This window comes from Bos javanicus, chromosome 6, assembly GCF_032452875.1.
Source record: "Bos javanicus breed banteng chromosome 6, ARS-OSU_banteng_1.0, whole genome shotgun sequence".
Classification (NCBI taxonomy): domain Eukaryota; kingdom Metazoa; phylum Chordata; class Mammalia; order Artiodactyla; family Bovidae; genus Bos; species Bos javanicus.
Window position 1 is genome coordinate 81,886,670 of NC_083873.1, and position 72,089 is coordinate 81,958,758.

General features: G+C 36.8%; 1 pseudogene; it reads left to right on the forward strand.

The window, feature by feature from the left end:
- Positions 1-44,359: 44,359 nt before the first annotated feature.
- On the forward strand, positions 44,360-45,307 carry LOC133249162 (small ribosomal subunit protein RACK1-like; annotated as a pseudogene).
- The last annotated feature ends 26,782 nt before the right edge of the window (positions 45,308-72,089 follow it).

Consider the following 72,089-nt stretch of genomic DNA (forward strand, 5'->3'; position numbering starts at 1 on the left):
TCACATTTTATAGGTCCCAGAAGGAAATAAAGAACTTGAGAAAGTATTGGAAACATATTAGCTGAAAACTTCCCTACATGAAAAAAGAAACAGACATCCAAGTCCAGGAAGCACAGAGAGTCCCAGACAGGATAAACCTAAGGAGGAACACATAAAGACATATTATAGTCAAACTGAAAAAAAATGAAGCTAGAGAAAAAATATTAAAAGCAACTAAGGAAGAATAACTGAGAAAGAAGATAGGATAAGTGAGATGGAAGATAGAATGGTGGAAATAAATGAAGCAGACAGGAAAAAAAAAAAAAAGAATTAAAACAAATTAGGACAACCTCAGAGACCTCTGGGATAATGTTAAATGCCTCAACATTTGATCAAAGGAGTGCCAGAAGAAGAAGAAAAAGAGAAAGGGCATGAAAAAATACTTGAGGAGATAATAGTTGAAAACTTCCCTAAAATGGGGAAGGAAATAGCCACCCAAGTCCAAGAAACTCAGAGAGTCCCAAACAGGATAAATCCAGGGTGAAAAACCCCAAGACATATTTTAATCAAATTAGCAAAGATAAAACTCAAAGAACAAATATTAAAAGCAACAAGAGAAAACGACAAATAATATGCAAGGGGATTCTCATAAGGATAACAGCTGATCTCTAATATAAACTCTTCAGGACAGAAGGGAATGGCAGGACATACTTAAAGTGATGAAAGAGAAAAACCTATAACCCAGATTACTGTACCAAGCAAGGATCTTGTTCAAATATGAGAAGAAATCGAAAGCTTTACAGACAAGCAAAAGTTTAGAGAATTCAGCACCACCAAAACAGCTCTTCAACGAATGCTAAAGGATCTTCTCTAGACAGGAAACACAGAAAGGGTGTAAAAACTGGAAACCAAAACAACAAAGTAAATGGCAATGGATCATCAGTTCAGTTCAGTTCAGTTCAGTTGCTCAGTCGTGTCCGACTCTTTGTGACCCCATGAACTGCAGTACGCCAGGCCTCCCTGTCCATCACCAACTCCCGGAGTTCACTCAGACTCACGTCCATCGAGTCAGTGATGCCATCCAGCCATCTCATCCTCTATCGTCCCCTTCTCCTCCTGCCTCCAGTCCCTCCCAGCATCAGAGTCTTTTCCAATGAGTCAATTCTTCACATGAGGTGGCCAAAGTACTGGAGTTTCAGCTTTAGCATCATTCCTTCCAAAGAAATCTCAGGGTTGATCTCCTTCAGAATGGCCTGGTTGGATCTCCTTGCAGTCCAAGGGACTCTCAAGGGTCTTCTCCAACACCACAGTCCAAAAGCATCAATTCTTCAAGCTCAGCCTTCTTCACAGTCCAACTCTCACATCCATACATGACCACAGGAAAAACCATAGCCTTGACTAGACGGACCTTTGTTGGCAAAGTAATGTCTCTGCTTTTGAATATGCTATCTAGGTTGGTCATAACTTTCCTTCCAAGGAGTAAGCGTCTTTTAATTTCATGGCTGCAGTCACCATCTGCAGTGATTTTGGAGCCTCAAAAAATAAAGTCTGACACTGTTTCCACTGTTTGCCCATCTATTTCCCATGAAGTGGTGGGACCGGATGCCATGATCTTCGTTTTCTGAATGTTGAGCTTTAAGCCAACTTTTTCACTCTCCACTTTCACTTTCATCAAGAGGCTTTTGAGTTCCTCTTCACTTTCTGCCATAAAGGTGGTGTCATCTGCATATCTGAGTTTATTGATATTTCTCCCGGTAATCTTGATTACAGCTTGTGTTTCTTCCAGTCCATCAGTGGGATCATACTTATCAATAATTACCTTAAATGTAAATGGGTTGAAGATCCAAACCAAAAGACAGACTGGCTGAATGGATACAAAAACATGACCCCTATATATGCTGTCTACAAGAGACCCACCTTGAAACAAGGGACACATACAGACTGAAAGTGAAGGGCTGGAAAAAGATATTTCATGCAAATGGAGATGAAAAGAAAGCAGGAGTAGGAATACTCAAATCACATAAAATAGATTTGAAATAAACGCCATGAAAAGAGACAAAGAAGGACATTATGTAATCATCAAAGGATCAATCAAAGAAGAAGATATACCAATTATAAATATATATGCACCCAACATAGGATCACCACAATATCTAAGGCAAATGCTAACAAGTATGAAAGGAGAAATTAACAGTAACACAATAATAGTGGGAGACTATAATACCCCACTCACACCTATGGATAGATCAACTAAATGGAAACAGGAAACACAAACTTTAAATGATTCAATGGACCAGTTAAACGTAATTGATATCTATAAGACATTTCACCCCAAAACAATGAATTTCACTTTATTTTCAAGTGTACAATGAACCTTCTCCAGGATGGATCACATCCTGGGCCATAAATCTAGCCTTGGTAAATTCAAAAAAATTTAAATCATCTCAAGCATCTTTTCCAATCACAATGCCGTAAGATTAGATGTCAACTACAGGAAAAGAATTATTAAAAATACAAACATATGGAGGCTAAACAACACGCTTCTGAATAACGAACAAATCACAGAAGAAATGAAAAAAGAAATAAAAGTATGTATAGAAACAAATGAAAATGAAAACACAACAATCCAAAATCTATGGGATTCAGTAAAAGCAGTGCTATGGGGAAGGTTCATAGCAATACAAGCTTACCTCAAGAAACAAGGGAAAAATCAAATAAATAACCCAACTCTACACCTAAAACAACTAGGAAAAGAAGAAATAAAGAATCCAGGATTACTATAAGGAAAGAAATTGTAAAAATTAAGGCAGAAACAAATGAAAAAGAAACAAAGGAGACGATAGCAAAACTCGACAAAGCTAAAAGCTGGTTCTTTGAGAAGATAAATAAAATAGACAAACCATTACCCAGACTCATCAAGAAAAAAAGGGTGAAGAATCAAATCAACAAAATTAGAAATGAAAATGGAGAAATAACAACAGACAACACAGAAATACAAAGTATCATAAGAGATTACTATTAGCAATTATATGCCAATAAAATGGATGACTTGGAAGAAATGGACAAATTCTTAGGAAAGTATAACTTTCCAAAACCGAACCAGGAGGAAATAGAAAATCTTAACAGACCCATCACAAGCATGGAAATTGAAACTGTAATCAGAAATCTTCCAACAAACAAAAGCCCAGGACCAGATGGCTTCACAGCTGAATTCTACCAAAAATTTAGAGAAGAGCTAACACCTATCCTACTCAAACTCTTCCAGAAAACTGCAGAGGAAGTTTTCTTCCTCTGTAAACTTCCAAACTGATTCTATGAGGCCATCATCACCCTAATACCAAAACCAGATAAAGATTATACAAAAAACAAACAAACAAACAAACAAAAACTACAGGCCAATATCACTGATGAACACAGATGCAAAAATCCTTAACAAAATTCTAGCAAACAGAATCCAACAACATATTAAAAAGATAATACATCGTGACCAAGTGGGCTTTATCCCAAGGATGCAAGGATTCTTCAGTATTCACAAATCAATCAATGTGATACACCACATATTAACAAATTGAAAGATAAAAACCATATGATTATCTAAATATATGAAAAGAAAGCCTTTGACAAAATTCAACCTCCATTTATGATAAAAGCCCTCCAGAAAGCAGACATAGAAGGAACATACTTCAACATAATAAAAGCCAACAATACCATCAATGGTGAAAAATTGAAATCATTTCTCCTGAAGTCAGGAACAAGACAAGGATGCCCCTTCTCACCACTACTATTGAACATAGTTTAGGAAGTTTTTGCCACAGTGATCAGAGTAGAAAAAGAAATAAAAGGTATCCAGATTGGAGAAGAAGTAAAACTCTCACTGTTTGCAGATGACACGATCAAAGGATAAATATAAGAATATATAACAATTATAAATATATATGCACCCAACATAGGAGTATTCAACACATAAGGCAACTGCTAACAACTATAAAAGTCAACAGTAACACAATAATTTTGGGGGACTTTAACATCCCACTTTAGTCAATGGAAAGATTATGGAGACAGAAAATCAATAAGGAACCATGAGCCCCAAATAAGATATTAGACCAGATAGACTTAATTTATATTTATAGAAAATTTAATGCAAAAGCAGCAAAATACACATTCTTAAGTACACAAGGGACATTCTCCAGAATTTATCACATTGTAGGAGACAAATAGAGCCTCAGTAAATTCAGGAAATTGAAATCACATTAAGCGTATTTTCTGACCACAATGTTGTGAGTAGAAATCAACTACATCAGAAAACAACAACAACAACAACAAAAAACAACCTGTAAAACACAGAAACACATGGAGGCTAAACAATGTACTACCAAGCAACCAATGGATTACTGAAAAAAAATCAAAGAGGAAATAAAGAAAATACCCAGAGACAAATGACAACATACAGATGATCCAAAACTATCAGTTCAGTCCCTCAGTCGTGTCTTACTTTGCGACCCCATGAACTGCAGCACGCTAGGCCTCCCTGTTCTTCACCAACTCCAGGAGTCCACCCAAACCCATGTCCATTGTGTCAATGATGCCATCCAACCACCTCATCTTCTGTTGTCTCCTTCTCCTCCATCCCTCAATCTTTCCCAGCATCAGGGTCTTTTCGAATGAATTAGCTCTTTGCATCAGGTGGCCAAAGTATTGGAGTTTCAGCTTCAACATCAGCCCCTCCAATGAACACCCAAGAGTGATATCCTTTAGGATGGACTGGTTGGATCTCCTTGCAGTCCAAGGGACTCTCAAGAGTCTTCTCCAACACCACAGTTCAAAAGCATCTATTCTTTGGTGCTCAGTTCAACTCTCAAATCCATACATGACTATTGGAAAAACCCTAGCCTTGACTAGATGGACCTTTGTTGGCAAAGTATGTCTCTGCTTTTTAATATGCTGTCTAGGTTGGTCATAACTTTCCTTCCAAGGAGTAAGCATCCTTTAATTTCATGGCTGCAATCACCATCTGCAGTGATTTTGGAGCCCAGAAAAATAAAGTCTGACACTGTATCCACATCTATTTTCCATGAAGATATGGGACCGGATGCCATGATCTTAGTTTTCTGAATGTTGTGCTTTAAGCCGACTTTTTCACTCTCCTCTTTCACTTTCATCAAGAGGCTTTTTAGTTCCTCTTCACTTTCTACCATAAGCGTGGTGTCATCTGAATATCTGAGGTTATTGATATTTCTCCCGGCAATCTTGATTCCAGTTTGTGTTTCATCCAGCCCAGTATTTCTCATGATGTCCTCTGCATATAAGTTAAATAAGCTGGGTGACAATATACAGCCTTGATCTACTCTTTTTTCTGTTTGGAACCATTCTGTTGTTCCATGTCCAGTTCTAACTGTTGCTTCCTGACCTGCATACAAATTTCTCAAGAGGCAGTTCAGGTGGTCTGGTATTCCCATCTCTTTCAGAATTTTCCACAGTTTATTGTGATCCACACAGTCAAAGGTTTTGGCATAGTCAATAAAGCAGAAATAGATGTTCTTCTGTAATTCTCTCACTTTTTTGATGATCCAGCGGATGTTGGCAATTTGATCTCTGGTTCCTCTGCCTTTTCTAAAACCAGATTGAACATCTGGAAGTTCACAGTTCATGTATTGCTGAAGCCTGGCTTTGAGGATTTTGAGCATTACTTTATCAGTGTTTGAGATGAGTGCAATTGTGTGGTATTTTGAGCATCCTTTGGCATTGCCTTTCTATCCAAAACTATAGGATGCAGCTGAAGCAGTTTTAAGAGAGAATTTTATAACAATAAAATCCTGATTATTTGTAACGATAAAGTTAATAAACCTTTAGCTAGACTCATCAGGAAAAAGGGAGAAGGCTCAAATTAATGAAGTTATAAATGATAAAGAAGTTCCAGTGAATACCACAGAAAAACAAAGGATCATAAAAAACTACTGCGATCAATTATATACCAGTAAAATGGAGAGCCTTAAAAAACGGACAATTTCTTAGAAAGGTACAATCTTTCAAGACTGAATGAGGAAGAAACAGAAAATATTAACAGACCAATCACAAGTACCAAAATTGAAACTGGAAATATAAAACTCCCCCCAAACAAAAGTCTAAGACCAGATGACTTCACAGTGAATTCTCTCAAGAATTTAGAGAAGAGTTAACACCTATGCTTCTGAAACTATCCCAAGAATTGCAAAGGAAAAAAATATTCCCAAAATCATTAAATGAAGCAACCACCAAAACCAAAGATACCACAAAAGAAAATTACAGGCAAATATCAGTGATGAACATAGATGCAAAAATTTTCAACAAAAAACTAGCAAATCAAATCCAGCAAAACATTAAAAGGATCATACTCCATGATCAAATGGGATTTATCAGAGATGAGAGGATTTTCGATACCTGAAATTCAATCAATATGATACAAATGGAAGAATAAAAACAATATGATCCTCTCAATAGATGCAGTTACAAAATCTGATACCCACTTATGATAAAAAGTCTCCAGAAAGTCAGAATAGAGGGAACCTTCCTCAACATAACAAAGACCATTTTAACACAACCCTACAGCTAACATCATACTCAGCTAACATTATACAACCCTACAGCTAACATCATAAAAGCTGAAAGCATTTCCCCTAAGATTATGAACAAACAACAATGTCCACTCTCATGACTCTTATTCAACATGATTTTGGAAGTCCTAGCCACAGCAGTCAGAGAAGAAAAGAAATAAAAGTCATCCAAGTTGGAAAAGAAGGCTAAAACAGTCACTGCAGATGACATGATGCAATACAAAGAAAATCCTAAAGATGCTATGAGAAAAATACTTGAGCTCATCAGTCTGGTCAAGTTTCAGGATACAAAATAAATACACAGAATTCTCACATTTTTGTATAGTAAAAATGAAAGATCAGAAAGAGAAATTAAAGAAACAATCCTGGGGCCTTCCCACGTGGCTCAGTGGTAAAGAATCAGGCTGCCAGTGCAGGAGACATGGGTTTGATCCCTGATCTATATAAACCCTACATGCTGTGGAGCAACTAGGCCCATGAACCACAACTATTAACCCTCTGCTCTGGATCCCAGGAACCACCCACATGCTGCAACTACCGAAATCCATGTGTCCTAAATCCCCTCTATACAGCAAAAGAAACCACTGTAATTTGAAGTCCACACACTGCAATTAGAGAGAAGCCCTCACTCGCTTCAATTAGAGAAAAGCCGATGTAGCAACAAAGATTCAGCAGAGCCTAAATAAATAAATAAAATTATTTTTAAAAAAATCCATTTACCATTGCATCAAAAATAATAAAATACTTAGGAATAAACATGTCTAAGGCAATAATGGATCTGTACTCCAAAAACTATAAGATGTTGAAAGAAATCAAAGATAACATAAATAGATGGAAGATATACACTATTCTTGGATTGGAAGAACAATATTGTCAAAATGACTATACTCTTCAAGGCAATTTACAAATTCACTGTAGAACTATCAAATTATCATTGGCATTTTTCACAAAACTAGAAAAAAATTTAAGATTTGTATGGATAAACAAAAGACATCGAATAGCCAAAGTGAACTAGAGAAAGAAAAACAGAGCTGTGGAATGAGGCTACTGGACTTCAGAGACTACAGACTACAAAGCTGCAGTCAACAAAACAGTATGGTACTGGAACAAAAACAGACATATAGATCAATGAAACAGGATAAACATCCTAGAAATAAACCTAAAAATCTATGGTTAATTCATATAAAACTAAGGTGGCAGGATTATAAAATGGAGGAAATACAGTCTCTTCAATAAATGGTTCTGGGAAAACCAGATTGCTACATGTTAAAAAAAAAAAAGAAGAAGAAGAAGAAAGAAACTAGAACATTCTTTAACAACATGCACAAAAATAAACTCAAAATGGATTAAAATCCTAAATTCAATACCAGATACTAAGATACTATAAAACACTTAGAGGAAAATATAGGCAGAGCACTCTTTGATGTAAATTGCAGCACTATCTTTTACAATCAATGGAAATGGAAATAAAAATGAACAAATGGGACCTAATCAAACTCAAAACTTTTTTCACAGGAAAGGACACCATAATCAAAACAAAAAGACAATCCACAAAATGGGAGAAAATATTTGCAAACAGTGAGGCTAACAAGGCATTAATCTAGAAAATTTACAAACAGCTCATGTGACTTCATAGGAAAGAAACAAACAATCCAATCAAAAAGTGGAAAGGATACTTAAGTTTCTCCAAAGAAGACTTATAATTGACCACGGGGCACTTGAAACGATGCTTAGCATAGCTAATTATTTGAGAAATGCAAATTAAAACTACAATGAGATATCACTTTACAATTGTCAGCATGGCCATCATTAAAAAATTTATTGAGGAGGGTGTGGAGAAAAGGGGAGCCTCCTACTTTGTTGGTGAGAATGTAAATTGGTATGGCCACTGTGGAGAACAGCAGGTTCCTTAAGTAACTAAATATAGAGCTTCCATATAAACCAGCAATCCCACTCCTGGGCATATATCCAGAGAAATTTCCAGTTTGAAAAAATACATACATTCCAATGTACCATTTGATTATTTGCAATAATCAAAACAAGTTGTTTTTGTTGGTCATTTGCTAAGTCATGTCTGACTCTGCAACCCAAATGACTGCAGTATACCAGGCTCGTCTGTCCTCCACAGTCTCCCAGAGTTTGTTCAAATTCATATCCATTGCGTCACTGCTGTTATCTAACCATCTCATCCTCCATTGTGCCCTTCTCCTTTTGCCTTCAATCTTTCCCAGCATTCGGGCCTTTTCCAATGAGCTGGCTCTTTCTATCAGGTGACCAAAGTATTGGAGCTTTGGCTTCAGTATCAGTCCTTCCAATGAATATTCAGGGTGGATTTCCTTTAGAATTGACTGGTTTGATCTCCTTGTGGTCCAAGAGATTCTCAAGAGTCTTCTCCAGCACCACAATTAAAAATGATCAATTCATTGGTGCTCAGTCTTCTTTATGGTCCAACTTCTCATATCTATACATGACTACTAGAATAACCATAGCTTTGACTGGACAGGCCTTTGTTGGCAGAGTAATGTCTCTGCTTTTTAATACGCTTTCTAGGTTTGCCATAGCTCTTTAGCTAGTGTCCTTTAATTTCATGCTGCAGTCACCAACTGCAGTGATTTTACAGCCCAAGAAAATAAAATCTGTCACTGCTTCTGCTTTTCCCTCTTCTATTTGTCATGAAGTGATGCGACCTGATGCCATGATCTTAGTTTTTTGAATGTTGAGTTTCAAGCCGGCTTTTTACTCTCCTCTTACACTCTCATCAAGAGGCTCTTTAGTTCCTCTTAACTTTCTGCCATTGGAGTGGTATCAAGACATAGAAACAACTAAATGTTCATGGACAAATGAGTGGATAAAGAAGACTTGGTACTTGTATACAATGGAATTTTACTCAGCCATAAACATGAATGAAATAATTGTAGCAACATGCATGGGCCTAGGGATTATCATAATAAGTGAAGACTTTCAGACAGAAGACAAATATCATATGATACCACTTATATTTGGAATCTAAAAAATGATACAGATGAACATTTTTACAAAATAGAAATAGAGTCACAGATGTAGAAAGAAAACTGACAGTTATTAATGCCTGGGGTAAAAAAGAGGATGGGGGCTAAATTAGATTTAGATTGACATATATACACACTACTGTAAATAAAATAAATGACATATAAGGGCCTACTGTGTATAGAACTTTATTCAATACTCTATAATAGTCTATATGAGAAAATAATCTAAAAAAGAGTATATATATATATATATGTATCTATATATATATCTGCTTCATTCTGCTCTACAGCAGAAAATAAAACAACATTGTTAATTAACTATACTCGAATAAAAATTTTAAAAAAGGATTTTATCCAGTGTTCATCGCAGTGCTATTTACAATAGCTAAGACATGGAAGCAACTTAAATATCCATCAACAGATAAATGGATAAAGATTTGTCCAATGGAATATTACTTAGCCATTAAAATGAATCAAATACTGCCATTTGCAGTAATGTGGATGACCTGAAATTTATTATGCTAAGTGAAGTAAGTCAGACAAAGAAAGACAAATATTATATTATATCTCTCATACGCAGAATCTAAAAAAAAATGATAGAAATGAATTTATTTTTAAAACAGAAACAGACTAACAGACTTAGAAATGAGTCTGGTTATGATGAGGGAAGGGGAGGGTGTGAAGATCATAAATTTAGAATTAATAACTACATACTGCTATATTTAAAATAGATAACCAACAAGGCAATATTACATAGTACAGAGAACTCTACTCAATTATCTGTAATAACCTAAATGGGAAAAGAATTTGAAAAAGGATAGATACATGTATCAGATCAGATCAGTCGCTCAGTCATGTCCAATTCTTTGCGACCCCATAAATCGCAGCACGCCAGGCCTCTTTGTCAATCACCAACTCCTGGAGTTCACTCAGACTCACGTCCATCGAGTCAGTGATGCCATCCAGCCATCTCATCCTCTGTCGTCCCCTTCTCCTCCTGCCCCCAATCCCTCCCAGCATCAGGGTCTTTTCCAATGAGTTAACTCTTCCCATGAGGTGGCCAAAGTACTGGAGTTTCAGCTTTAGCATCATTCCTTCCAAAGAAATCTCAGGGCTGATCTCCTTCAGAATGGACTGGTTGGATCTCCTTGCAGTCCAAGGGACTCTCAAGAGTCTTCTCCAACACCACAGTTCAAAAGCATCAATTCTTCGGTGCTCAGTCTTCTTCACAAGACAGCTCTCACATCCATAAATGACCACAGGAAAAACCATAGCCTTGACTAGACGGACCTTTGGTGGCAAAGTAATGTCTCTGCTTTTGAATATGCTACCTAGGTTGGTCATAACTTTCCCTCCAAGGAGTAAGCGTCTTTTAATTTCATGGCTGCAGTCACAATCTGCAATGATTTTGGAGCCCAAAAAATAAAGTCTGACTTTCCACTGTTTCCCCATCTATTTCCCATAAAGTGATGGGACCAGATGCCATGATCTTCGTTTTCTGAATATTGAGCTTTAAGCCAACTTTTTCACTCTCCACTTTCACTTTCATCACGAGGCTTTTTAGTTCCTCTTCACTTTCTGCCATAAGGGTGGTGTCATCTGCATATCTGAGGTTATTGATATTTCTCCCAGCAATCTTGATTCCAGCTTGTGTTTCTTCCAGTCCAGCGTTTCTCATGATGTACTCTGCGTATAAGTTAAATAAGCAGTGACAATATACAGCCTTTACGTACTCCTTTTCCTATTTGGAACCAGTCTGTTGTTCCAAGTCCAGTTCTAACTGTTGCTTCCTGACCTGCATACAAATTTCTCAAGAGGCAGGTCAGGTGGTCTGGTATTCCCATCTCTTTCAGAATTTACCACAGTTTATTGTGATCCACACAGTCAAAGGCTTTGGCATAGTCAATCAAGCAGAAAGAGACGTTTTTCTGGAAGTCTCTTGCTTTTTCGATGATCCAGTGGATGTTGGCAATTTGATCTCTGGTTCCTCTGCCTTTTCTAAAACCAGCTTGACCATCAGGAAGTTCATGGTTCACATATTGCTGAAGCCTGGCTTGGAGAATTTGAGCATTAATTTACTAGAGTGTGAGATGAGTGCAATTGTGCGGTAGTTTGAGCATTCTTTGGCATTGCCTTTCTTTGGGATTGGAATGAAAACTGAGCTTTTCCAGTCCTGTGGCCACTGCTGAGTTTTCCAAATTTGCTGGCATATTGAGTGCAGCACTTTCACAGCATCATCTTTCAGGATTTGGAATAGCTCAACTGAATTCTATCACCTCCACTAGCTTTGTTCATAGTGATGCTTTCTAAGGCCCACTTGACTTCACATTCCAGAATGTCTGGCTCTAGGTCAGTGATTACACCATCATGATTATCTGGATTGTGAAGATCTTTTTGTACAGTTCTTCTGTGTATTCTTGCCATCTCTTCTTAATATCTTCTGCTTCTGTTAGGTCCATACCATTTCTGTCCTTTATCGAGCCCATCTTTGTATGAAATGTTCCTTTGGTATCTCTGATTTTCTTGAAGACATCTCTAGTCTTTCCCATTCTGTTGTTTTCCTCTATTTCTTTGCATTGATCGCTGAAGAAAGCTTTCTTATCTCTTTTTGCTATTTTTTGGAACTCTGCATTCAGATGTTTATATTTTTTCTCTTCTCCTTTGCTTTTCACTTCTCTTCTTTTCACAGCTATTTATAAGGCCTCCCCAGACAGCCATTTTGCTTTTTTGCATTTCTTTTCCATGGGCATGATTTTGATCCCTGTCTCCTGTACAATGTCACGAACCTCATTCCATAGTTCATCAGGCACTCTATCTATCAGATCTAGGCCCTTAAATCTATTTCTAACTTCCACCATTATATCTACTACTGCAGGCAGGAATCCCTCAGAAGACATGGAATAGCCATCATGGTCAACAAAACGGTCCGAAATGCAGTACTTGGATGCAATTTCAAAAACGACAGAATGATCTCTGTTCGTTTCCAAGGCAAACCATTCAATATCACAGTAATCCAAGTCTATGCCCCAGCCAGTAACACTGAAGAATCTGAAGTTGAATGGTCTATGAAGACCTACAAGACCTTTTAGAACTAACACCCAAAAAAGATGTCCTTTTCATTATAGGGGACTGGAATGCAAAAGTAGGAAGTCAAGAAACACATGGAGTAACAGGCAAATTTGGCCTTGGAATACGGAATGAAGCAGGGCAAAGACTAATAGAGTTTTGTCAAGAAAAGGCACTGGTCATAACAAACACCCTCTTCCAACAACACAAGAGAAGACTCTACACATGGACATCACCAGATGGTCAACACCAAAATCAGATTGATTATATTCTTTGCAGCCAAAGATGGAGAAGCTCTATACAGTCAGCAAAAACAAGACCAGGAGCTGACTGTGGCTCAGACCATGAATGCCTTATTGCCAAATTCAGACTGAAATTGAAGAAAGTAGGGAAAACCACTAGACCATTCAGGTATGACCTAAATCAAATGACTTATGATTATACAGTGGAAGTGAGAAGTAGATTTAAGGGCCTAGATCTGATAGATAGAGTGCCTGATGAAGTATGGAATGAACTATGGAATGAGATACATGTATAGGATAAATAAATCTCTGCTGTACACCTAAAACTAACACAACATTGTTAATCAAGTATATATAAATATAAAATTTTTAAAAAATTGTTTTAAAGAATTAAATGTAATTAGAGGAGTATGTACTCAAACTTTCATCAACTTGATTTGCTTCAGCCTGGCAGGGTAGGTTTTTATAAGTATTTCCATACATCTTAACTCCTACTGTTTTTCTTCTATCACTGAGTTTTATTAACATGTGAAAACTAACTAAGGAAGAATAGGTGTGGACTAACCGTGGATGTACCTGCCTTCTCTTTGAAATTTTCTAGAATTCTGTGATAAAAGTAAAATAAATTTTTACAATGAATAATAATATTCTAGAGGACCTGTAATATACTGAAAGAGTTAATACTACACTTCAGATATACTTTTAAATGTTAATGCTAAGCTATTCTAATTATGAACATCTAGTTATAAGATGAGATGGCATCTAGGACTTGTTGTTGTTCAGTCACCCAGTTGTGCCCGACTTTTTGTGACCCCATGGACTGTAGCATGCTAGGCCTCCCTGTCCTTCTCCATCTCCTGGAGTTTGCCCAAATTCATATTTATTGCATCAGTGATACCATCCAGCTATCTCATCCTCTGACACCCTAGTTTCCTTCTGCCTTCTGTCTTTCCCAGCATCAGGGACTTTTTCAGTGAGTCATCTGTTCACATCAGATGACCAAAATACTGGAGCTTCAACTTCAGTATCAGTCCCTCCAGTGAATATTCAGAGTTGATGTTCTTTAAGATTGCCTGATTTGATCACGTTGCTGTCAAAGAGACTTTCAGCAGTCTTCCCCAGCACCAAAACTCAAAGGCATCAGTTCTTTGATGTTCTGTCTTCTCTACAGTTTTCCTCTCATAACCTTACATGACCATTGTGAAGACCATAGCCATGACTACAGAGACCTTTTTCAGCAGAGTAATGTCTCAGCTTTTCAATATACTGTCTAAGTTTATCATCGTTTTCCTACCAAGAAGCAATTGTCTTCTGATTTCATGGTTGCAGTCACCATCTGCAGTGATTTTGGAGCCCAAGAAGAGGAAATCTGTCACTGTTTCCGCCTTTCCCCCTTCTATTTGCCATGCAGTAATGGGGCCTGATGCCATGATCTTAGTTTTTTTTTTTTTTTTTTATGTTTAGTCTTAAGCTGGTTCTTTCACTATCAAAATTAAACATAATATTATACAGGAGGCAGCAAACAAAATAATCCCAAAGAAAAAGAAAAACAAGAAGGCAAAGTGATTATCTGAGGAGGCTTTACGACTAGCAGAATGAAGAGAAGTGAAAAGAAAATGAGAGAGGAAAAGGTACATCCAATTAAGCAGAGTCTCAAAGAATAGCTAGAAGAGACAAGAAGGCCTTCTTCAATGAATGTGCTTACTCACTTCAGTCATGTCCAATTCTCTGCAACCCTATGGACCATGGCCTGCCAGGCTCCTCTGTCCAAGGGATTCTCCAGACAAGAATATTGGAGTGGGTTGCTGTTTCCTTCTCAAAATCTTCCATGCTGCTAAGTCGCTTCAGCCGTGTCCGACTCTGTGCAACCCCATAGATGGCAACCCACCAGGTTCCGTCATCCCTGGGATTCTCCAGGCAAGAAGACTGGAATGGGTTGCCATTTCCTTCTCCAATGCATGAAAGTGAAAAGTGAAAGTGAAAATGAAGTCGTGTCAGACTCTTCGCAAGCCCGTGGACTGCAGCCCACCAGGCTCCTCCATCCATGGGATTTTCCAGGCAAGAGTACTGAAGTGGGGTGCCATTGCCTTCTCTGTAAATCTTACATGGACAGTGTTTAACAACAGAAGAAAACAACAAATGGGGAAAGACTAGAGATCTCTTCAGGAAAACTGGGAACATCAAGGGAACATTCTGCCCAAAGAGGGGCCCAATAAAGGATAAAAATGGTAGAGACCGAGTAGAAGCTGAAGAGATCAAGAAGAGATGGAAAGACTACATAGAAGCCTTGTATAATAAAAATCTTAATGAACCGGATTACTATGATGGTGTGGTTAGTCACCCAGAGCCAGACATTCTGGATTCCAAAGTCAAGTGGGCCTTAAGAATCACTGCTGTTAATAAAGCTAGTGGAAGTGATGGAATTCCAGCAGAACAATTCCAGTCCTGAAGTAGGATGCCATCAAGGTTTTGCATTCATTATGTCAGCAAATCTGGAAGACCCAGCAATGACCACAGGACTGTAAGAAGTCAATCTTCATCCCAATGCCCAAGAAGGATAGTACCAAAGAATGTACTAACCATTAGACAATTCCATTCATCTCCCATGCTAATAAAGTCATGCTTAAAATCTTACATTCTAGGTTTCAACATTATGTGGACCAAGAACTTTCAGATGTCCAAGCTGGGTTTAGAAAAGGAAGAGGAACTAGAGATCAAATTGCAAATATACACTGGGTTATAGAGAAAGCAAGGGAATTTCAGAAAAGAATATCTATCTCTGTTTCATCAACTACACTAAAGCCTTTGACTGTGTGGATCATGACAAACTGTGGAAGGCTCTTAGAGAGATGGAAATGCCAGAGTATCTTGTCTGTCTCCTGAGAACCTGTATGTGGGTCAAGAAGCAACAGTTAGAACCCTGTATGGAACAGTTGTTTGTAAGTTGCTTCATTTGCTATTATTTTCTCCCATTCTGAAGGCTGCCTTTTCACCTTGCTAATAGTTTCCTTTGTTGTGCAGAAGCTTTTAAGTTTAATTAGGTCCCATTTGTTTATTTTTGCTTTTATTTCCAATATTCTGGGAGGTGGGTCATAGAGGATCCTGCTGTGATGTATGTCAGAGAGTGTTTTGCCTATGTTCTCCTCTAGGAGTTTTATAGTTTCTGGTCTTACGTTGAGATCTTTAATCCATTTTGAGTTTATTTTTGTGTATGGTGTTAGAAAGTGTTCTAGTTTCATTCTTTTACAAGTGGTTGACCAGTTTTCCCAGCACCACTTGTTAAAGAGATTGTCTTTAATCCATTGTATATTCTTGCCTCCTTTGTCAAAGATAAGGTGTCCATATGTGCGTGGATTTATCTCTGGGCTTTCTATTTTGTTTCATTGATCAACATTTCTGTCTTTGTGCCAGTACCATACTGTCTTGATAACTGTGGCTTTGTAATAGAGCCTGAAGTCAGGTAGGTTGATTCCTCCAGTTCCATTCTTCTTTCTCAAGATAGCTTTGGCTATTCGAGGTTTTTTGTATTTCCATACAAATTGTGAAATTATTTGTTCTAGCTCTGTGAAGAATACCGTTGGTTGGAACAAAGGATTGTTTCAAGATCAAGAAATGAGTACAACAGGGCTGTCTACTGTCACCCTATTTGTTTAATCTATACACTGAGCACATCATGAGAAATCCTGGGTGGATGTGTTACAAGCCAGAATCAAGATAGGTGGGAGAAACATCAACAACCTCAGATATGTGGATGATGCCACTCTAATGGCAAATAGGCCTAGTCTCATTGAATGTGGGAGAGAATCATCTAATAATAAGTCCTTAGTTTTGCACTTAACTCTGCAGTTTAATTTTGTGCAGGGCTCTACAAATTCTTTGACAAGTGTAACTTGATTTTTATTAAACCCGGTATGATGACAAAGCTGGTATTGCTCCAAAAAGCAGCTTCTACATTCAAAGAAAACAGAGCCTATACGGTAAATAACCTGCTTAATATTAAAAACAAGCAAACTTCTTAGAGAGAGACACACATGCACATCCAACACCAAAAGTAAATATGAGTGGAAAAAAAGGAAAGTGACAAAAAATAATCAAGCCTTCTGATGTGCAGCTCATTGGATACAATTGCATACACATTGTATGATGTGTTTAAGTTAGAGTCACCTGAATACAGGATTCCAAAATTTAATAGTTCAAAACTGTACACCTTATCTAAGTTGTAACTGCTTTGTTTTCAATTTTTTTATTGACAATGGTCCCTTTCATTTACTTTTTCAAGCAGCACATTTTACCCTAGTTTTCAGCAGCATTCTATCAGATTTAAAGCTGTGTCACGTCTGCCACTGAAAGGCTTCCCAACAGGAAATTATTACAATATTATTACCATAGGTGAAAGATAGTGAGCTAAAGTAATGAGGAGAGTGAGGCAGTGGTGGAGCCCTCACTCTCTGCATCTCTGTAGTAGGTAAGCTAACATAGGAAAAAGAAAAAAATAACAGGGAAATGTTCAAAATATCCCCCCAAAATGTAATGCCAGAAATAATAATACTGGGCTTCCCTGATAGCTCAGTTGGTAAAGAATCTGCCTGCAATGCAGGAGACCCTGGTTCAATTCCTGGCTAAGGAAGATCCCCTGGAAAAGGGATAGTCTACCCACTCCAGTATTCTTGGGCTTCCCTTGTGACTCAGCTGGTAAAGAATCCACCTGCAATGTGGGAGACATGGGCTCGATCCCTGAGTTGTGAAGATCCCCTGGAGAAAGGAAAGGCTACCCACTCCAGTATTCTAGTATGGAGTCCATGGGGTCACAAAGAGTCGGACACGGCTGATCGACTTTCACTCACTCACACCTGAGTTAAGTTTGTATCTAAAATCAAGTACAGGGGTATAGCTTTGGCTTAATGGACCTTTCTCAGCAAAGTAATATCTCTACATTTTAGTATGCTGTCTAGGTTTGTCATTGCTTTCCTTCCAGGGAGCAAGTGTCTTAATCTCATGGCTACAGTCACCATCCACAGTGATTTGGAGCCCAAGAAAATAAAGTTTGTCACTCTTTACATTTTCTCCCCTTCTATTTGCCATGAAGTGATGGGATCTGATGTCATGATCTCAGGTTTTTTTTTGTTTTTTTTTAATGTTGAGTTATAAGCCAGCTTTTTCATTGTTCTCTTTTTTAATCTCATCAAGAAAACCTTTAGTTCCTTTTCACTTTCTATCATTAGAGTGGTATCATCTGTGTATCTGAGGTTGTTGCTATCTCTGGGCAATCTTGATTCCAGCTTGTGATTCATCCAGCCCTGCAGTTTGCATGTGGTACTCTGCATATAAGTTAAATAAGCAGGGTGCAATATACATCCTTGTCTTACTCCTTTCCCAATTTTGAAACAGTCAATTGTTCCATGTTCATTTCTAACTGCTTCTTGACTGGCATACAGGTTTCTCAGCATACAGATTAAAGTGGTCTGATACTCCATTAACTCCACTGGGTCTGTTCAGCCAGTGCTCCAACTCTGTGGAATGAATAACCTTGAAGATATCAAGCCTGCTAAGACAGATCTTTAATTGTCAGAAATCACTGACTTTGAAGAAGGGGTAGTGATTACAAATCACTGAGGCTAGGTCAGTCAGCTCATCTGGAAATTCTAAAAAGTTTTTCTAGGTTGATATGTTCAGAAAATCTAGTGAAGAATATATGATAATTCTAGGAAATTAAAATACTTTAGAGAATTTTTTAAAGACAAGCTTATTCTAGGACTGCTCCTACAACAGTTTTCCTTGAATGAATCTCATGAGTTATCCAAGTAAATCAAGCCAAAGCTTTGGATAATAGCTAGCATATCTGAAATGCTGCTTTCATTTAATACTCAAGTTTATAGGTTATAACCTTTTGTCTATTAATTCATGTCTATTAAAAAAGAACTGTTTGCTTAGTAGCTTTTATGTCTTTGTTCTGTTAAATTTGCCTCTTACAACCTACTGATAACTAGCACTTAAAAGAGTGTTCATGGTTTCTTTGTAAAATTGATTGTTTTAGATTACATTAGACCTAAATTGGAGTGAAAGGTGGCAAATGGAAATGCGAGTCTAAAATTAATGCATCCACATTAGTCTGGATTTTAAAGCTTAACTATTCCTCCTATGTTCTGTGTAAAAGCCAGCAATAACAAAAACAGAAACAAAAAAAAAAAAAAAAGAAAGAAAAGTGTCTTATATATGACGGGAGGTGTGCAGCAGGTAGTACTCTCCAAAACAATGTAACATAGATATTGCCCAAAATTCTGGGCATATAACGTATTGCATTTACCCCATATTTATTTATTTATGTTAAACACAGAATTAAACTTATATTAAATGTCTCAATATTTCTGATATTTCTGTGTTACATATGTAGAAAAGACAGATTTAAATATACTAAATGGTGACAAAACAAAGTTTAATTTTCCCCCTGCCAGTTCTAAGGAGGAAAAAAAAAAAAAAGCACAGCCTTGAACTAACACCTATAGATTTCCTAAACTGTATTATTGCTATTCTTATCATATTCCATTTCTATCACAATAAATCCATTCTTGCTGCTGATGCTAAGTCACTTCAGTCATGTCCGACTCTGTGCGACCCCATAGATGGCAGCCCACCAGGCTCCCCTACACCTGGGATTCTCCAGGCAAGAACACTGGAGTGGGTTGCCATTTCCTTCTCCAATGCATGAAAGGGAAAAGTGAAAGTGAAGTCACTCAGTTGTGTCTGACCCTCAGCGACCCCATGGACTGCAGCCTTCCAGGCTCCTCCGTCCATGAGATTTTCTAGGCAAAGACTGTTGGAGTGGGGTGCCATTGCCTTCTCCAAATCCATTCTTAGTTAACTCCTTATTCTTTTAGCAATTAACACAATTTATCAGTCATGAGTATGCAACAAAAATAACCCTTGACAGATTTTTTTCCATCCTGGTTATGAAACCAGGCTTCATTTTCCCATATGGCATTCCAACTGCTGGCACACTTGTTTTATTTCAATTGGCATTGACTGCCCTATTACTGTCTTTCATTGCCTTTTCTTATCAGTATGTGTCCAAATTAACTATTTTTGACACTTAAAGCAGAATCATTCAATCATTACATTTTTAAAATGATGAGAACTTTTGAGGAATTGAATGAGTTTTAAGCAAAAAACTAAAATTAGATGTAGGCTGCATGGAAATCCATATCATTCTGCATTTAATGCCTAAAACATATAAAACTTTTTAATTGCTACAGACAATATCTTGCAGTGGAAACATGGAAAATAAAGTTAAATGTAAAGAACAGGAGAATTGCAAAAGGAGGTGTGAATTTATTCCAGTACTGTTGAAAGCAAGCTCTGTAATCACTGATAAGCCACATAGCCCTTCTGTGTCTCAGTTTACTTGTGTGTGTGTGTTTGTGTGTGTGTGTGATGTCTGCTTTGTGTACTTACCTCAGAGAGAATTGAGGAAGACAGGTGAAACATTTCTGAATTCTTTTTCTTTTTTTGCATTTTATCATTTTTTTTATTGAAGTGAAATTCACATGCCACATAAAATAGCCCTCAAAAATGCAGTACCTTTTGGTATATTCAAAGTGCTGCGCAACCATCAGCACAATACTATTTCAAAACATTTCCATTACCTCAAAAGAAATATCTGTAGCATTAATCAGTAACTGCTTATTAATTTGTCACTTTTCTTCTTACCAAGGACTATTTTTTGTTGTTGTTGTTCAATGGATTCCCTCTTCTGGAGATTTGATGTAATTGAAAGTACGCAACTTGTAGCCTTAATGTCTATCTTTTTTATTTAGTATGCTTTTTTTCAAATTTTATTTATACAAAAACATGTATCAGAACTTCATCCTTTTTATGGATGAATAATAATTCCTGAAATGGATATGCTTAATATTGTTTATCTATTAAACAAGTGATATTCAAAGCATTTGACTTCTTTCCACTTTTTGATTAACAATGATACTATGAACATTTCTACATAAAATTTTTGCTGCAGCTGTGTTTAGTTGTCTGATTATATGCTTAGGAGTTAAATTTCTGAGTCATATGGTGACTATTTTTTTTTTTAAATAATTGGGACAGCAAAAACCAGAAATTCTATAATTATTAGCCTGGAATTTTTTGAATAATAGCAGACCTCCATGATTCTGTTTCTTTTCATTTAGTTTGTATTAGGAAAAAAATAGTGCAACTTTAGGAAAAATATAATTTTTAATTAAATTTTAATGTATGTAGAAGTTCTACTGTTCTAATTCCCTATTCAAGTGTATTAAAGTCAATAAGTTTTGGGAAAATGTTTGATGTCCTGAAGTGGCAAGACTTTTACAATTTTCTTTTGATAAAGTCTTTAAGATTATTTAATAGTCTTGGTAGCAAGTGACAAGATAATATGATATGAACAATATTTGTAAAAATTCAACCAAAAATTAATGGTTGTCTAAATGCTCACCAGGGCCTTCCTTGGTGGCTCAGATGGTAAAGAATCCACTGCAATTCTGGAGACCTGGGTTCAATCCCTGGGTTGGGAAGATCCACTGGAGAAGGGCATTCAACCCAATCTGGGATTCTTGCCTGTGCCCCATTGACAGAGGTGTCTACAAGTTGCAGTCCATGGGGTTGCAAAGAGGGGGACATGACTGAACAACTAACCACAGCACAAAAACTCATTATCTGTGATAAAATATTGGAACAAAAGAAAAATAAGATAGATTTAAGATAAAATATTATAAAAGAAGACAATATAACCTAGAACATCCCTAGTAAAATCATTGCCTTTTGTAATGCCTCTTTGAGATGACTGGTAAAGATACACTTGTGCACAAAGAGCTTGGTACACATGAATGGAATCTGCTCACTGAACTCTGTAGCTAGTGAAGATGGGCAAAGATTATTTAAGAAGCTGTGCACATCAAGAACAGTACTTAATTATTAATAAATCCTAATAAAATCCACCCATGGAAGTCACTATCCCTTTGCAGCATAGTATATTCTACAGTTACTTAATATCTGATTTGCAAGCAGCTAAGCATCTAGGCAAGCAATTAAGCATCGAGGTATAACCTAAATCAAATCCCTTACGATTATACAGTAGAAGTGAGAAATAGATTTAAAGGACTAGATCTGATAGACAGAGTGCCTGATGAACTATGGACAGAAGTTTGTGACACCGTACAGGAGACAGGGATCAAGACCATCCCCAAGAAAAAGAAATACAAAAAGCAAAATGGCTGTCTGAGGAGGCCTTACAAATAGCTGTGAAAAGAAGAGAAGGAAAAAACAAAGGAGAAAAGGAAAGATTTACCCATTTGGATGAAGAGTTCCAAAGAATAGCAAGGAGAGACAAGAAAGCTTTCCTCAGTGATCAATGCAAAGAAATAGAATAAAATAATAGAATGGAAAGACTAGAGATCTCTTCAAGAAAATTAGAGATACCAAGGGAACATTTCATGCAAAGATGGGCTCAATAAAGACAGAAATGGTATGGACCTAACAGAAGCAGAAAATATTAAGAAGAGGTGGCAAGAATCCACAGAAAAACTGTACAAAAAAGATCTTCATGACTCACATAATTACAGTGATGTGATCTCTCACCTAGAGCCAGACATCCTAGAATGCAAAGTCAAGTTGGCCTTACAAAGCATCATTACGAACAAAGCTAGTGATGGAATTCCAGCTGAGCTATTTCAAATCCTAAAAGATGATTCTGTGAAAGTGCTATACTCAATATGCCAGCAAATTTGGAAAACTCAGCAGTGGCCACAGGACTGGAAAAGGTCAGTTTTCATTCCAATCCCAAAGAAAGGCAATGCCAAAGAATGCTCAAAGAACCACGCAATTGCTCTCATCTCACACTCTAGTAAAGTAATGCTCAAAATTCTCCAAGCCATGCTTCAGCAATACGTGAACCGTGAAATTCCAGATGTTCAAGCTGGTTTTAGAAAAGACAGAGGAACCAGAGATCAAATTGCCAATATCCACTGGATATTCGAAAAAACAAAAGAGTTCCAGGATAAGCTCTATATCTGCTTTATTGACTATGCCAAAGCCTTTGACTGTGTGAATCACAATAAACTGTGGAAAATTCTGAATGAGGTGGGAATACCAGACCACCTGACCTGCCTCTTGAGAAATCCCTATGCAGGTCAGGAAGCAACAGTTAGAACTGGTCTTAGAACAACAGATTGGTTCCAAATAGGAAGAGGAGTATGTCAAGGCTGTATATTGTCACCCTGCTTATTTAACTAATATGCAGAGTACATCATGAGAAATGCTGGACTGGAGGAAGCACAAGCTGGAATCAAGATTGCTGGGTGAAATATCAATAACCTCAGATATGCATATGACACCACTTTTATGGCAGAAAGCAAAGAAGAACTAAAGAGCCTCTTGATGAAAGTGAAAGAGGAGAGTGAAAAAGTTGGCTTAAAGCTCAACATTCAGAAAACTAAGATCATGGCATCCGGTCCCACCACTTCATGGCAAATAGATGGAGAAACAGTGGAAACATTGGCTGACTTTATTTTTTGGGCTCCAAAATCACTGCAGATGGTTACTGCAGCCATGAAATTAAAAGATGCTAACTCCTTGGAAGGAAAGTTATGATGAACTTAGATAGCACATTAAAAAGCAGAGACATTACTTTGCCAATAAAGGTCAGTCTAGTCAAGGCTATGATTTTTCCAGTAGTTGTCTATGGATGTGACAGTTGGACTATAAAGAAAGCTGAGCGCTGAAGAATTGATGCTTTTGTTTTTTTTTTTTTTTTTTTGAACTGTGGTATTGGAGAAGACTCTTGAGTCCCTTGGACTGCAAGGAGATCCAATCAGTCCATCCTAAAGGAGATCAGTCCTGGGTGTTCATTGGAAGGACTGATGTTGAACCTGAAACTCCAATACTTTGACCACCTAATATGAAGCGCTGACTCATTTGAAAAGACCATGATGCTGGGAAAGATTGAGGGCAGGAGGAGAAGGGGACGACAGAGGATGAGATGGTTGGATGGCATGATCAACTCAGTGGACATGGGGTTTGGGTAAACTCTGGGAGTTGGTGATGGGCAGGGAGTCCTGGCATGCTGTGGTTCATGGGGTCTCAAAGAGTTGGACATAACTGAGTGACTGAACTGAACTGAAGCATCCATTTTGTCACACCATACTACAAAACATGCAGTATTCAACATAGCATCTGACTGTTTCCAGGTACATACAGTATTCCTAAGTGCTTTAAGTGCCATATTTTGTTTAGACTTAATATGAGTTTTATGGTTATTCTTGAAGCCACATGAGTATGTGTTCTCCTCAGTAAAGACTAAATTTGTAAGGGAGAAGAATAGAAAGTTTATCCTTGAAATGAACAATTTTACAACCTTGTCTCCTAAGGAAATGGGAACACGATGAATGATCTCTTTTCTCGTTGTTACTGTCTCCTGACCTGCTTGGGTAGCAAGTACCTGGGAAGCAGTGAAGACATAGAATTTTTATTTTATTTTACTGATTATTCTCTGATGTCACCTGCTGATGGTCTCTTGTTTCTAAAAGTCAAACTGGAAGCAGTGAATCCTTATCTAATTTAAATATTTCCTTCATAATCTTAAATGTACAATTTCCGCTAGCTGAGTCCTAAATTGTATCATTTCATGCCATGGCTTAGTCTGCTAATAATACACAAAATGGGAAAAAGTAGAAATAAGAGGAATAGGTTAGCTAGTCGATCAGTAGATTCAAGAAAGAAAGCTTGAGCAAATTGACAAGACCATTGTTTCCTAATATGATGCTTTGAAAGTTTCTACCAAGTTTAAGAATCAGGGTCTTCTTTCATTTACTTTTAAAAAGTAATCTATCTTGATAGGACTTAGCTACTACCTAATATTCAAAGTTGGCTTAAAGCTCAACATTCAGAAAACTAAGATCATGGCATCTGATCCCATCACTTCATGGGAAATAGATGGGGAAACAGTGGAAACAGTGTCAGACTTTATTTTTATGGGCTCCAAAATCACTGCAGATGATGACCGCAGCCATGAAATTAAAAGACGCTTACTCTTTGGAAGGAAAGTTATGACCAACCTATATAGCATATTGAAAAGCAGAGACATTACTTTCCAACAAAGATCCATCGAATCAAAGCTATGGTTTTTCCTGTGGTCATGTATGGATGTGAGAGTTGGACTGTGAAGAAGGCTGAGCACCGAAGAATTGATGCTTTTGAACCGTGGTGTTGGAGAATACTCTTGAGAGTCACTTGGACTACAAGGAGATCCAACCAGTCCATTCTGAAGGAGATCAGTCCTGGGATTTCTTTGGAAGGAATGATGCTAAAGCTGAAATTCCAGTACTTTGGCCACCTCATGTGAAGAGTTGACTCATTGGAAAAGACTCTGATGCTGGGAGGGATTGGGGGCAAGAGGAGAAGGGGACGACAGAGGATGAGATGGCTGGATGGCATCACTGACTCGAAGGACGTGAGTCTGAGTGAAGTCCGGGAGTTGGTGATGGACAGGGAGGCCTGGCGTGCTGCGATTCACGGGGTCGCAAAGAGTTGGACGCGACTGAGCGACTGAACTGAACTGAACTGAATATTCAAATGAAATAAAGTAAAGCAAATAAACCAACAAATTGTGCAATGATGTAATAAATCATAAACACATTAACCCAATGCAGTAATCATGTGTCTCATTGAAGATTGTGAGAATAAGGTGTCCAGATACATTTATGACAGAAGATGAGGTTAGAGTTAACTGGAGCAAACTACAAGCATGTCCATGCTTCATTAATTCATGAATCTAATCTGAAACTTCAGCACCATTCCAATAAAGAGAGAAATGACCCTATTATCCCTTGAAAACATGGATTACATTACAACACCTTTCCTATAAAAATGGGAATTTTTTTCATTACTTAACACTAAAGTGCTGAAACCATTAGTATACCCTTTTAGACTTAAAATAAACATGTGTTTTATGTGCATGTACCTCCCAATGGAAATCACAAGTGGTGTCACATTGCACTGTGGATCCATTAGTAACATAATGGTATCCAACCACAGGTCTTGCTAATGGTTATTGGAAATCAGTTTTTTTTTTTTTTTTAATTCAAAAAGGAAGGATGGAAGGAAGGGAGGAAAGGGGAGGGGAGTAGGAAACAAAAGTTTCTCTCTCTTGCCCTTTAAAAAAATTAAATCAAATTATTTTAATTGGAGAATAATTATAATATCCTGCCATATATCGACATGAATAAGTACACTGTCAGCTTAAAAATGTGTTTCTGCTGAGTAGTTCAGATGTGACGCCTCAAGAAAGAAATGAGTGAATCAGAAGATACAATACTTTGAAAAGTGTGCAAGAATTAATAAAGGGCATGGCCTATGTAATCTCACTGAATAATTTTTTTTTTCTCACAAGACAAAAGAGAACTATAACACTTTAAAATTGGGGCATGTGGACTTAATTTGTGATGAATATCTCAGGATGTACTAAAATCTGTTTGCATAAATGATATACAAAAAAAAAAAAAAAGCTAATTGGTTCCTTAGTGTGAATTACAATATCATTCTTCTGGAATATCACTTTAATTACTAGAAAGCAAAGAGAAGTCAAAATTTATAGTTGTGAAAGAGATGAACAATTCTATTATTGGAAAAATAGGAAAAACAATTCTATGATCAGGTTTCAAGCTTTGAAATAACGTGTTAGAATTATGTCTCATTTTACTTACTATATTTTGGTAAGATATGAACATAAGAGACAAGACACATTATTAAAATATATCACACTGTAAGTAAAGCCCTGATCTCTCTGACTGCTAATATGGCAGACTTAAAAGGGAATTTGTTGAAGAGAAATCTGGCTTACAGATACTGTTTTTTAATGTGAAGCCAGCTTTTTTCCAAGAAACTTAACTGCATTCTTGGTTACTGTTAGTGTCCTGAGGCCACCGGGCTCCATTAAATCTCTCTCCCTTTTTTTATAGAGCCCTGCTGAGAATAGTGATTCTGATCATTATTTTCTTAGGAAAATATAGGCATATGTTCACTCATTCTGCCATGTTGCACTTAAGTGATTAAAAATTCATGTTCCAAGTAAAAAGCTGTTAAGGAGCTAATTATTTATTCTGTTTACAAGATACACCCCAACTGGTTAGGCAAAGTGGATGCTGGGGGCTGAAGAAAGCATTAAATATATTTAGGGTGAGAAGGCCAACCTGACTCCTGGTGGGTATATTACCAAGTGATACACATTGAAAGAGTGCCTTAAGCAAGCAAACCACCTATTAAATAAATGAACTATTCATTTTAGGAAGATCTGGAATATCTTTTATCTCTTAATAACCCCCCTGCACAAAATCTTAGAAATTCATTGTCAGAGAAACTCAATTCATTATGTATCCCAAACTTGGTTGTTGAATGGAAGTACATTTTTAAATTGAATACATATAGACATAGGTTTCTCAAAAAAGAATGATCAGGAAGTAAAAAGAAATGGACTTAAGAGGGAGGGGAACAAATATTATATATTTAAAAAATCATAAACCAAAAATATGTACACTAAACTGGTAAAGAATATATTTAGAATAAAATTGCAAATGATCACTAAAAACTACTTCTGAAAGCCATTTTTATAAATCCATTGAAATTATTAATATGGTTATAAATTGATACCTGATGCAAAACTTATAAAGAAACTAATTTATATTCTATAAAATTAATTCAGTAACTGTCAATTGCCATATTACTTTTATTTGCATAAAGGATATACAGGCTGTGGAAATAATGATAATAAAGTGTGCTGTGGAGTACACATTAATATATGGTAGAGAGTCTGTCACTGGACATTCAGAAACTCTGTTCTTAAGAGAAAAGTACATGAATGAAAATGTGAGCTTGAAAAGGTGATTGCAAAATCTGAAACACTTAGATGATCACTTTATGAGTTTTCATTCTTTCCTGAAACTTCAGTTAGAATGTTATCTATCATGGGACTAAGATTTATGTACCAATAGTGTTAGATATTTCTAAATGAACATATGAACAAATGTTTATTGACAGTGTTTAAAAATAGGTCATTGTCATTAATAAAATAGACTGGGTTCATAAACCACACAAATAATTAGCAACATTATAGAGTTATATTGTAAAATTTAAAAAAATATCTTAAAGAGATGAGAATACAAGACCACTTTGCCTGCCTCCTGTGAAAGTTGTACGGAGGTCAAGAAGCAACAATTAGAACCAGACATGGGACAAGGGACTGGTTCAAAATTGGGAAAGGCATATGTCAAGGCTGTATGTTGTCACCCTGCTTATTAAACTTATATGCAGAGTACATCATGTGAAATGTCGGGCTGGATGAAGCAGAAGCTGGAATCAAGATTGCTGGGAGAAATATCAATAACCTCAGATACACAGATAGCACCACCCTTATGGCAGAAAGCGAAGAAGAATCAAAGAGCCTCTTGATGAAAGTGAAAGAGGAGAGTGAAAAAGCTGGATTTAAACTCAACATTCAAAAAGCCAAGATCATGGCACCAGATCCCATAATTTCATGGCAAATAGATGGAGAAACAGTGGAAAGAGTGACAGACTTTATTTTGGGGGCTCCAAAATCACTGCAAATGGTGACTGCAGCCATGAAATTAAGATGCTTGCTCCTTGGAAAAAAAGCTAAGACAAACCTAGACAGCATATTAAATAACAGAGACATTACTTTGCCAGCTAGGTCCATCTAGCCAAAGCTATGGTTTTTCCAGTAGCCATGTACAGATATGAGAGTTGGACCATAAAAAAGGCTGAATGCACAAGAATTGCGCTTTCAAACTGTGGTTTTGGAGAAGACTCTTGAGAGTCCCTTGGACTGCAAGGAGATCAAACCAGTCAGTCTTAAAGGAAATCAACCCTGAATATTGGAAGCACTGATGCTGAGGCTAAAGCTCCAATACTTTGACCACTGATGCTAAGAGCCGACTCATTGAAATTAAAAAAAAATCTGATGCTGGGAAACATTGAAGGCAGGAGGAGAAGGGAACGACAGAGGATGAGATGGTTGGATGGCATCACCACCTCAATGCACATGAGGTTGAGCACACTCCTGGACATGCAAAGGATAGGGAAGCATGGCGTGCTACAATCCATGGGGTCACAAACAGTTGGACACAACTGAGTGACTGAACAAGAACAAATATAGTAAAACATACTTACATAAATCATAATGATAATTCTTAATCTTGATTATGTTTTTAATAATTTAAGACACTGTCTTAGATTATAATTTGGGGCATTTATTAGCATTACATACATATTTTCTAGTCAAAGGAATAATATGGAATAGACGTCATCATACCTGATTTTCTCTTGGATCCTACAATTTAAGGAAGCCACTTTTTGTTATTTCTGACAATATATCAAATGATATAATAAGCCATAAAGTTATGGCTTAAAAAATTGCATCCATGTTTTTTGACAAGTATCCCAATATTTTAGTCATTGTGAAATTCTTAGGTGTGGTATGACTTATTTCCCAGCAATGACCAGGCTAATCAACATAATTTGAAAATATATTAGCTAAAATTTTAATGTCTAATATTCTAATTTTTTGTATCTATTTAACATTGCTCCATTTAGTTATTAGCTTTTTATCCTCTGTCCATATGTCTTTAGAATTTGCAAAACATTTATCAGTTCAGTTCAGTTCGGTCGCTCAGTTGTGTCCGACTCTTTGCCACCCCATGAATTGCATCACGCCAGGCCTCCCTGTCCATCACCATCTCCCAGAGTTCACTCAAACTCACATCCATTGAGTCGGTGATGCCATCCAGCCATCTCATCCTCGTTGTCCCCTTTTCCTCCTGCCCCCAATCCCTCCCAGCATCAGAGTCTTTTCCAGTTAGTCAACTCTTTGCATGAGGTGGCCAAAGTACTAGAGTTTCAGCTTTAGCTTCATTCCTTCCAAAGAAATCCCAGGGCTGATCTCCTTTAGAATGGACTGGTTGGATCTCCTTGCAGTCCAAGGGACTCTCAGGAGTCTTTTCCAACACCACAGTTCAAAAGCATCAGTTCTTCTGTGCTCAGCTTTATTCACAGTCTAACTCTCGCATCCATACATGACAACTGGAAAAACCATAACCTTGACTAGATGGACCTTTGTTGGCAAAGTAATGTCTCTGCTTTTCAATATGCTGTCTAGGTTGGTCATAACTTTTCTTCCAAGGAGTAAGCGTCTTTTAATTTCATGCCTGCAATCTCCATCTGCAGTGATTTTGAAGCACCCCAAAATAAAGTCTGAAACTGTTTCCACTGTTTCCCCATCTATTTCCCATGAAGTGATGGGACCAGATGCCATGATCTTCGTCTTCTGAATGTTGAGCTTTAAGCCAACTGTTTCACTCTCCTCTTTCACTTTCATCAAGAGGCTTTTTAGTTCCTCTTCACTTTCTACCATAAGCATGGTGTCATCTGAATATCTGAGGTTATTGATATGTCTCCCGGCAATCTTGATTCCTGCTTGTGCTTCCTCCAGCCCAGCGTTTCTCATGATGTACTCTGCATAGAAGTTAAATAAGCAGAGTGACAATATACAGCCTTTACGTACTCCTTTTCCTATTTGGAACCAGCCTGTTGTTCCATGTCCAGTTCTAACTGTTGCTTCCTGACCTGCATAGAGGTTTCTCAAGAGGCAGGTCAGGTGGTCTGGTATTCCCATCTCTTTCAGAATTTTCCACAGTTTATTGTAATCCACACAGTCAAAGGCTTTGGCATGGTCAAGAAAGCAGAAATAGATGTTTTTCCAGAACTCTCTTGCTTTTTCGAATATCCAGTGGATGTTGGCAATTTGATCTCTGGTTCATTTACCTTTTCTAAAACCAGCTTGAACATCTGGAAGTGCATGGTTCATGTATTGCTGAAGCCTGGCTTGGAGAATTTTAAGCATTACTTTACTAGCATGTGAGATGAGGGCAATTGTGCAGTAGTTTGAGCATTCTTTGGCATTGCCTTTCTTTGGGATTGGACTGATTAAATCATTATCTCCTATTAATGTACATTTTATATTGCCATTTTTCATTCTTTAAAACTGATGCCATTGCTTATGTAATTAGATGAAATGTGTAACAAATAAAAATATCAAAATAATATTTCTGTTTTTATAAAGCTACATGCTTTATACTGATTTCATAATCATATAAAACAGCAGTTAAATCTCACCAAATTCATGCCACCATCTGTTTTTGTAAGTAAAATTTTATTGGAACATTGTTTTACAAAGGCCTCATGCAACACATCTTGTGAAAGAATCTATAGATGTAAAACCTGGGAATACATGGCTTTCTGCTCAGGGCGATTTCAGGCATGCCAGATCTGGCAATTCCTTATGCAACTTGATCTTTCAACTATATTTTTTGAATATTTCTTAGTGCTTGGTAAGGAAATATTAGAACATATTCTGCAGCAGATTTATCCTAATTTGATTCCAGTGAGGAACAGAAAATCCCCACTTAGAATTATTATTTATATATATGAAATTATATTTACATATACTTATGCACGCACGCACACACACACACACACATATATATATACATGTTTATACACACATAAGTTCAGATAAGTTCGGTTCAGTAGCTCAGTCGTGTCCGACTCTTTGCGACCCCATGAATTGCAGCACGTCAGGCCTCCCTGTCCATCACCAACTCTTGGAGTTCACTCAGACTCATGTCCATTGAGTCGGTGATGCCATCCAGCCATCTCATCCTCTGTCGTCCCCTTCTCCTCCTGCCCCCAATCCCTCCCAGCATCAGAGTCTTTTCCAGTGAATCAACTCTTCGCATGAGGGGGCCAAAGTACTGGAGTTTCAGCTTTAGCATCATTCCTTCCAAATAAATCCCAGGACTAATCTCCTTTAGAATGGACTGGTTGGATCTCCTTGCAGTCCAAGGTACTCTCAAGAGTCTTCTCCAACACCACAGTTTAAAAGCATCAATTCTTTGGCACTCAGTTTTCTTCACAGTCCAACTCTCACATCCATACATGACCACTGGAAAAACCATAGCCTTGACCAGATGGACCTTTGTTGGCAAAGTAATGTCTCTGCTTTTCAATATGCTATATAGGTTGGTCATAAGTTTTCTTCCGAGGAGTAAGCGTCTTTTAATTTCATGGCTGCAGTCACCATCTGCAGTGATTTTGGAGCCCCTGAAAAATAGTCTAACACTGTTTCCACTGTTTCCCCATCTATTTCCCATGAAGTGATGGGACCAGATGCCATGATCTTAGTTTTCTGAATGTTGAACTTTAAGCCAACTTTTTCACTCTCCTCTTTCAGTTTCATCAATAGGCTCTTCTTCTTCACTTTCTGCCATAAAGGTGGTGTCATCTGCATATCTGAGGTTATTGATATTTCCCCTGGCAATCTTGATTCCAGCTTGTGCTTCTTCCAGCCCAGTGTTTCTCATGATGTACTCTGTATAGAAGTTAAATAAGCAGGGTGACAATATACAGCCTTGATGTACTCCTTCACATACACATATACATGTGCATATCTGTATACATTCTATACTTGCATTGGGACTTTTCATATAGAAATTATCTACGTATGCACATATATTATATATATATATATATATAAACACACACTTTCCAAATGAACATCTACTCACATCTACATACTTCCAGTGAAATTATGCTTCAGGACACAGACATATAGAAACTATATATTTATATACGTATGTAAATATATAAACATGCCCCTAAGCACCTCATACTGGAAGTGTGTGAGTCATGGAGGAGAAATAAGAGTTTAAAGTTTATAAAGCTTGGTGGTGGTTTATTTATTTATTTGTCCATTGGATATATATATATATATATATTTTTTTTTTTTACTTTACAATATTGTATTGCTCTTGCCATACATCAATATGCATCCGCCATGGGTGTACACGTGTTCCCCATCCTGAACCCCCCACCAACCTCCCTCCCCATATCATCCTTCTGGGTCATCCTAGTGCACCAGCCCCAAGCTTCCTGTATCCTGCATCGAACCTGGACTGGCGATTCGTTTCATATATGATATTATACATGTTTGAATGCCATTCTCCCAATTCATCCCCCCTCCCTCTCCCACAGAGTCCAAAAGACTGTTCCATACATCTGTGTCTCTTTTGCTGTCTCGCATACAGGGTTGTCGTTACCATCTTTCTAAATTCCATATATATGCCTTAGTATATTGTATTGGTGTTTTTCTTTCTGGCTTACTTCACTCTGTATAATAGGCTCCAGTTTCATCCATGTCATTAGAACTGATTCAAATGCATTCTTTTTAATGGCTGAGTAATACTCCATTGTGTGTATGTACCACAGCTTTCTTATCCATTCATCTGCTGATGGACATCTAGGTTGCTTCCATGTCCTGGCTATTATAAACAGTGCTTCGATGAACATTGGGGTACATGTGTCTCTTTCAATTCTTAGACCTGGGAGGTGCATGTAGCCCAGGGCCGGCCTTGGTGGTGGTTTAGTTGCTAAGTCGTGTCTGAGTATGTGAGCCCATGAACTTTAGCTGCCAGGCTTCTCTGTCCATGAGATTATCCAGGCAAGAATACTGGAATGGGTTGCCATTTCCTTCTCCAGGGGATCTTCCCAATTCAGGGATCACACCCAGGTCTCCTGAGCTGCAGGCAGATTCTTTACCAACTCAGCTACAAGGGAAGAGCTTGAAGCTAGTCTATGGAAACTCCTCCAGTATTCAGATATTCAAAGTTATAAGTGAAAAAATTTGGTTCTTGTAATAGTTTAGTTAAAATAAAGTTTTTTCTGGTTAGGAATATACTTGATTGTGCAGCATATATCAGTATAATTATAAATGCTTTATACACCATTTTGTGCTGTGTATGTGCATGTTAAGTCACCTCAATTGTGTCCGACTCTTTGAGACCCTATGGACTGTAGCTTGCCAGCCTTCTCTGTCAATGGGATTTTCCAGGCAAGAATACTGGAGTGGGTTGCCCTGCCCTGCTGCAGGGGATCTTCCTCACCCAGTGATCGAACCTGCATCTCTTATGTTTGCAGGCAGGTTCTTTACTACTAGCATCACCTGGGAAGCTCCCTTCTTGGGAAGCCCCACATCAGTTTACCAGTAGTAAATAATGCATTTTGCTAATAGTGAATAATAATACTACAGGAAATATTGGTTTATCTTTCCCTTTTCACTTTCCAAAACTTTCAATTTAAAATTTAAATTATACTTTTTATAATTACAATTTATAAAGTTACTGTCAAATGAAGAGGTTATCAAGTTATACAGATTCAAATTATAGGGGGCACTGACTTAGAGAAACAAAATAATGGTTATGGTGGGGAGTGTTAGGGGAAGGGATGGATTTGGGAGTTAGGGATTGGCATGTACACACTGCTACATTTAAAATAGATAACCCTCAAGTACCTACTGTATAACACAGGGAACTCTGATCAATAATTTGTGATAACCTAAATGGGAAAAAATTTTTGAAAAAGAGTGGAAACATATATATGTGTAACTGAATCACATTGCTGTACACTGGAAACTAACCCAACATTGTTAATCAACTATTCTCTAATATAAAATAAAAAAATAAAAAAAAGCAAAAAGTTAAAAAACAAATAAACAAACAAACAGTGCCCTAAAAAAACGTACAGGGGCAAAGTGTTACAAGAGATGTGTCAGGAACTTAATATAAGTACTATGTTGTTTTTCTGGATTTTGAGTTGTTAATCAACAACTCAAACCTCAAACTATTGTCAGACCTTTGGAGAACAAAGATGCCACCTCTGTGAGATTGGCAGAATAGACAAATACTTGCATGGGGAGAAAAGTTATTAATCCATGCATCTTGTAAGATAGTATTTCTCTTACTTGAATACTCTTGTTTCCAAAATTGAACAATTTTGCATTCACTCTTTAGTTTTGCATTCATTTTAGTTTTCTTCAAACAGCAAATTTGACTGGACTAAATGAAAAATTATCATTTAAAGCTAGATGTGAATCATCAGATCATTCTTTTATTTATTTATTTATTTAAATTTATTTCTTATGGCCGGTAAAAGAATAGGGCAACTTGAGATCAATAAGGAAGGCAGGAATTGTTAGGAAATAGCAAAGGAAGAAAGAACAAATAGCAAGGGTAGAGAGGAAGTATCAACAAAGACAAATTTACCAGCAATCATTTTGCCTAACTTCATCCTTCAGCTTAGAATTCTGGAACCTCCATGGTAATAACCTTAAATGTAAGTGCATTAAATGCTCTATCCACAATACTTTAAGTTAGTAGCCTGGTGAATAGAAAAGATGTACCTATTTTGTGAAAAATAGGTACAAAATTTTGTATTAATATTTTGTGCAAAATATTAATATGCCTTGTATATTCCTAGAGTCATTTCTAGGGAAGTTAAATCATGGGCAGCAGTAAAACTTCTGTGAGTCTGATCAGTTATCACTTATACAGATGAAGAATTTGAGGCAAATTATATATCTTATTTAGGTTCTCATAACAAGCTGGGGATATAACAAGGAAAAGAGCTGAAATCTTTTTGTTCTGGTGCTTGAGTTGCAATTCTTAGCCTGGGCAGGGGTCCTCCACTAGTACATTTCCCTCAGGCTTAACCCCAGTTGCACCACCTTTTCCCATTTTTCTCCCTTTTACTAAACTGGCACAAATCTTCCCTTAAAAATTTCTTACACCAGTTATTCCTTAGTTGATAATAGTACCAAAAATCTTAGGTTATTTGCTTTAGACTTGTATTTAACTTTACAAATGTACAAACTGGAATGCAGATGAAAAGTTGATGAGGGTTATTGCTTTGGACATAAACTTTTTTGGGTGAAAACTGCACAGTATCTAAGCTCTTGGGAGACATAATAAAAAGAGACTAAATTATACTCTAGTATTTTTCCAGACCTTCCAAGTCTCTTCAGGAGAACATTTTTTCCTTTTTAAAAACTAACATTTTTACTTTACACTCCTCAATTATTAAAGGAAGAATTTTTCTTATTAGGTGAAATGAGAACATAGGTAATATTAAAGTGAAGTTTGCAATTTGTGGTAAAGAATAACTGAATATATGTATTTATATTTCTTTATAGCATATTATCAGGATGTCAAATATATCAATGTAGTGTAGAAACAGAATACTAATCAAGTTATTTTAAGTTGAATCAGAATATAATGTAGAAAAAAATAACCCATGAAACTAATTATTTGGAATACATTCCAAAGTAAAACTATGTAAAATATCCTTATTTTTCAAAATATGGGAAGACTATATGCTTACTCCTTAGAAGGAAAGTTATGGCCAACCTAGACAGCATATTAAAAAGCAGAGACGTTACTTTGTCAACAAAGGTCCGTCTAGTCAAGGCTATGGTTTTTCCAGTAGTCATGTATGGATGTGAGATTTGGACTATAAAGAAAGCTGAGCGCTGAAGAATTGATGTTTTTGAACTGTGGTGTTGGAGAAGACTCTTGAGTTTCTTGGACTGCAAGGAGAGCCAACCAGCCCATCCTAAAGGAGATGAGTACTGGGTGTTCATTGGAAGGACTGATGTTGAAGCTGAAACTCCAATACTTTGGCCACCTGATGTGAAGAGCTGACTCATTTGAAAAGACCCTGATGCTGGGAAAGATTGAGGGCAGGAGGAAAGGAGGACAACAGAGGATGAGATGGTTGAATGGCATCACCGAGTCAATGGACATGAGTCTGGGGTAAACTCCGGGAGTTGATGATGGACAGGGAGGCCTGGCGTGCTGCAGTTCATGGGGTTGCAAAGAGCTGGACATGACTGAGCGACTGAACTGAACTGAACTGATACGCCTATCCAAAACAACTGTGTCTCACTGAAAAGTATTTCTCAAGTACCCATGATGCGTTTTTTTCCCCTGTTTTAGAAATAATGACACATTCTTTTGACTATCTTTGTGATGAAAATTCTGCACTCATTGGTAATGAATTAGTTTTGGAAACTATCAAAAGTGTAGAGTCACGTCCAATGAATATTTTCTTTCTTTTTTTTAAATTTAAATTTATTTATTTTAATTAGAGGCTAATTACTTTACAATATTGTATTGGTTTTGCCATACATCAACATGAATCTGCCACAGGTGTACACATGTTCCCAATCCTGAAGCCCCCTCCCACCTCCCTCCCCATCCCATCCCTCTGGGTCATCCCAGTGCACCAGCCCCAAGCTTCCTGTATCCTGCATCGAACCTGGACTGGCGATTTGTTTCTTATATGATATTATACATGTTTCAATGCCATTCTCCCAAATCATCCCCCCCTCCTTCTCCCACAGAGACACAGATGTATATAAAAATGAATATTTTCTTGCTAAATAGCCTATAACCATTAGTTCTGAAACACTGGATATTTATTTACAGGATTCTGCAAGTAATTTATTAAAGAACCCACCCCCATACCAAACTATAGGACATTAAGCAAAAACATTATTATTAAATGGGGCTGTAGGTTTGAAAAGTTGCTACCTTAAGGCAATAATTTAATGTCAGTTTTGCTGAGAAACAGAACAAACAAAAACTGGTTTTGTTATAGGCAATTTGAAATAATAATGCACATGAGTATCATGGGTTTTATTGTGCCCATGATAAATTTTGCTCATAACTGTTCACCTCTCAGTTTTATGTTGATGCTATATTTCTTTCTGAAAACAGAAACACATTTACTTTTCATTTCAGTATTTATTAGTGTAAAATAGAAACAAAAATTCCCATGTATCCCTACACCTTTGTAATATGCCCACTAAAGTTTAGGTGCCTCAAAATAGGGGAAAAATTTAAACAAGAGCAAAATCAAATAAATCAATCAAAGATTCTACAAGTGCTGTTTTTCAAATTGACTTTTGCCTAAGTTACTATTACCAGTAAAAAATTTATAAACTCTATATAAATCTGTATGAAAGTTATATATATATATATATATGTTTATCTATACAAGAATTTTTTATATATGACTTCCTTTAATGGGGGAAATTAAAAGACTATTCATAGCAGTGGAAGTCAGTGAAATATACAAAATATACCAGGAATTTAGGTAATTTTACTCTGAAGTATCAAATGACTTATTGCAGTCTCTTCTGTTGTTTCTTCACACATTAATACATTTGCAGGCCTCTCAGAGAGTCTGCAGTTACTTTTGGCTATAGATGTCTACCATTTCTGATACATTGCAATTTCTTTCCAATTGGAAGTTTTTCTTAATTGCAGTGAATAGTTAAATATTTTAAACAAAAATAAATAATTCCCAAATTAAATGGATAAAGTGAAAAAGAATAATAATAATAATAATGCATATTTCAAATAATTGTGAAAACTCCAACAATCTAATAATTGGGATGAGATTTTTCTGTTTTCTGTCCTCTAAGAAAACTCTCTGCTACCTTGCCATGGGAATCTGTGTGCATGTAGACATATGTGTTTGTTTATATGTATGTGAGTATGTATTTTAGTTCCTCTTAAAAAATAGGCATTACTTAGTGGTGGTGGTGTTTAGTCATTAAGTTGTGTCCAACAATTTTGTGACCCCATGTACTGTACCCCAGGACCCAGCGACCCCACAGAGACTGAGACAGAACTGTGTTTGAGTGTCTACTGTGGAGGTATGGGTCAGCAGTGTACTACTGCAGGGGTAGGGGCTGTGGGTGCAGCAGACCTGGGTATGGCATAAGCCCTCCTGGAGGAGATCACCATTAACCCCACCATAGAGCTGCCAGAACTTACACAGTACTGGGAAAACAGACGTGGCGGGAACAAACAGAACATTGCATGAACCAGGACCCAGGAGAAAGGAGCAGTGACCCCATAAGAGACTGACCCAGACTTGCCTTTAAGTGTCCAGGAGTTTCCAGTGGAGGTGTGGGTCAGCAGTGGCCTGCTGCAGGGTTGGGGGCACTGAGTGTAGCAGTACATGCATGGCATCTTTGAGGGAAGTCATCATTATTTTCATTACCTCCACCATAATTTGGCCCCAGGAAATGGTTAAACAGGAGATGGCAAGAGTGAATATCGAGATTTTAGGAATCAGTGAACTAAAATGGACTGGAATGGGTGAATTTAACTCAGATGACCATTGTATCTACTCCTGTGGGAAAAAATCACTTAGAAGAAATGGAGTAGCTATCATAGTGAACAAAAGAGTCCAAAATGGAGTGCTTGGATGTCAAAAAGGACAGAATGATCTGTTTGTTTCAAAGGCAAACCATTCAATATCACAGTAATCCAAGACTATGCCCCAACCAGTAATGCTGAAGAAGCATAAGTTGAATGATTCTATGAAGACTTACAAGACCTTCTAGAACTAACACCCAAAAAAGTTTTCATTTTCATTATAGCGGACTGGAAGGAAAAAGTAGGAAGTTAATAAACACCAGGAGTAACAGGCAAGTTTGGCCTTGGAGTACAGAATGAAGCAGGGCAAAGGCTAATAGATTTTTTCCAAGAAAACACACTGGTCATAGCAAACATCCTCTTCCAAAAATACAAGAGAAGACTCTACACATGGACATCACCACACGGTCAATACTGAAATCAGAAGGACTATATTCTTTGCAGCCAAAGATGCAGAAGTTCTGTACAATCACAAAAACAAGACCAGGAGTGAACTGTGGCTCAGATCGTGAACTCCTTATTGCCAAATTCAGACTTAAATTGAAGAAAGTAGGGAACACCACTAGACCATTCATGTATGACCTAAATCAAATCCCTTAAAATTATACAGTGGAAATGACAAATAGATTCAAGAGATTAGATCTGATAGAGTGGTTAATGAACTATGGACGGAGGTTCCTGACATTGTACAGGAGACAGGAATCAAGAATATCTCCAAGAAAAAGAAATGGAAAAAAAAAAAAAAAGGCAAAATGGTTGTCTGAGGAGGCCTTACAAATAGCTTAGAAAATAAGAGAAGCAAAGGGCAAAGGAGAAAAGTAGATATACCCATTTGAATGCAGAGTTCCAAAGAATAGTGAGGAGAGATTAAAAAAAACATTCCTCAGAGATTAGTGCAAAGAAGCAGAGGAAAACAGTTGAATGGGAAAGTCTAGCGATCTCTTCAAGAGATTAGAAATATCAAGGGAAAATTGCGTGCAAAGATGGGTTCAATAAAGGACAGAAATGGTATGGACCTAATAGAAACAGAAGATATTAATAAGAAGATTTGGCAAGAATACACAGAAGAACTGTTCAAAAAATATCTCCATGACACAGATAATAGTGATGATGTGATCAGTCACTTAGAGCCAGACATCCTAAAATGCAAAGTCAAATGGGCCTTAGGAAGCATCATTTTGAACAAAACTAGTAGAGGTGATGGAATTCCAGTGGAACTATTTCAAATCCTGAAAGATGATTCTGTGAAAATGCTACACTCAATATGCCAGCAAATTTGGAAAACTCAGCAGTGGCTACAGAACTGGAAACAGTCAGTTTTCCTTCTAATCCTAAAGAAAGGCAATGCCAAAGAATGCTTTAACTACCACACAATTGCACTCATCTCACACACTAGGAAAGTAATGCTCAAAATTCTCCAAGCCAGGCTTCAACAGTATATACACCGTGAACTTCCAGATATTCAAGCTGAATTTAGAAAAGTCAGAGGAACCAGAGATCAAATTGCCAATATCCGCTGGATCATCAAAAAAGCAAGAGAGTTCCTGAGAAACATCTACTTCTGCTTTATTGACTACTCCAAAGCCTTTGACTGTGTGGATCATAACAATGTCAGGAAACTTCTGAAAGAGATGGGAATACCAGACCACCTGACCTGCCTCTTGAGAAATCTGTATGCAGGTCAGGAAGCAACAGGTAGAACTGGACATAGATCAACAGACTGGTTCCAAATAGGAAAAGGAGTATGTCAAGGCTGTATATTGTCACCCTGCTTATTTAACTTCTATGCAGAGTACATCATGAGAAATGCTGGGCTGGATGAAGCACAAGCTGGAATCAAGATTGCCAGGAGAAATATCAATAACCTCAGATATGCAGATGACACCACTCTTATGGCAGAAAGTGAAGAACTAAAGAGCCTCTTGATGAAAGTGAAAGAGGAGAGTGAAAAAGTTGGCTTAAAACTTAACATTCAGAAAACTAAGATAATGGCATCTGGTCCCATCACTTCATGGGAAATAGATGGGGAAACAGTGGAAACAGTGTCAGACTGTGTTTTTGGGGCTCCAAAATCACTGCAGATGGTGATTGCGGCCATGAAATTAAAAGATGCTTACTCTTTGAAAGAAAAGTTCTGACCAACCTAGATAACATATTAAAAAGCAGAGACATTACTTTGCCATCTAGTCATCTTAAGGGTCATCTAGTCAAAGCTATGGTTTTTCCAGCAGTCACGTATGGATGTGAGAGTTGGATTCTAAAGAGAGTATGGATTCTAAAGAACGCTGAGCACTGGAAAAAAAAAAAAAAAAGAATTGATTCTTTTGAACTGTGCTGTTGGAGAAGACTCTTGAGTCCCTTGGACAGCAAGGAGATCCAACCAGTCCATCCTAAAATAAATCATTCCTGAATATTCATTGGAAAGACTGATGCTGAAGCTAAAACTCCAATACTTTGGCCACCTAATGTGAAGAGCTGACTCATTTGAAAAGACCCTGAAGGTGGAAAGAGAAGGGGACTACAAAGGATGATATGGTTTAATGGCATCACTGACTCAATGGTCATGAGTTTAAGTGAACTCTGGGGGTGTTGACCAACTGGGAGGCCTGTAGTTCTGCAGTCATGGGGGCGCAAAGAGTCACACATGAACAAGTGACTGAACTGGACTGTAGCCTGCCAGGTTTCACTGTCCATGAGTTTTCCTAGGAAAGAATGCTGGAGTAGGTTGCCATTTCCTTCTTCAAGGGATCTTCCTCCCCCAGGGATGAAACCTTTGTCTCCTACATCAGCAGGCAGATTCTTTACCACTGAGCCACTTGGGAAGCCCCAATCATTATTTAGGCATTAGCTATTTGTCCTTGACACTCATGATCCATAAATGTCATGGTAAATGAGAGGTGCATGACCTTAATTCAGTCAAATCTCATAGGTCATGATATAGCCAAGAAATTTTGCAGTTAAAAGTAGCTACTCCCCAGCATGAATGCAAAAAAGAAAGGAATTCTATGCTTTAATGCAACTGGAGGATTGGAAGTTGGACTAATGAATCTTTTTCAGAAAGATGTATTTTTTAAATGTTCTTCCTGCAGCTTTGAACCTTATTCATGCACTAGAAACATAATGATGATTATTCAATATGACTAGATGACTAGATTTAAGCATGCAAAAAAACCTATTTAGATCTCTCATAATTCCCCATAAGCCATATGACTAAATAGCATTTTAAAAAGTGAGAAAACAATATCTCAGTCTTGTAAGCCTCACTAAAGAAATGTATAATAAATTTTCACAGAGAGTTTTCTTGGGTTGCTAATGCATACTGGTTTTATTAATTTACCAACAGAGTTTGCCTAGTTGTTCCCACCTTAAAGAAGATTATAATAGTAGAAACAGAATGAGTGCAGGAAAAGTCAGGATAAAGAAGTGCCAAGTACATATACTTTTTGGTTTTGTTTGCTTTTTAACATGGTCAACAATTTCAGAATGTCAGTCACACTTGAGAGGTGTTACAAGTTCTCTGTTCCTGAGAAATATCACCTTAATAAACAATCCAACTGCACTTTCTTAGCATCTCCTCCTACTGCTCCTTTCTTTCTTTGTTTTAAGTTGTTGCTTTAAATATTGCTGAGTGTGTGTGTGTGTGTGTGTGTGTGTGTTTATGTTAAAGAGATTGAAAATGTTGTACTTTACCTTTTTTCCTTAACTAGGCATCCATTCTAATGATGTAACTTCAGGATGATATATAGCATTTTATCTCTGGCAACCTGCTTTTTATGTCTAGTCTTCCATCATTTTCTTGAGGAGCCATAACACTCTTAGAGGGAAACTTGTAGGGAGAGGCCATCTCTGGATGAAACCTTATTTTTTAACTTAAATTATAAATTGAACTCTGTTAACGCAGCTTGATTGTCAGTAGGGGTTAGTCAAATTTAAGCTGAATAAATTAACATGAATTTCATACTAGAAAGACAGAGATAATCTTTTAACTTTCTTTTAATTCTGAGTTATATCCACCTGTTTTTATATAAGGAAAAGTAGAAAGAACAGGGAGTAAAGAAACAACCCTTTAAAGCAAAATTATAACCTTGAATTGCTAATAAGAACATAATAGTTCACATTTCATGTTACAAAATTAGAATTCAAGTGTATGTCACTAAACTAGTATACCACTTTTGTGAGCAATGCACTGCCATTATTGTTAATGTGTTGCCTGAACAGAAATAATTCATTACTTAATTTCTACTTTCAATGGTGTTACGATTTAACTAAAAATACATGTTCAGCCAAAAGCTGGTTAAATAAAAATGTTTATAAGTATTTAATAACATACAGCAAATTGCATTATTTAGAATGAAGGACAATATTGTAGGAGGAGAGAAAGATGATCACAGAAGACTTGCAATTCATTGAACAATCAGTAATCTCTATGAGACCACCAAACTATGTCTATCTCATTCTCTATGGCATTTTCTCAGTGCTTTTCCCATCAGAGAAGATAAATACGAAAAAAAAGACCTGACAATTTCTTAGGGTAATTCTGACCATCAGAAGCTAGATTGTGTAATTATTTAAAGGATTATAAAGTTAAATTTGGGCTCATTTTCTATTTCAGCAGAGGCATGGAGATTACTACTATCAAATTATACAATTAGTTGTTATCAAGTCACTTTGGAGGACCTGCAAAATCCAAATACTGTATATATAGCTCAAAATTCATCACCCAAATTGAGATAATAAAAGACTGATGATGGCTTATGTGCCAACTTTACTGGAATGAGGGATATCCAGCTAGCTGGTTTTGGAGCATGGCTGTGAGGGTGTTTAAGAAAGATACCACCATTTAAACTGGTGGACTGAGTAAACAGATAGCCCTCCCCAATGTTGATGGTCATATCCAATTCATTTAGGGCCCAGATAGAACAAAAAGTCAAAGAAAGTTGACTCACTCTATTGCTGTCATATTGAGCTAGAAGATGGATCTTCTACTGTGCTTAGAGATCCTGAATCTGTGGCTTTTAGATCAAGACTGGAATCTACACCATGAACTTTCTAGCTTTCAGGCCTTCAAATTTTACCATTGGCTCTCCTGGGATCTCCAGCTTGCAGATGGAAGATGGTGGGACTTTTCAATCTCTACAATAGGTGAGACGGTACCTTATAATATTTCCTGTGTGTATTAATATATTCCATTGGCTCTATTTTTCTGGAGAACCCTGACTAATACATGACATAAAAATGAATGGTTTGGCCAAGCCATGGTGGGAGCAGGTATGCGTGTCTCTGAGCTATCCAGCTCCATTCTTGTCTCTGTCACAACATCCATACCCTCCATTGCCATGACTGAACAGATGATGCACATGGCACCCTCAAGGGCCACAATGACTGGATGACCCAGATTCGCTACTACTCCCAGTTTCCAGACATGATATTCTCTGCCCCTGGGGACAAGACCATTGTTATGTGGAAGCTGACCAGAGATGAGATGAACTATGTTTTTCCAGAGTGTGCTCTTTGGGGTCACTCTCACTTTGTTACTGGTAATCTCCTCAGATGGCCAATTTGCCGTCTCAGGCTCTGGGGATGGAACTCTTTACCTCTGGGATCTCACAATGGGCACCAAGATGCACCACACCAAAGATGTGCTGAGTGTGGCCTTTTCTGACAACTGGCAAATTGCCTCTGGCTCCTGAGACAAAACCATCAAACTATGGAATATTTCAGGTGTATGTAAATATACTTTCCAGAATGAGAGTCAATCAGAGTGAGTGTCTTGTGTCAGTTTCTTGCCCAACAACAGCAATCCCATCATTCTTTCCTGTGGCTGGGACAAACTGGTCAAGGTATGGAACTTTGCAAACTGTAAGCTGAAGCCCAGCTACATCGGCCACACAGGCTCCCTGAACATTGTGACCATCTCTCCAGATGGATCTTTCTGCGCTTCTGGAGGCAAGGATGGATAGGCCATGTTGTGAGATCTGAATGAAGGCAAGTACCTTTATACACTAGATGGTGAGAACATCATCAGCGCCCTGTGCTTCAGTACCAACCACTATTGGCTCTGTGCTGCCATGGGCCCTAGCATTAAAATCTGGGACTTGGAGGCAAAATCACTATAGATAAACTGAAGCAAGACATTATTGGTACCAGCAGCAAGACAGAGCCTTCCCAGTGTATCTCTCTGGCTTGGGTCTGCTGATGGCCAGATACTGTTTGTTGGCTACATGTACAGCCAAGTGTGCATGTGGCAGGTAACCATTGGCACCTTCTAGAAACAAACATAGAAGAGTCTAAAAATTTTTTAAAAAGAAAAGAAAAAAGTTGGCTTTCTGGAAAAAAAAATGAATGGTTAGGAGAGGATATTATATATTTTGGTTTGGAGGGGATTTTATGACTATTTTTGTTTTCATTCTATTTGGATAGAACTATGTATCTGTTCAGGGTAGTGTATATTGATGAATGTAATTATGGAGGAAAATGTTATTTATCCCTCTTTAACCCCATGCTGAAAATGTGGAGCTCAAAATGGGACTACTCTTAAAATGTAATATGAGTTCTTTGCAGTTGGAAGGGACTGAAAAGGGAAATTTAATGAACTAGTGTGGTGTCTGGAAACCATACAGATTGAAATAAAGATAGCTTTGATGAGGAGCTGGAATTCTTCAAGTTTTTTAGGCCAAAATGACATGTGAAAAATTTCAAAGTTTCAAACATAAAGTGCAGGGCTAGAGGGACATACACTGCAAGAGGCAGTCTATGCAGAAGGTACTACCTGAAAACCATGTGCCAAGACAGAAAATAGAAGGCAATATTTTTTTAAAACCTAGTTGAGAGTAGACATTTTTAGTCAAGGAAACAGCAGGTGCTAAACCTAAAAATTGGACTGCTCTAGAAAAACAGGTTTTTACCTGTAACTGAGTGGTAGGGAATCCATCTGCAATGCAGGAGTCACAGGTTCGACCCCTGGGGAAGGAAGGTCTCTTGGAGAAGGAAATGGCAACCCATTCCAGTACTCATGCCTGGAAAGTCCTATGGACAGAGGAGGCTTGCAGGCTACAGTCCACAGAGTCTGAAAAGAGTAAGACATGATTTAAGTGACTAAACAACAACAGGAAAACATATCCACAACAGCTCTTGAGAGAAAATCAGTTGTGAGCATATAAACAAACAATAATGTGTTAGAACATTTCATGATAGTACCAGCAAGTTATAATCTTCCTGATTCTCTAAAGACAAGATACAGAAGTGGAGGTATAATTCTGGCAAAGAAAAATATAGAAAATCACTTTAATCAGATAGTATAGATTTCTGTCTACTAAGATCCAGACAGAACAGGAAGGAGAAATGCAAGGAGTAAACGTCTTTTAATTTCATGGCTGCAATCACCATCGGCAGTGATTTTGGAGCCCAAAAATAAAGTCTGACACTATTTCCACTGTTTCCCCATCTATTTTCCATGAAGTGGTGGGACCAGATGCCATGATCTTAGTTTTCTGAATGTTAAGCTTTAAGCCAACTATTTCACTCACCTCTTTCACCTTCATCAACAGGCTCTTTAGTTCTTCTTCACTTTCTGCCATAAGGGTGGTGTTATCTGCATATCTGAGGTTATTGATATGTCTCCCAGCAATCTTGATTCCAGCTTGTGCTTCATCCAGCCCAGCATTTCTCATGATGTACTCTGCATAGAAGTTAAATAAGCAGGGTGAAAATATATAGCCTTTACGTACTCCTTTTCCTATTTGGAACCAGTCTGTTGTTCCATGTCCAGTTCTAACTGTTGCTTTCTGACCTGCATACAGGTTTCTCAAGAGGCAGGTCAGGTGGTCTGGTATTCCCATCTCTTTCAAAAATTTCCACAGTTTATTGTGATCCACACAGTCAAAGGCTTTGGCATAGTCAGTAAAGCAGAAATAGATGTTTTTCTGGAACTCTCTTGCTTTTTTGATGATCCAGCAGATGTTGGCAATTTGATCTCTTGTTCCTCTACCTTTTCTAAAACCAGCTTGAACATCTGGAAGTTCACGGTTCACGTATTGCTGAAGCCTGGCTTGGAGAATTTTAAGCATTACTTTACTACCGTGTAAGATGAGCGCGATTGTGCAATAGTTTGAGCATTCTTTGGCATTGCCTTTCTTTGGGATTGGAATGAAAACTGACCTTTTGCAGTTCTGTGGCCACTGCTGAGTTTTCCAAATTTGCTGGTGTATTGAGTGCAGCACTTTCACAGCATCATCTTTCAGGATTTGAAATAGCTCCACTGGAATTCCATCCCCTGCACTACCTTTGTCCATAGTGATGCTTCCTAAGGCCCACTTGACTTCACATTCCAGGATGTCTGGCTCTAGGGGAGAGATCATACCATTGTGATTATCTGGGTCATGAAGATCTTTTTTGTACAGTGCTTCTGTGTCTTCTTGCCACCTCTTCTTTATATCTTCTGCTTCTGTTAGGTCCCTACCATTTCTGTCCTTTTTTGATCCATCTTTGCATGAAATAAATGTATTAGATATTATATAATATATGTTATAATATATAATATATAATAATTATATAGTATATAATAAATGTATTCAGTTCAGTTCAGTCACTAAGTCATGTCTGACTCTTTGCCACCCCATGAATCACAGCACATCAGGCCTCCCTGTCCATCACCAACTCCTGTAGTTCACTCAAACTCATGTCCATCAAGTCGGTGATGCCATCCAGCCATCTCATCTTCTGTTGTCCCCTTCTCCTCCTGCCCTCAATCTTTCCCAGCATCAGGGTCTTTTCCAATGAGTCAACTCTTCACATGAGGTGGCCAAAGTATTGGAGTTTCAAGAAATAAATGAATGTATTTAAGAATGCATTACATTGTTTGCTTTTCTAGTAGGTGCTAATGTGACAGTTGTATTTTAAACCCTTCCCCCAAAAGGGCGAGTTAGTAAAAAGTGTTTGTTTTAGGTATATAACTGCTCTATACATTTCATTTCATTTTTGAAAGTGATTTCTCCTTTTAAAAAAGACTTTAGATAGTCACATAATGCAAAATATGTGTGTGTGTGTGTGTGTGTGTATGGGTACACACAAATGGGTACACACAAATAGGTACACACAAACATTTTCTATGAACTGTTCTGTATTGGAGTAATTCCCTGATGTTTTGAACGTAAGAGTGTTGCCTTTAACTTAATATTAACACAACGCTGCACTATTAAAGTCTACTTTCCAGGTCAGTTAATTAAATTGTTAGATTTCCTATTTTTAACTTATTCCTTTTTTTAATAATAGTCTTTTTTCAAAACTTTTTATTTTATATTGAAGTATATCAAATTAACAACATTATGATATTTTCAATGGACAGCAAAGGGACTCAGCCATACATATACATGTATCCATTTTCCCTGAAAACACTCCCCCATCCAGGCTGCCAAATTACATTGAGCAAATTCCCCTGTGCTGTGCATTAGGTCCTTGTTGGTTATCCTTTTTATGTATAGCAGTGTGTATATGTGATTGCAGACTCCCTAACTATCCCTTCCCCCAATCCTTCCTCCTGGAAACCAAAAGTTCATTCTCTAAGTCTGTGAATCTCTTTCTGTTTTGTAAATAAGTTCACTTCTACCATTTCATTTTCCAAGGATGTCATATGACATTTCTCCTTCTCTTTATGATTTTCTTAATTCAAATGGCCAAATCCATGTCTCTGAAGTTCTCATCCATTGCTCTTAGCAGGCTACCGAAGTTGCGAAGTTACTGATGAAGGTTTTTACAGCATATCAAATATGGGCAAAAAAGCAAAATGGCTGTCTGAGGAGGCCTTACAAATAGCTGCGAAAAGAAGGGAAGTGAAAAGGAAAGAGAAAAGGAAAGATACACCCATTTGAATATAGAGTCCAAAGAATAGCAAGCAGAGATAACAAAGCCTTCCTCAGCAATCAATGCAAAGAAATAGAGGAAAACAATGGAATGGGAAAGGCTAGAGATTTCTTCAAGAAAATTAGAGATACCAAGGGAACATTTCATGCAAAGATGGGCTCAATAAAGGACAGAAATGGTAGGGACCTAACAGAAGCAGAAAATATTAAGAAGAGGTGGCAAGAATACACAGAAGCACTGTACAAAAAAGATCTTCACCACCCAAATAATCATGATAGTGTGATCTCTACCTAGAGCCAGACATCCTGGAATGTGAAGTCAAGTGGGCTTTAGGAAGCATCACTATGAACAAAGCTATTGTTCCAGTTGAGCTATTTCAAATCCTGAAAGATAATGCTGTTGAAGTGTGCACTCAGTATGCCAGCAAATTTGGAAAACTTAGCAGTGGCCACAGGACTGGAAAAGCTCAGTTTTCATTCCAATCCCAAAGAAAGGCAATGCAAAAGAATGCTCAAACTACCGCGCAATTGCACTCAACTCACACACTAGTAAAGTAATGCTCAAAATTCTCCAAGCCAGGCTTCAGCAACACGTGAACTGTGAACTTCCAGATGTTCAAGCTGGTTTTAAAAAAGGCAGAGGAACAAGAGATCAAATTGCCAGCATCCACTGGATCATCGAAAAAACAGGAGAGTTCCAGAAAAACATCTATTTCTGCTTTATTGACTATGCCAAAGCCTTTGACTGTGTGGATTACAATAAACTGTGGAAAATTCTGAAAGAGCTGGGAATACCAGACCACCTGACCTGCCTCTTGAGAAACCTATATGCAGGTCAGGAAGTAACAGTTAGAACTGGACATGGAACAACAGACTGGTTCCAAATAAGAAAAGGAGTACGTGAAGGCTGTATATTGTCACTCTGCTTATTTAACTTCCATGCAGAGTACATCATGAGAAACGCTGGGCTGGAGGAAGCACAAGCTGGAATCAAGATTGCCGGGAGACATATCAATAGCCTCAGATATGCAGATGACACCACCCTTATGGCAGAAAGTGAAGAAGAACTAAAGAGCCTGTTGATGAAGGTGAAAGAGGTGAGTGAAATAGTTGGCTTAAAACTTAACATTCAGAAAACTAAGATCATGGCATCTGGTCCCACCACTTCATGGCAAATAGATGGGGAAACAGTGGAAACAGTGTCAGACTTTATTTTGGGGGGCTCCAAAATCACTGCCGATGGTGATTGCAGACATGAAATTAAAAGACGTTTACTCCTTAGAAGGAAAGTTATGACCAACCTAGACAGCATATTAAAAAGCAGAGACATTTCTTTGTCAGCAAAGTCCATCTAATCAAGGCTATGGTTTTTCCAGTAGTCATGTATGGATGTGAGAGTTCGACTATAAAGAAAGCTGAGTGCAGAAGAATTAATGCTTTTGAACTGTGGTGTTGGAGAAAACTCTTAAGAGTCTCTTGGACTACAGGGAGATCCAACTAGTTCTATCCTAAAGATCAGTCCTGGGTGTTCATTGGAAGGACTGATATTGAAGCTGAAACTCCAGTACTTTGGCCACCTGATGCAAAGAGCTGACTCATTGGAAAAGATCCTGATGCTGAGAAAGATTGAGGGCAGGAGAAGAAGGGTACGACAGAAGATGAGATGGTTGGATGCCATTACCAACTCAATGGACATGGGTTTGCATGGATTCTGGGAGTTGGTGATGGACAGGGAGGCCTGGTGTGCTGCATTTCATGGGGCCACAAAGAATCGGACACGACCAAGAGACTCAACTCACCTGAACTGAAATGCTGACTCTGAGATGTTTGGCTTTTCCAGTGAAAATAAAAATAAACATAAGAAAATAGAATAGTCATTGGACATTTTATAAAGAACACAATTTCTTCTGGGAAAACAATGAAATTATCAGAAAGTAATTTAATATTCAGATTTAAATAATAACCATGGAATGTGATATTTTACTATCTTCTTTTGAATTATTCTATTCATGTGTTTTCATACATTCATGTGTTTACCTCCTAGATGGACTAGGATACTGGCAATTATTAGTTTTATTAGTTTTCTTTTTTAAATGTTTATTCATATGTTTATAGATTTTCATAAATAATCTGCTAATTTTCCAATGAAAATTTAGAATTTTTCAGTTTACCCTGACAATAGAAGACCTTTTCCAAATGTTTTCAATACATTGGACTGTCAAACTTTCATCAAGAACAACTGACAATCAGCAATAAAATCAACTTTAATTTCTCCAAAATTATCTGGTTCTTTCCTGACTCCCCAGATAGTAGCAACTTAAACATTTCAATTAGTTGTTAGGCTTGGAAGGATAACAAGCTTTCTTTGAACTCCCAGATTCCATTATCCCAGCTGATAGAAGCATACACTCATTCTTACACAGTGAAATTAATCACTGTTTCACTATTTTGCTGACTTTCTTGCTGACCATGAGTATTGCAGGATGTATCTTATATGTCCACACACTTTGCAAGCAGAAGCACTTAATGACTTTGTTCCAGACTGTTTTCAAGGACATTTATATAGATAGCATCCTTGAAAGATTACGATAACATCTCCTTTCAATTCAAAGGACAGGTTTTCTTTAAGTATAAGAAAGATAATGTCTCCATTGGAGCAAAGGTCAGGTAGGATTATTGAACATTATATAAACTTAGGGTTTCTCTCCCATTTATAGCACACTGTTTGTGTGTTTTTCTTCAGAAAAATGAAGATAGCTCTTCATACTTAAGAGCCAAAGTACTTCTGAATATAATGTTGGTTTACCTTCCTAAGATCTATGAAATTATCAGGATTGTTTCATCTATTTCACTGCTATGGACATAGCCTCAGGAAGAGTAAATTATATTCTAATTATAAAGTAAATTATCTGGGTGTTAATCACAGCTATTTCACCTTCCCAAAACTCAGTACTTAAATTAAATTTGGAATTTCATTGTAATAAATACACATACATGAACTAGGTAATTAAAAATTAAAACTCTTTTCTTCCTTTCAAGCAGTCACTTAATTTTTAACCTCCAAGCTAACATCTCTGCCAGTTCTTTTTTATTGAGGAGATAATTTAGACTCATACAAGTATATATTTAAATTTAAATACTTTTATAATTGGGCTTCCCTACTAGCTCAGATGGTAAAGCATCCATCTGCAATGAAGGAGACCTGGGTTCTATCTCTGGGTAGGGAAGGTCACCTGAAAAAGGAAATGGCAAGCCTCTCTAGTGTTCTTGCCTGGATAATTCCATGGACAGAGGAGCCTGGCGGGACACAGTCCATGGGGTCACAAAGAGTTGCTATGACTGAGAGAGTAACAGACATATTTTAATAATAATATTAGCATTTAATATACTCAGTTATTCACCTGTCTTCTTTTCACTTAATTATATATTTATATATTGTTATTTAAAAAAAGAATTCATTCAGGAAAGCACTCTGGGCATTTTGAATTAAAAAAAATAAAAAGGTTCAGGAAAGAAAAGTTTTGATTTTAAATACATAACTGTTCCAATTTTTTTTTTTTTTTTTTTTTTTACTTTCTAACGCTGGTTTCTTGTTTTAAAAATTAGGCTCTATACAACTAAATAACACAAAGCATTTTCCTTGTTTTTCTGATGGGTATGATTCAATTAATATGAACACTTATTAGAAAAAGAGGGGAAAATGCACAGGAGTTTAATGAATACATGGCTCCTGATATTTCATAAGATATCCAGGTTTGTTTTGTTTGATTGTTTCTGCCTTTAAGCAGTTCTCAATTTGAGTATTATTTGCAAAAATATAATAGTTTAAATCATAATTAGTTCACAATTGAAGTAGGAACTTATTCATATTTGAAACCAAAAGCTTGATATGGGAGAAATAATACAACAGAGGTGGGAGTGTGCTGGAGACAAGACCACTAAAAAAAGGAAAGTAAACTAAGGTATAATTCTGATCGTGTGAGTTAGAGACTCATTCAGAGTCCAGGTCTGCCAACTACCAGCAATACAAACAGTTTTGTTTTTGTGCAATTAGTATGTATTTTATAATTTAAAAATGTTAATTATCAAAAACATTCCTTGTTTCATAGAGTTTTGAACATCAAATGAGAACCCTGATGAAAGTACATAGCATAGAGCTTTTTACTTGGAAGTTCAAATAGTAAGTATGTGTACAAAGTTGTATCTGTCTCTTTTTGATCCCATGAACTGTAGCCCGCCAGACTCCTCTGTCCAAGGAATTTTCTAGGCAAGAATACTTGAGTGAGTTGCCATTTCCTTCTCCAAGAGTTCCATGTTTTTAACATCACCAGAAGATTGTTTCCTTGAGAAAACTACATACAAATTTTGTGCTATTGCCCTGTTATAGGCAAAGACTAATTATTTATCCTAAAAAAACGGTATCTGAGCCCTGGAAAATTAACATGATTAGCATGAAGACACTGTGATGACAACCACTTTATTTAGTTCAGTTCAGATCAGTTCAGCCACTCAGTCGTGTCTGACTCTTTGGAACCCCATGAACTGCAGCACGCCAGGCCTCCCTGTCCATCACCAACTCCCAGAGTACACCCAAACCCATATTCATAGAGTCAGTGATGCCATCCAATCATCTCATCCTCTGTCGTCCCCTTCTCCTCTTGCCCTCAATCTTTCCCAGCATCAGGGTCTTTTCAAATGAGTCAGCTCTTCGCATCAGGTGACCAACGTATTGCAGTTTCAGCTTCAACATCAGTCCCTCTAATGAACACCTAGGACTGATCTCCTTTAGGATGGACTTCTTGGATCTTCTTGCAGTCCAAGGGACTTTCAAGAGTCTTCTCCAACACCACAGTTCAAAAGCATCAATTCTTGAGCACTCAGCCTTCTTTATAGTCCAATTCTCACAACCATACATGTGATGTGGTTTTTCCACTGGAAAAACAAGAGCCTTGACTAGATGGACCTTTGTTGGCAAAGTAGTGTCTCTGCTTTTTAATGTGCTGTCTATTTTGGTCAGAACTTTCCTTCCAAGGAGTAAGCATCTTTTAATTTCATGGCTGCAATCACCAGCTGCAGTGATTCTGGAGCCCAGAAAAATAAAGTCAACAACTGTATCCACTGTTTCCCCCATCTATTTGCCATGAAGTGATGGGATCAGATGCCATGATCTTAGTTTTCTGAATGTTGAGCTTTAAGCCAACTTTTTCACTCTCCTCTTTCACTTTCATCAAGAGGCTCCTTAGTTCTTCTTCACTTTCTGCCTTAAGGGTGGTGTCATCTGAATATCTGAGGTTATTGATATGTCTCCCAGCAATCTTGATTCCAGCTTCTGCTTCTTCCAGCCCAGCGTTTCTCATGATGTACTCTGCCTTAAATAAGCAGGGTGACAATATACAGCCTTGACGTACTCCTGTTCCTATTTGGAACCAGTCTGTTGTTCCATGTCCAGTTCTAACTGTTGCTTCCTGACCTGCATATAGGTTTCTCAAGAGGCAGGTCAGGTGGTCTGGTATTCCCAGCTCTTTCAGAATTTTCCACAGTTTATTGTGATCCACACAGTCAAAGGCTTTGGCATAGTCAATAAAGCAGAAATAGATGTTTTTCTGGAACTCTCCTGTTTTTTCGATGATCCAGCAGATGTTGGCAATTTGATCTCTTGTTCCTCTGCCTTTTCTAAAACCAGCTTGAACATCTGGAAGTTCATGGTTCACGTATTGCTGAAGCCTGGCTTGGAGAATTTTGAGCATTACTTTACTAGTGTGTGAGATGGTGCGGTAGTTTGAGCATTCTTTTGCATTGCCTTTCTTTGGGATTGGAATGAAAACTGACCTTTTGCAGTTCTGTGGCCACTGCTGAGTTTTCCAAATTTGCTGGCATATTGAGTGCAGCACTTTCACAGCATTATCTTTCAGGATTTGAAATAGCTCAACTGGAATTCCATCACCTCCCCTCGCTTTGTTCATAGTGATGCTTTTTAAGGCTGACTTGACTTCACAATCCAGGATGTCTGGCTCTAGGTGAGTGATCACACCATCATGACTATCTTGGTTGTGAAGATCTTTTTTGTATAATTCTTTTGTGTATTTTTGCCACCGCTTCTTAGGTCACTCAAATCATCTCGTCAGTCAATTCAGAATAAGAAGTTTCCAATAGTTAAGATTTATAAGTCATCAGTATGAAAACAAGTAATAATAATATGATACCTTTGATTGTATCAGGCCAGGTTTCCATAAATGTTCAATTGTATCCTTCTAATCAAACACTTATATTTAAAGTTTTCACATGATTAGTAAAAAACAAAATCAGAGAATTAAATGAGTAACTATCAGATAAGTTACTTCTATCCTTGTCTTTCTAATAAAATGTGAATTTCAGTTCTAGTTCTTAGGTTTAATCCTACCTCACTCACGGGTGATTTGGTGTTTTATCAACTTCTACCCAAAAGCATGAAGAAGTAAGGTAGAGTGAAACTCTTGTATATCATGCTAAGTATTGATATTAATTACCAATAAATTATTGGAAAAGAATGAAAAGTGAGCCAGAGAAATGATGTCAATTTTTTTGTTTGCCTTTTGTGACATGGTGATGTGACTGCTAGTATCTCTGAACAATTCAGCAAATAAGTTTCTAAGATACTAGATTTATATGTTCATGAAGAGAAGAAAAGCATAAGTTTTCCTGCAGTAAGCAAATGGCAAACAAACATAGTTAACTAATGATTCATCCATGATTCAAAATTCTTGTTTTTTAACCCTGAAGAATTGTGTTTTTCCTTATTCTGTGGTGATGGTTAATCCCTGAACACTCCATGATACTAAGCTGTTATTCTTTGAAGAATGTAGCAAACTATCTTTCTTTGGGTCAATAGTCTTCAAAGAAAGTTTACTTTATCTAGTAATACTGCTGCTTCTTTCCTAAATCTCAGCCTTGAAGCATCTGGATATATATAAAATCCTCATTTGTTGTCCTAACCTGTTTTAGTACTGTAGCACACAGAAAAGCTTGCATTTTTTCCATACCAAGACAAGAATAAGATCTTTGCTAACTCTTCTTTGTAAGATGAAAATCACATTGTAGTAGACACTGATCTTGAATTAGACATTATTTTTTTGTTTCAATTATGGAAAATTGCTATAAAGTGACATATGAAATGCTAACCCTAAAACCATACATTGAGGCCAAAATAAACTTTATGACTCTCCAAACCTTTTTATCACTAAAATTTCTAATGGTCTTTTATGTTGTTTATTGACACAAAATGTTCATTGGAACACTTTTCTTGTTTTTTAGGTTAGTCAATCAAAATATATAAACAAAATAGAAGTTCATGGAAATGTATAACAATAGAAAATTGGTTAATGTAATGTGTTGGTTACCCATAAATAGAATCATAGAGACATTTAAAATGTGTACAAAATCATCAATAATATTAGAAATGTTCACATTTTCAGGTTAAGAGAAAACTTATAATATCAAATTATGTATGTGAAATACTTCAGTCATGTAAAATATTGTACAAAGAAAGATGGAAATTTGACAAAAGTCAGTACTGTGGTCACTGAATGTGGTTCTTTGGATGGCTTTAATTTCTTTTACACATTTTTCTGCATTTTATAATGTGCATATTTTACTCATATAATCAACTCTCAAAACTGCTTATTTCGGGCATATTTTTGAAAGCAATTTAGCTGTAGGTTTTCATAAAAATTTACAAGTTAAATGATTAAGCACTTATCATTTAAAAAGGTTGTACTATGTAACATTCCAATAATTTTATCAAATTAAACTCTCTATTAGCAGAAAAGGGTGAAAGTGCAAAAACTTTTGAAAGGACAATTTAAATTTCTACAATTTTTTTAACTCTGTTCTGACATTTGTTTTAGCCTTCCATTTTGATTAAGTACCTGTTTTTCTCAGCTTTTCTGCTAATCTAATGAGAACTGGTGGAAAATGAGTATAGCCTTTTCTTTTTTTAATCACACTTGATGTATAGATTTGTCAGGTATAGAATTGTATGAGCTTAAACTCTCTCTTATTAACCATTCTGAAATCCACTGCATCTAGGAATTAGGTTCAGTTAATAACCTACTGACATCTAAGGTAAAATTCACAGTCACTATATATGCATGTCAAAATCTATTAAAACAAGTGAACAAAGGGTTTACTCTACAAAGCTTAATTAAACAAGTGGATTTTCACCAAGCTTATTTCAGAGGAATGACTGTATCTAAATGGTGATAAAAGTATTTCCATTAAAAATCTGTCATTCAAGTTATCCCAGTCTATATTGTATTAGAGAATTTTTCTGTTTTCTGCAGCTATGCCATCACATTTATATTTATGCAAGGGTTATATATTTTCTACTATATTCTACATATATTTAGGCCTAAATTCATGGTAAATTTAAGTCCACAAATAGCTATAAAAGGCCACTTTTTACCAGGTACTCAACAGAATATAATGAACACAGACTAGAAGTTTGATACTGATCACATTCAACTCAGAAAAGTAGTTACGGTAATTTAATTCATTGGTGTCTCATGACAACTATTGGGAGTATTCAACATAATTAATCTCTCCTGTTACTTAAAGTAACCATGGAACAGCCAATGGAAAATTGAAGTAGAACAAATCTTTTTGCTAGCATTGACTTTCATGTGCTAATCTGTTGTTCAGTATGTATTTAATTAATATTAGCTGTGTGCACACTGTATATACCATGCTGAGAACTGGAGAAGCACACAGTAGTCCTGGCCTCCAAGTGTTTACTACTGAATGCAGATATCTGTAATTAAAAAGTCATTATCAAATTCTGAATTTAATGCCAAAGGAACCATCTAAGCTTCTATATGAGCACTGAATTATTATTATTATTATTTTTTTTTGCATAGACTTTCTGAAGAAAGACATACTTAAGGAAATGTTATCTACTTTCAATCATAGAGGGTGCATAGAGTTGACTAGTAGTCAGGAAAGGGACAATTAAGCAATTGCCAAAACATTTCTGTCAGAGGAAGAGCATATATTAAGATAGAGATAAGTTGTTCATGATACCCAAAATAGATAGAAAGGCTAACATATAAGATAAAAGGGAAACAATAAGAACAGAGTCATTTGTTTTAAATATCTGCTACATTGTATAAATTTAGAGTAGTACTATGTTTGATAATTTCATATTATAACATTTGCAAAATTATTTACCTAAATTCAATGTTTCTTTTGTGTTCGTATATAACCAGGCAGGATGCTGTATCACTTCATCTGTTTAAAAAGTAATTGACATACAAGAAATTTAATATCACCTGACCCTCACCCATCAACCTCATAGATAATTATGCTTAGAGGTATTAAAAAAAAAATCTGAAACCAGATTATCTGACTAAACTTTGTATTGTTTCATTAAAATACCCTCTTCTGTCTCAAAAGTGAATCAAAACAAAACAAAAATTAAAGCACACATGGGCACACATACATACACACAGATAGAACTATTAAATTCAGCCTGAACTGAAAACTCAGTAACTTTGCATTGGGTTTAAATTACACATAATTGTAATGCTAGAATGTACAGACTTGACTCCTTTCATTTTTATAACTGAACCCAACTTGACTTTTAAGCTTTCAGTTACTTACTAGTCATAAAATTTATTCTTGCCAATTCAAGGTCCTTCAGTTCAGTTCAGTTCAGTTCAGTCACTCAGTCACGTTCGACTCTTTGCGACCCCGTGAACCACAGCACACCAGGCCTCCCTGTCCATCATCAACTCCCGGAGTTCACCCAAACTCATGTGCATTGAGTTGGTGATGCCATCCAGCCATCTCATCCTCTGTTGTCCCCTTCTCCTCCTGCTCCCCATCTCTCCCAGCATCCTTAGTCACTTCTAATTTAAATTACAGTGTCCCTTGGTTAATATTGAAGTCCAAAGTCATAAAGTCTTTATATCTTTGGTGAATATTGAAGTCTTTGGTTAATATTGAAGTCCAAAGTCATTATATCTTCCCTTCTTTTCTGGTGGACACCTAAGTCCACAGACAGCTTACTTATAAATCTGACATCTAAGGCAATGCTTCTAGAACATTTAGCATGACCTTGGCCTGCTGACCTGAACTGTGGATTAGAATCCCTCCTATTTAGTGTGTGTTTGCCTGACTCTGCTTGCATCCACAGTTGACAACCAAATTTCCAATATGTGGTACCCCTAGCAGGGCTAGAAAGAATTATTCTTTTGTGCATTAAAAGATAAGCTGATGCATATTAAAACTTTTAAGAGTTTGAGTAAAAATCAATTCCAATGTGTCAGTAGCAACTAGACTTGATTAGGAGAACTTGCACAGTAGTCAGGAGAAAGGTTTATATACAGGAGGTGCAGATACAAAGAAAGGAAATTATTTGATTGGCTAAAGCTTAAAGCTAAGTTGATTGTGACAGATCATCCTTAGGCTTCTATTCCATAAACTTGAGGTATTTACAGAATTAGGTTTTGGTTGGCTTACATAGGCCACCACTATATTACAGCCACCTCAGTCTAATGGTCTCCTTATTTAGTTAATGTAATAGGTGTGAGACATTCAGCTATTCCTCCTAAAAGTTTCAAAATTTCCTCCATATTTCTCAGATAGTGGGTAAAACTTCCCTCAATGCTATATGCATAGATATCTCACTCATCCTCTATCCCTGTGGTGCTAAATGATTTGCTGTCTCCCTCTCTTACAATCTTGGAAATTAGTCAGAATTGCCATGTACTTTGGAATCACCTCAAGTTACCTGTGGCTTCTGTTGTTTCTGATTCACTTTGGGAATAAGAACTGAGGCGTAGGGACTTGAGGGCTTCCCTGATGGCTCAGTGATAAAGAAGTCACTTGCAAGGGTGATGCAGCTTTGATCCCTGGGTTGGGAAGCGTCCCCTAGAGAAGGGAATGGCAACCCACTCCAGTGTTATCGCCTGGGAAATCTCATAGACAGAGGAATCTGGTGGGATATAGTCCATGGGGTGGCAAAGTGTCAGACATGGCTGAGTGACTAACAGAACAACACAACAACGATGCAGACATGGTTCATGTTTCTTCTCTCTGTGAAAGTTAAAAAAAAAAAAAAAAGAGGTTTTATGCAACCATGAATATGTTTTCAATCTTATGTTAACTGTGCTCTAAAATTCCTAGGGTATATGCTCTTGCTATTGCAAACCAAGATTTTTAGATTTTAAAAAGCTGTTTTGTCTTCTCAAGCACCCAATCCTTAAAATTAAAATGCTAACTTTTGAAGAATATGTCTCTGAAAAGCATTTAAAATAATTCCTCTACATGTTCAAATGAATTTGTTCTAAGCTGTATCTGACAAGCTTCACAAAGCAATGGACATCAATAAATTCTTAATTATAAAAGTGAGGGCAATAGAAAAAAATTTAGAAATTAAAAAATATTGACTCTTAGATGAAAAAATTGTCTTTATGTACCTGCTGCTTTAATATTATTGTAATATATTTACAATGATTAGATCATTATAGAATACATGAGCTATAATAAACTTTAACACTTTATGAAAGCTTAAGTAATTGGTCAATTAACTATTATAATGACTAGTCAAATACATTATTTAAAATATAAAGGCACAAATCCTTATATAAATGAGAGATTTTGTATAACACATATTACCATATAGTTTAAAAAAACTAGCTTTTCCATATACCAATGACTAATCTAAAACATTTCATTAGACAATGTATAATTTTAATATATATATTTAATATATATATTAAAATTATATATTAAAATATAAAAATATATTTTATATATATATTAAAATTAAGTATATATATATGTATATATGAAAATTATATAACTCAAATACATGAAGAGAAAATTAGGTCCTAATATGACCTAGAGAAAAATTGGTGCTAAATATGGATAGGCAATTTAGGTTAAGGTGAAGGCATAATGAAATTTAATTTCATTGTCAAACTAGGTTTTCTCAGTGATTGCTGGGTCATATGGTTGTTCGTTTTTAAGTTTTTTAGGGAAACTCCATTCTGTTCTCCCTAGTGACTGTACCAATTTTCATTCCCACCATCAGTGTAGGAGAATTCCCTTTTCTTCACACCCTCTCTAGCATTTATTATTTTTAAGTATTTGATCATGGCCATTCCAACTGGTGCAATGTGATATCTCATTGTAATTTCAATATGCATATCCTTTGTTTTAAAATTTTCAAGGTTTATTAAGGTACAGTATTGTGTGAGCTATTGCTGTATAGGGTTATAACTAACAGAAATTTAAGAGGTCTGAAGCAAACTATTACTGGCTTGGATTTGGAGGCCCATTGATATCAGAGTAAGTATCTCTGCAATTCTCTGAGCCTGTCTTTCTAAACTCTAACATCATGGTTACAGGATATTCACTATTGTTCTAGAAGTTTAATTTATACTAAAGGCAGGATAAAGTAGAAAGGTACCATGTTCAACGTACAACTCATCTATAATCAGCACAGTAAAAGTTTCAGAGGATACTTCTTTCCAGCAGGTTTCTGCTTAAATCTAACAAAGTTTAGGCGTGAACTAGGTCACACAGCAACCTCTAGCTCCAAGGGTATTGGGAAAAATAGAAAAGTGGTTGGCATAATTGACTTAATTCACTTCAGTTCAGTCAGTTCAGTCGCTCAGTCGTGTCCGACTCTTTGCGACACCATGAACCGTAGCACACCAGGCTTCACTGTCCATCACCAGCTCCCGGAGTTCACTCAGACTCACGTCCATCGAGTCAGTGATGCCATCCAGCCATCTCATCCTCTGTCGTCCCCTTCTCCTCCTTCCCCCAGTCCCTCCCAGCATCAGAGTCTTTTCCAATGAGTCAACTCTTCGCATGAGGTGGCCAAAGTACTGGAGTTTCAGCTTTAGCTTCATTCCTTCCAAAGAAATCCCAGGGCTGATCTCCTTCAGAATGGACTGGTTGGATCTCCTTGCAGTCCAAGGGACTCTCAAGAGTCTTCTCCAACACCACAGTTCAAAAGCATCAATTCTTCGGTGCTCAGCTTTGTTCACAGTCCAAACTCTCACATCCATACATGACCACTGGAAAAACCATAGTCTTGACTAGACAGAATTCACTATTTTGGGATAGAAACATTAATCAGGGTTCTGTTAAACCAGAGAATAAGAGGGAATGGATATCAGTCTGCCACACATTACAAAGCTCCTCTCCTGATTACCTAAATTGATGAGGTATAACCTATTTGATGAGTTAAAGATATGACCTAAGGTGACATAATTTCCTAGAAATGTTAAATCCAATGCCTTAATGTCACTCCATCCAAAGAATCAGTCTTCATGTCTCGTTTTTGAAAATTTTAGAAACTTGGTGATCACATTTGCCACCAAAAGTTCTGCTGCTGTTGGAAAATGATATCATCATCTAAAACAGGCCTGCCAGTAATCTGAAGACAGTGCTACTGGCCATAGGATGCATGGTTTCCAGTGCCTTTTTTGTCACAACAGTTAAATTCTGCAGTGGTCACTGCAGTCTTTGTGTATGTTATGGTACAGGAATATGAGATAGTCTGAGTGTTATAAGCCATCAATCTCTGGAGTACAAAAGCAAAAAAACAAACAAAAATCTATCTGAGTTCCCAAAGTTCTAGTCTTCCGCTTTTTCAGTTCTTAAATGTATACCCATTTTCTCAATGCTACCAAGGGCCTGGAGTTGAGGACTCCTATGTACAAACTATGCTCAAAACAAATCTTTGCCTAAATTCTGGTACAAATTCTCCATCTAAACTTTTCTATGTCTTTTGGTACATTTCTTCTCAGTGAAGTCCATCATTTGATGTCAGTCAGGGCTACATCAGTTTATTAATTTCAAGTACCAGGAGTCAAGAGTTGGTGTTATATTCATTTTCTTTTAAAGAGATGTCTATGTTCCTTATGCACATTGACCCATATTCTCCCTAAGACATCATCTATCCTTAAAACAAATTGATAAGAGGTGATAGGTAGCCTGGGAGTGAACTGACCCTTCATACTTACAGAACAAAGAGCTAGACCAGAGTTCATATTCAGCCAGGAAAAAATAGCGTATCCACAATTATTGGCAAAGTATTTATGCATTTCTCAGTGTCCTCACTGTTGTACCCTTGATCGCTTCTACACCTCTGTACTTCTCCACTGTCAAGCATGTAGTATGCTGTCTCTTGACACAACAAAGTTTCTACAGCACCCAGCTCCACTTCTATGGCTGATACTAGTTCTAATTGGTCCTTGCTATTATGTCTGTGGCTCCAAACCATTTCCAGTATTATACCTGTCTCTATCCCAAGCTCAAAACTATGAAGCTATGCACTTATCCCATAAAAATGGGGATGAACTAGTGTTATATGTGTATAACTGAAAGGTATATCTTTTTTCCCATAGAAAGAAGTCTATTTCCAATTTTTAAAATGCTGCCAGAAATTTTAGAGTAACTGTTACTACTCTCTAGACTCCCCAACTGGCACCATGCTATATAGTTAAATATTCCATTGCTGAGATTATACCTAATTATTTCCCCAAATGCAACATTTACTTAGTCCAATGGCCACAGATGACATAGTAATATGCTTTTATTTTTTTAAATATAAATTTATTTATTTTAATTGGAGGCTAATTACTTTACAATATTGTGTTGGTTTTGCCATACATCAACATGAATCCACCACGGGTGTACATGTGTTACCCATCCTGAACCCCCCTCCCACCCCCCTCCCCATACCATCCCTCTGGGTCATCCCAGTGCACCAGCCCCAAGCATCCTGTATCCTGCATCGAACCTGAGAACCTGGACTGGCTATTTGTTTCATATATGATATTATACATGTTTCAATGCCATTCTCCCAAATCATCCCACCGTCTCCCTCTCCCACAGAATCCAAAAGAGTGTTCTATGCATCTGTGTCTCATGCTTTTAAATGGTATCTTCCTAACAGACAATGTTTATATATATAAACAATATGAGGATGTAAATGCAAAGTATACCTTTCTTAAATATCACTAATATTCAAAAGCTTAGAAGATGAAAGTCAACAATTATTTCCCTCGTACAGGCTAAATAGATTATGAATTCTATCTTCTAATCTCATAAGTCCCCTAAACAAGATCTTCAAGTCCCCTAAACAAGATCTTCAAATCCACTGAGGATTACTGAATTTTCTCCTACTGCACAATTTATTGTATTATTTTGTCTTTTGTAGTCCTGAGTACTGAACTTAAGAGCTTATTTTCCTTGAATTTTTAAAAGATATTTATAAATTAATTTTCAAGTTCTCCCATTGGCTCATTCTTTCCTGGTGACTCTTGACTGTTTATACTCCATTGGTGGAGTTAAAATTATACTAGATGTCCTGTCTAAACCACTGAACACTATTTGATTTCATTCACTGTGATTCTTACCCAATCCCCAACCTAAATTGAGGGAGAGCTTTCTAAGGAATAGTTCTCTATTTTGTTAATATTTATTCACTGCAATAACTAGTTCAGTGGTTTATGCTTAGCAGGGATTTTTACAAAGTGTTAATAAATCACATATTTTATGTTTCTGTTTTTACTTTTCACTTTATGTTTCATGAAATAATTAGAAAGTTTTAATTATTTTAATATTGTGCATGCTCAGTTATGTCTGACTCTGTGACTCCCATGGACTGTACCCTGCCAGGCTCTTATGTCCTTGGAATTTTGCAGGGAAGAATACTAGAGTGAGTTGCCATTTCTTCCTCCAGGGGATCTTCCTGACTCAGGCATCATACCCACATCTTTTGTGTCTCTTGTATTGGCAGACAGATTTTTACTACTGCATCACCTGGGAAGCCCAATTATTTTAGTACAGTTATCATCAAATATAGAAATTCTATGAAACACCACTTATAATTCATTATATTGCAACAGGATCAGACTTTAAGAATTTATTTAAATACTGCAGTATAACATTAGTGAGTATATATAAATTTGTTCTTATTTCTATCTTCACTGAAAGAATTGTCAATAAGTTGGTTTAGAAATTTTTAAAATTCACATATTAATTTTCCACAATGGAACTGATATGAGAGTCTCCCTTTCATATTCAATTAAAATTGAATTGAGCCTATTAAATGTGGCAGCTTTTATAATTAATATAAAACATTTAATTTATGGCCGCTCAAAGCTTTAAACAAAGAAGCAGGCAGTGTAAACTGAATCTATTCTTTTTCCTTAAGGATGAAGAAGCATTGTAGGATGAAAGCCAAGGGATACCTATTAGGTTACAAAAGGACTAGAAAGCAAAATTGCTAAACTAAAATTGGGTAAGTTAGACCTAAGAAGAGAAAAATCAAAGAAGAAATTCTATTGCAAAGGGCTCATTTGCAGTAGTCCCCGGAAGCTACACATATTTTAATATGTGCTATCTTGTGGCCAATGCTTTCAAGAACAAGAGGAGAGACTGCAGGTGATATCTGGGCTAATGCCTCAATTGGGGACATCTCTGAAGGGTGCCCTGTGGGATTTCCTCAAGCCTCTGTTGCAACTGCATCACAATTCAACTTCCCCTTCTTCCCACTGCTGCAACATTACTATTACCCTGCTGTTGTTCCTGGGAACACTACTAAATATACCTTGTGCATCCAAATCTTAGAGCCTATTTCCCTGGGAACCCAGCTGTTGCTAGTTGGTAGAAGTCTTTTTAGGAATCAGAACCTAAAATGAAATTTTGAAACTGGATTATCAACAGCTAGTCCAGAAGTGAGGAGCCTATCACTGACCCAAATTAGAGAATCATAGCCATTAACATGCTGTTAGACCACAATTGTTAAACTATTCAACAGTGATAACCTTGAATAGAATTAATATGAAAGAGATTGTACAGGCTTGTATGCATTATCTCAGGTTTTAAGAGACAGAGGATGTCATAACTATAAGACTAGTTTATGCAGAAGCATGAATGATTTTGCTTATTGGTCAAGCCTGGGAACAGGAAGATGAAAAATCTGGGACATAGACTTCATAAATAGACATACAGATGGAGTTATGGGAGAGGTATGACCTTTTATGGTGCTGTGTCCCTAGTTAAGTAGAGTCCATATGCCTGAAACCAAGTGGTAGCCATATGAATTTTCATTATTAGTCTCACTCTCAAATACTCATCTAGATTATTTGTACTTCCCTGACCCTGAAACTCTAATCTCGCCATTCTAGATGTTGCCATTTTTAGAAGTTGATTGCTTATAGGAGTCTATTGCTGTCACTGAATCACTTTGAACTCTGTGACAAAAGCCCCTGTGTCAATTAGAAGAGGTATTATGCTTTCAAAGATAAGGATAATTGACCATAAGATTAAATAGGATTGCTCTAATATAATGGGGGCTTGGAAAAATAGAATGTATACCATATTAATCCCATGGGTCACTATTTGACTTCCCCTGCCTAATTTTGATGGTTAGTGAGCAAATGATTACCAGTGATCTAGGAAGAACATGAAGATCAAAAGACTCAGGCCTTTTAAGTATTCAAATTGGGTTCTTCTCAATAGGTAAGCCACCTAGACTAGCAGAGATTTTAGTCAACAGTGAAGGAAATTTAACAGCTGCCATCATGAGATTGGCTGTGATGGGGGTATTTTGGTCAATGTTACCCTTATGAATAATCCAGAAAAGAAGTCAGCTGGAATCCTGGAGAACATATTCCCAGATCAGGTGAAGTTATTATACAAAGGAAATTGATTCTCACTAGTCAAGAAAGAAAGAGACTGTATTGAACATTGTACATTCATCTACGATCTACTTTCAAGTCCAAAGCACTCATACACTATCTGCCAGGACTGATGGTTGCAAAAAATCACAGAGGGGACTCAAGAAATTTCCCATGGTCAAAGATAGTAGCTTCCCTACAGTTACAACCTCTCTCAGGGACAGCTCACTTCCAACTACTGGTCCATGCAGAGGTACAAAGACCCAACTTTACTGCCTCCATTTGGGATATCTCTGATCTGCCATCTGCTAAGGCCTCCATTGCATTTGTACTGCAATTCAAACTCTTTGTCTGCCTAATCCAGCTTTCCTCAATCATAAATGGGATGGACAAGTGACAGAATGGCAATTAAGAAAGTGTACATTTGATCACAAGCTAGTCTTCACTGAGGATCTGCGTATCCTTTAAAATATATCCTTTTCTGAATATTTCATAGAAAAGTCACTATATACTTCCAGGTGTACATATATCCAGTTTGAAAATACTGATCTATTTTGTCCACTCTTAATTGTTCTTTACATTTGTAATCCTCGTTATAAAACATTTTGTGAAAAATAAAGTAAAACATTAGGTAGAATTAGTCCTGGAATATGTTGTTTATATTTTTTAAATATTTTATCAGATATGGCCATTTATTTATTTGTTATGTCTTCCATTAAGTGTCAGAAATTTGCATTTATTCAAAGATTATATCAAGGTATCACAACATTTTCTATCTATAATCAGTCAATATCACTTTGAAATGAACATATAAAGAATGTGTGTAGAAAAGATATGCATTCTATTGAACTGGATGTCATTTGAAGTAAAATTATCAATGAAAGAACATAAAGATGGCATTATTCAAGCAACTTGTTTTTTATAAACCCAATCCTTTGTTGTTGCTTTAGGGGAAAGACTAAGGCAACTCAGGCAGCAGGATGATATTAGGTATGATTGGAAGCTCACTAGGCAGATGTGCAGTCACTGTAAATGCGGATAATGTTCTTGTTTAGTAGAGAATGTTTATAATTTCTCATGTAATAAATGACAGCCTGTGACAGATTTCTTCCAGATAAAGGTCAAATTTCACACTAGCCTGTCATAATTGATCTTTGCACAAAAATAGAAATAGGAAAGTCCCAAGAATTTCTATAGATATGGCTTTCTCCCTTTCTTCTCTGAAGAATGTTTTCTACATATACCTTAAGGATTTAATACTTTCTTATTCTTCCTACATTATAACAACACATTTTCAAACAAGTAATATTTGTAAGTAAATTTTGCAAGGATATTTTACAATATATATTGTTTAAATGAAGATGTCCAATGTTTCTGGAGGATTAGCACACAATGAATTGTCAGTCAACCTTACAAATAAAAGTCATAGTTATCCTCAGAATTGTAACAAATATTTAAAGGTCATCTGGTGTAGCTATTCTCAACTGGGGCAATTCCTGGTAAAGACCAGTGATCCTACTGATACTGTTGCTGCTGTTTAGTAGCTAAGTAATGTCATATCATATAAAAAATAGTAGAGATCCCCACCATGATTATATAGCCTATGGGATCAGTAGTATTGTGATTGAGACGCCTGATCTAGTGTAAGCTTAGAATTTTAGGTGATATTTAAGATACATTTTCATTAGAATCATTTCAGTTTTCAAGTGCTTCAGAGATAAAGTTCTTCACCAACTTCAGAAAACAAAGTTTCATTATATTGCCACTTTAATAATAAGGAACTCGGTAATAATTTTAGAAAGATATTTTAACTGGCCTAAGTCTATGATTTCTGAGTCATTTATCTATGCTATTTAACTTTGGAAATAAATATAAGTAATGTAAAAATATATCAATGATATAGCTAGTAATTTAGGGCAAGACTTTTGTTTTGTAAACCCATCATAATTTACGCAGATTTATAAAAACTCCCCTGCCCAGATCTATTCAATCTGTAAAAAAAGAAACATAGGGTTTTTGTGACATGTATGATGTTAATATTAGTTCTTTCAGTTCAGTTCAGTTGCTCAGTCATGTCTGACTTTGCGACCCCATGGACTGCAGCATGCCAGGCCTCTGTCAATCACCAACTCCTGGAGTTTACTCAAACTCATGTCCATTGAGTCAGTGATACTACCCAAGAATCTCATCCTCTGTTGTCCCCTTCTCCTCCTGCCTTCAATCTTTCCCAGCATCAGTCTTTTCAAATAAGTCAGTTCTTCGCATCAGGTGGCCAAAATATTGGAGTTTCAGCTTCAACATCAGACCTTCCAATAAATATTCACTACTGATTTCCTTTAGAATGCACAGGATGGATCTCCTTGCAGTCCAAGGGACTTCAAGGGTCTTCTCCAACACCAGAGTTCAAAAGCATCAAGAATTGATTAGTTCTTTACTTTTAAAAAATGTAATTGTACTCTTTATTTTCTCAGCATTCATTAATATTCTTTTATGTTTTTAGGGTTTACTTCTTTTTATGAGCACCATACAGGTATATGGTTTATTTTATATTATTCATATTATTATCTGTTTTTTATGTACCTATATATTTAATTTTTCCTCATTTTGCCTACCTTCAGATTTTAAAAATATAACATAATTTATAAAAGTATCTTCCCTTCTAATAACTTGTTGTATATATATACATACATATATATGTACATAAAATATATATGTGTATTTATATATATATTTATACACACACACCTATATGTATTTAGTTTTGTTTATTATTTTAGTTAGTCACTAAGTCGTGTTGCACTCTTTGTAACACTACGGACTGTAGCCCTCCAGACTTGCCTGTTCATGGAGTTCTCCAGGCAAGAATACTGAAGTGGGTAGCCATCCCCTTTTCTAGGGGATCTTCCCAACCCAGATATATGTACATGTGCTGTGCTTAGTCGCTCAGTCTTGCCTGACTCTTCAAGCCCACAGACTATAGCCTGCCAGGCTCATCTGTCCGTGGGGATTCTCCATGTAAGAATACTGGAGTTGGTTGCCATGCCCTCCTCTTATATGTGCATGTGTGTGTGTGATTTTACTATTTCAGAGATTAAAACATTTATCTTTCATCTGTTACAGTTCTAATGTGAAATTGTTACTTCACTAATACTGCTAGAAACTCAGAATATTTCTTTCCATTTATTCTTCTATATTCTGAGTTATTGTAATGTATTTAAATTCACAAAACAATACTGTTATTTTGTACTTTGTTTACATTATTATTGTTTTTTTGTGTTTATTCCACTTTTTTTCCCCCCATTGTTCTCTTTATCCCAAATGGCTGTTTCCATGTGGGGTCATTTCCTTCAGTCTTAACAAATTACTTTCAAATTCTCTTAGTCCAAGCTGTATGATAGCAAATGCTTTCAGGGTTTCATTCCAGATGTTTTATTTTAGCTTTATCTTGAAAAACATTTACTTGGGTGTAGAATTCAAGATAGGTGTTTATTTCTTTTAGCACTTAAAGAATACCACTCCATTGTATTCACATTTCCATTTCTGCTGAAAGAATATTTGCTATCCTGATATTACTCCTTTGAAGATAATGCACACTCTTCTCTGGCTGCTTTTAGAATATTCAATTTGTTTGATTTCCAGCAGTCTTACTGTTGTATATCTTTAGGTATAGTTTTCTCAAAACTTATTTTTGCTTGGAGTTTGCAGAGAATCTTAAATGTATCACCAGAGGTCTTCAGTCAGTTTCCAGAAATTTTTTCATTCCATATTATCATTGTCCCTTTTCTTTCATCCTCCTGACACTCAAATTGCTACTATTTTAGGCTTTTATATGCTATTCCATCAGTATTTAATGTTGTTTTATAAAGTTTCCATTTTTTCCCTTGTGCTTTAGTATCTATTCTATGGGTATAATTTATTGGCATATTTTCAGTTTACAAATCTTGAATTCAAATGTGGCTGATCTCTTATTAAACTGATTTAAAAATTAAATATTAAACAAATATTTAAAATTTTTAGAATACAGTTTTAATGGAACTTAAAAATCTGATGAAATTATTCAACTTTATTATTCTATCTCATTCTCTGCTTGTTTTTAAAAACATCTGTGTCATATTATTGTCTGCTTCATTTTATCTTGTTCTTAGTCATACAATTCCATCTTTTGTCATATGTAGTAACTATAATACGGAATGTCAGAGATACTATGTATTAAAAATTCACTAGTTAATGGATCTTCTTCTAGAGACCAGGGCAATGTAGTCTTGGTTGATAATCTTAATTTTGTGCTCATAGAGGGTGGATCTGGTAGAACTTGGCATATTAGTTAATATTTAGGTCTTTTTCTTTAACTGACAAATAATTGATTAGAACATTTTGTATATATACATGAATTATACAGGTAAAGTTACATATTTAAGGTATATTTTATTTAAACATCTATAAAATATATAGACATAATCCGGTGTATGCTGAAACCAGTAATGCTGAAGAAGCTGAAGTTGAATGATTCTCTGAAGACCTACAAGAAGTTCCAGAACTAACACCCAAAAATAGATGTCCTTTTCATTTTAGGAGACTGAATGCAAAAGTAGGAAATCAAGAGATACCTGGAGTAATGGGAAAATTTGGCCTTGGAGTACAGAATGAAGCAGGGCAAAGGCTAACAGAGTTTTGGCAACAAAACACACTGGTCATAGCAAAAACCCTCTTCCAACAACACAAATAAGACTCTACACATAGACATCACCAGATGGTCAATATTGAAATCAGGTTGATTATATTTTTTACAGCCAAAGATGGAGAATCTCTATACAGTCAGCAAAAATAAGACTGGGAGCTGACTGTGCCTCAGAAAAAGAAATCCTTATTCAAATTCAGATTTAAATTAAAGAAAGTTGAGAAAATGATTAGACCATTCATGTGTGAACTAAATCAAATCCCTTAGTATTATACAGTGGAAGTGACAAATAGATTCAAGGGGTTAGATCTGATAGACAAAGTGCCTGAAGAACTATGGACAGAGGTTCGCAACATTGTACAGGAGGCAGTGATCAAGACCACCCCTCAGAAAAACAAATGCAAAAAGGAAATATGGTTGTCTGAGGAGGCCTTAGTTTTTCCAGTGGTTATGTATGGATGTGAGAGTTGGACTGTGAAGAAAGCTGAGTGCCGAAGAATTGGTGCTTCTGAACTATAGTGTTGGAGAAGACTCTTGAGAGTCCCTTGGACTGCAAGGAGATCCAACCAGTCCATTCTAAAGGAGATCAGTCCTGGGTGTTCATTGGAAGGACTGATGCTAAAACTGAAACTCCAATAATTTGGCCACCTCATGAGGAGTTGACTCATTGGAAAAAACTCTGATGCAGGGAAGGATTGGGGTGGGAGAAGAAGGGGATGACAAAATATGAGGTGGCTAGATGGCATCACCGACTCGATGGACATGAGTTTGAGTAAATTCTGGGAGTTGATGATGGACAAGGAGGCCTCGTGTGATGCTATTCATGGAGTCGCAA